Raw genomic sequence first — 72,089 nt, 5'->3', positions numbered from 1 at the left:
TTACAATTCTCCACTCTCTTTACTCAAAATCTAGATTGCCATCTTATGAAGAGCCTGCTTTCCCAGGACCAGGAGTTGTCAATATTGTGCCAATGACACTATTTGACATTGAAATGCATTGGAGCAGTCTTCTGCCTGGTCTTCAAAAGTAACTGTATTAAAAAACAAAACAAAAAACCACTATGTTCTTAAACTGTAGTTTTACTTGCCTAGGTAACAACAGACATGATAGCAGGGCTTTCAGAGTAGAAAGCACAAGCCAGCTCAAACCCCAGGGTATTGGCTTGGGGCAATATGTTGATCAGTGATGCTATGTGTACTTGAAATAGTCCAATTGCTTGTCTCATTTAATGCTTGTGGTAGAAAAATTATTATGCCAAATAGAAGGAAACAATAAAGACTTTATTTTTTACACTAAAGACGTGCTTTTTAATATATTGGATTAAGAAGAAGAAATGATTAATTTTTTAAAATGAATTCTGTATGCAAATATTAAAAGTAATTTGTGATTTTTTTTTCTGCCTAAACTAGTATGATTTCTCCTAACGTCTTAGTCTTAGGCCTTTGCTATTAAAACTGATTTTTTTTTTTTTCTTCTTCATTGCCAAGGATCTCTAAATTACTGTGTTTAGATAAATCCTAGCTGAAATATGCCCATATTTTTTTTCTATACTTAACCGTCTGTGATGTGTGTTTTAGTTATCTAGCAGGATTTAATGTGCCATTTTTAAAAGGCAAAAATCTTCTATATGATTTATTATTGATTAAGTAATCCAATGGTTTACCTTATAATATCAGGGTGCCTTACTCTGGATAGTAAGAAACTTCCCAAGTGTACATTGCTACATTTCCCACTTAACAAATTGTTTGCTGCAGTAAGAGTAAGAATAGTGCCATATTCTGTGAGGCTCTGAGCAAGTATTGCTGCAACATTTATTTTACTCAACTTTCCCAGCCATCTTACTCTCAGGTGTCTGTAATGATGCATGGAACCAATGGATTCTGTGTTATGGTGCTCATTGTACCTTCACCATAACCTGCCTTTGCCTAAAACTTCCTGCGGTAATATGAGCTGGAGTTTGTCTCATACAGACAACCCATAAAGAAGCTTGCATAGCATCTATAACTCCATGGACATCTCCAGGAAAGAACTGTGGCTCATTGTTTTTCTTTTGTCCAGTCAGTGTAGTGACTGGAGATTGGCGGAATAGTAATTTACTACTGGCAGATGTGAGCAGCAGCTTTTGACCACTTGTACATCCTCCTCTGCCACTCTGTACTGTTGGAGCTCCACCCACTAGCCAGCACAGGTAAAGAAACAAACAGTCACATAAAGTTTGTTTGTTCGTTTGTTCGTTTTTTTAATTAATTAATTAATTAATTTTATTTTTCTTTTTTATTTGCAAGATACAGAGAATAATACAGGAAACACTTAATCACTGAAGTCCAAGACACTTTACGCCTAAGAAAAAGCCATGATGTGTAAATAAAATAAGAAATAGATAAGTATGCACTTTTGTTCTTTTTTTACAACAGTACTACTTCACTAGAACTCTGGTCCCCTATTTTGTAAGTAGGATTCTTCAGCAGAGTCAATAATGGTGACATGCAAAATGATAAAAAGAGGTTAGGATAAAAAAAATGTGGAGGGCAGCAGCGACAGTTAGAACAGAATGTAAAAGCATATTCTATTAACCACCTTTTTTCCCCTCCATTTTATTCACATTTATTGAAATATTCCCATTTTGTTTCAAGATACAGGAAAAGGAGAGTTATTAATACATATTTCTGTAGAGTTATAAGGAGGCTGTAAGAGATGTTATATTATTATGCAGATGACCCTTGGTCTAGGAGGTTTGAATAAAGTATCATTGTGCTTCTTATTAACTCTAACATTACTATGCCAGTTGCTTTAATATGTTTGAAACCTTCTGTTCTCATATGTTTTGATGAGTCATTTATTCACAAAAAATACTTTGATGTTTTGTTGGCCTCAAAGCAGCACTCAGGAAGATACTGAAGTTGGCAGAATTATCTTACACCCACTTGTCAGGCTGGCAGAACGCATTAACAAACTTCAGGAAGTGTTCCCTTAGACTACCATTGATTGAAGGGTAAAGTCTATGACTGTAGCCTGTAAATATTTCCTGGCAGTAATTCAATATAGCTGCAGATCACTCTTCTGTAATGAACTGCAACTCCAACTTCCTGTTAAACTGAGCTATCATTGAAGTTCGTTACAGAAGTCTTTCAGAAACAAGGCTACCATGACCCTTACTCAACTCTTTAAAATATTAATATTAAATTAAATGGTGGTACACAAAGTAATTTAGAACATCAAAAAATACTGGAATAATAAACTTTAAACAGTGTACCAAATTATGTTTAGCTTACAAAAGGCAAGATATGTAAATTAAGCTCGGTGCAACAGGCAACTACGGTGCATATAACTGTGTGTAATGTAATGGGAGGTACATGTATTTATAGATGTTTTGAAGTTATTTGACTTATTCCTGCGTAGGTAGCCTCCAGGAGTACATTAAGGCAAATGTTGACATATAGTTTAGACCTGCATTTGCAAACATATACTGTGCAACTACATTAAAACAACAACAGCTCACATATGTTTATTTACTGATCAGGTGTTTCAGGAGAAAACAGTTTGTTTCTTGGGTGTTACCTCACCTAGTTTAAAGGATGCTCAGATGCATTCACAGATATCTTTGCTTTCTCCAGGACTTCCCACAGCTTATTGTTCTCCCTGCACATGGAAAAAAAATGTGACTTTTGGAAAAGAAGAAAACCTATCTATAAATTATATGCATATAGAGAAAAAGGGAAATAAAAGGTCTTCGCTTATTTGCATGACAGAAGAATCAAACCCCACCACCTCCTCAGGCCACTGTTGCTAGGAGGTATATATGAAGTATGTAGTTGAGTATTAATCTAAATAGACAGCATAGGCATAGTGGGGGGTCGGGGAAAGAACATTTTGCAAATGGGGAGTAAGTAAACACAGCTCTTCAGAAATATGCAGTATCCAGAACTGTATGTTTTGTCATGCATCCTGGCACAGTGATGCCTAGGAACAGTCACTGGATTGCCAGGGTAGCAGTCCAAGCTGCCAAAGGGCGTGTCTGCAAAGGAGGTTTGACCTGCGGTCCTCTGTCCAGTTGGATTAGCAAATGTTGTGTATGACTTTATCCACATCACTCCTTATATGTTCTGGCCTGAATGTCTCACATTGTATATTGAAAACAAATTTGTATTCATTTTTAAATGAACATAGCAAAAAGAGCAGGAAAGCACATGCAATTCTATTCTATCTCATTCCAGGTGAATGCATTCACCTCTGAGCAGCAGAACAGTGCTGCCTTTCGCCTGCTTTTTCTCTGGCCTCATGACTTGCATTCCTGCCAGAACAGTATCCTCTTTTCCAAAGGGAAAGCCTACAGCTTAGTGAACTTGGTAAGAAGTGGTTCAAACCCTTGGAGGCAAAAGATATTTTAAACCCTATATTTCTGGGCTGAATTATCTGACCATTAGGCTAACATAAGCAGTACTATTGTTTTCTCTGTACATGTTTTTGAATAAATTCAATGATACTACTATGTGTTAGACAAAACCTTGAGGATGCCTGTAGGATTGACTCCCAAGGTGGCTGCTCACAAACAAGCAGCATGCTCCTAAACCCTTTCTTTTTAAGTAAGCACTATTGGGCATGTATTTTTTAAGCTCCTAAAGAATATTTATTTGAAAATTGAGGTACCCATAGAGGGTTTATGTGCAGGATTTTAGGATCCCTAAAGCCCACCTTAAGCATCTCCATCCCTTGTTCACATCTGATCATACTTAACTCTGTTCATATTTTAGTTCCGAACACCAGGAAGAGCATAACATAGAATTATCAAGAGAGACATTTACAAGCTACGTTCCATCAGGAAACAAATTAATAAATAAATAAATAGCGGAATAAGTTTCACACTGGATAGCAAAAACATACCATATGCTAGAAGGCCATTCTCAGCTTAGAAATGTTGAAGAACAAATACACATTATTAAGGGGAAAAAAGAAAAAAAAAAAAAAAGGAAAGAATGAAGAAGTGTGAAATTTAAACCTTCCAACTTCAGAAAATTTAGCTTCTTCTGAATTTGCATTTGGGTTTATGTATTCTGAACAATATAATTAGATTTTTGACTCAATTTCTGCAAAGAGTAAGGTAGCCATTGTTACTAAAAAAAAAAAAAGACATCTTAAATCCCTATTTGTTAGTAATATTTTATCACACTGTATATATTATTTATATAAAGAATTAAAAAACATATTAAACCAGAAATGCCTTCTTAATAGCTATTACCCTGTGAGCACTGCCCTGCATTAGTGCAATCGATCTTCACATCATTTTCATGCTCCTGCAGTGTGTCTTCTCTATTTTAAATGCACAGATTTGCTGTAAGGATAGGATATTGTTGCCATCCATAAGACAGCGCCTAGATTTATGGGAACTTTGAAATCAGTTTAAAAACTCCTCAAGTCTCTTCCCAGTGTGATCATTTTCCTCCTGGGCCCAAGATCACTTTAGCTGTTCTGTGGCTCTGTCCTGAGTTTGGAAGAGAAGTTGATCATAATGTTGCCAAAGCAGTAACTCATCCATCACTCATAGTATGTTCTGTGAGTACTGACTACACAATATCATTTTCTCCATGTATCAGGGATGCTTCACTTGTCAGAGGCCTTTGAAAGTAGTCAGCTTTCATCAGTGGTTCTTGACAACATGGAAAGAATGAGTCACCTGAAGGAAGCGTAGGGCATAACATTTCAAAAGTGATATCTAAAGACTGATTATTCTTTGTCCTTGACACCCTGCCAAGGGCTAGATACAGTGAACATCTGGGAAGTAATGGTGCCTACAAATCACTGGTTGCCTACAGTCCCACTCAGGCCACAAGAGAATAGCATGCTTGACTTCAGTTCAATTTTTATTATATGCTGTAAACTTTTGACTGCTCTGATACATGTTGTCATTGATGCGTCAAGATTGGACCCTGACAGGGTGTCTGACCTGTCTGAGATCAACAGTGTTCTGTTACAAACAAAAAATATATAAAAGAATAGCCACACTTTTGTGGGACTTCTAATAATCGAACACAGTCAAGAGCTGTGTCATAGGGAATCAAAATGCAGGGGTGGCATTAGCATGTAACAGTGTTCTTAGGCTAGATGAAAGGGTGTACAAACATACTGCCAAAGTGTCCTGTGATGTATGAGCCATATGCTGTGGCATTCCCTTTCTTGCTATAGACGTCTTTGTTGTGTTGTACTTCCTGCTACTAACTGCTTCAATATTGTAGGCTTTTTTGACCTAAAGAAAAATCACAAAAAGGCTTGGGTGAATATTGAGAATGTTCCCTTGGTATTGTTTTAAAATCTTTTATAGGTGGATTACTATGCTATGTTTTACGATTAACCTTCTCTGATGTTATCAGTACTAGCCAACAGCTTGTTCTGTTAAATTGAAATTTGGTATCAAGTCACTGCTTTTTTTCTCCTCCATTAAAAATAAATAAATAAATAAATAAAATATCTTGTCCTGTAAAAGCTAGAGGAGGTAACAATAACAGTGTTTTCACAGCCATTCGAAATTCAAAACAAAGAAAAAGAGGACCAATGGGGCACTATTGCCCCAAAGCATGTTTCAGATTTAATTACAGATATACATATTTCCATACAGGATGGAAAGATGTGGCCCCTCAAAAAATGGCACTGAATCCTTTGAACAACATCTGCAAACAATACAATTTCCTAGTTATGTGTCACAGTTCTGCCAAGGCAAATGAAACATTACAATGCAGCTAACATCTGAACCAAATGACTGCATGTAAAAGACGCCTGTGCATGAGAGTCACAGAGCCATTTCAGTGTAGACAGCTGAATCTGCAGGATGTAAAACAGCATGAATTTAAGAACTCACTTTTTCTCTGAATATTTAAAATCAAAGTATATGTTTTCTGGATCTCTCAAAGTATTCCAAAAGTTATGATATTTTTTTTCATAGAGATAGCACTTATATAAAATACTTCAAAAAAAGGTTATATAATCTCTACACTATCACTACCGTTAACCCGTAGTACCATTTAGAAGGAAACCTTCAGTTATTATTTATTTAACAGGTATCTGTAATCTCTGCAACTACTTAACAGTTGGACCAGTATTTATAGCTCTCTTATTAAATACAGACAAATACATAGGAAGGAAAGTAATATTTCACAGTTTAAATAAAGCCTTTAAAAATTGCAGATCCTTTTGATCCTGACATAGCATAATGCCCTCCGAAACAACAGAAGTGTCCTGTGAACCTGTAATTTATATGTCTACAGACTTGTAGAAGTTATAAATTGTTTAGATGGAAATTGTTTCCTAACACTGGCTCTACCTTTTGATAAACAAAATGTGCAGAACTCAACTATATTTTAAAATTGTGGCATTATAGGCAGAGTCCGATTAGAAATTAGTAGAAATTTATTCTCAGAAAGAATCATTAGGCATTGGAACAGGTTGCCCAGGGAGGTTGTGGAGCCACTATCCCTAGGGTATTTAAGAAAAGGTTGGATTTGGTGCTTAGGGGCATGGTTTAGTGGGTAATGGTGGTAGGGGGACGGTTGGACCAGATGATCTTGGAGGTCTTTTCCAACATTAATGATTCTATAATTCATAAGTGGTAGCAAAAATTTCCATTAATGTCCATTTTATAGTTTGACAAAAATTATCTAACATAGTCTAGACACCTTCTCAAACCCTATTTTTTGATATGTTGTATTACATAGCATAATTTGAAATCACTCAAGTTATTCAGCTTCCACTTAATTCTTTGAGTCAATACAATTTAAAAAATCATACATTTGAGAATGTTTCTTTCTAATACCCTACATTTTCTTTAATTTAGTGCCCCTAGTTCCACATTTTTGTCCTTTCTGATGACTTAATTCCACATGTTTTGGTAATTACACCCCTTCAGTACTTGTACATAGGCAACGTAACATATCTGTGACATACATAATTAAGGACTAAGGATCAAATTAAAATAAAAAAAAAATGTTAAATGAGAAAAAATTGCATTGATAAGAAAAGGACCGTGTTATAATTTGGCAATTCATTTTCCATGGCCTCCTAAGTCCTTCAAGGAATTAGAAATTCAAAATGCAAAAAAGTACCAGAACTAAAACCAAAAGAGAATAAATCAACATATAAGCTTTCCTTCAAATTAGGTAACAATGATAAAATAAAGCAGCTACCTAAATAATAAAAAATTAATATTAATAAGAAGATATATTGCATGTCTGTGAAAAGATATGGAATATTCTACTTCAAATGAAGTAGAAGAGTGATTCATGTGAGTATTATTTTCAAAACAGAATTAAACAATAAGGAGAAGGTCAAAATGGTGGGTAAAATGTAACATAACCCACACAGATTGTACTGTAGCATCTAAATTTTTTCAGAGTCACAAATCACAAGACGGTTGAAATGATTGAAGTTAGCAGGGATCTCTGGAGTTGTGTGTGTCTCCCTCACCCCCCTGGCTCACCCCATCCTCTCACCTCCCTGCTCAAGCAAGGACATATCCAATTGGTTTTTGTATATCTTCAAGGATGGAGATTCCATAACATCTCTGTGCAAGCTGTTCTGGTCTTAGCCACCCTCACAGTAAAAAAAATATATATATATATATATATATATATATATTTTCTTATGTGCAAGTAGAATTTCCTGTCCTTTAGTTTGTACTTATTCATTTTCTTCTTGCCAGTAAGCACCACTGAGAAGAGTCTTCCACCATCTTTTCTCCCACTCAGCAGGTATCCATATACGTGGATAAGGTCCCACTTGAGTCTCCTTTTCCTCAGGCTGAATAGTCCTAACTCTTTCAGCCTCTCCTTACGTGTCAGATTCTTTAGTCCCTTAATCATATCTGCTGCCCTTTGCTGCACTAGTTCCATCATATCTATGTCTCTCTTGTACTGGGGAGCCCAGAACTGAACCCAGAACACCAGATGTGTCTCACCAGGGCTGAGCAGAGGGCAGAGATCATCTCCTTGACCTGCCTGCAATGCACAATGTTGAACTTCATGAAATTCATTTCTGCTAATTTCTGCAGCTCATCAAGATCCTTCTGAATGGCATTACAACCATCAGATACATTAAACAATCCTTCTAGCTTTGTATTGTCTGCAAATTTGCTGAGGGTGCACTTGGTCCCATCATCCAGGTCATTAATGAAGAAATGAAACAGTATTGACCCCTAGGTTACATCACTAATGATTAGATTGGATTTTTTGCTGCTGATCACATCCTTTTGAGCCTGGTGGTTCACCTTCCTTTCAGTCCACCTGACTGTCCACTTCTCTAGTCCATTCTTCATCAGTGTTACTGTAAGGTTTATATGGAAGACATTGTCAAAAGCTTTGCTAAAGTCAAGATAAACAATATCATCAGTTCTTACGTTATCCACTCAGATAGTAATTTTGTCACTGAGAGCTGCCAGGTTGGCTAGGCATGATTTGCCATTTGTAAATCTGTGTTGACTACTCCCAAGTACCTTCTTGTCCTGCACATATTTTGAAATGCTTTTTAGGAAGATATGCTGCATCACCTTTCCAGGGATTAAGGTGAAGCTGACCAGCTGGTAGTTTCCCTAGTCTTCCTTGTTGCCATTCTTGAAGACAGGGGTAACTTTTTTTTTTTTTTGAGTGTTTTCCACATCATTTATCACCAGGCCCCCTGTCACCTTCAACAGCTGGTCCACATATTCCCTAGTCTTTCTTTTGCTGGTAACGTGCCTGTAGAAGCCTCTGATTTTGCCATTCGCAGCCCACCTCAGATTCAGCTCCAGGTAGGTTTTGGCTGTCCTAATCCAATTCTAATTCCTGTAATCTTAGCAGTGTCTCTATATTCCTTCTTGGTCATCCGTTCCTGCTTCTTCCTTTAGTATACTTACTTTCTATATTTGACATTTGTCTGGAGTTTCTTATTCACCTCCGAGGATCTCCCGCCATCTTTGCTCCCTTTTTGTTGGGTTCAGGCATTTGGAGGAGGTAATTGAGCTTGAATGATGTGATCCAGCTCTCCTGGACCTCTGTTCTCTCTGTCATAGTTTCCTGTGGAATTCTTCAAAGTCATTGGCCCTTAAAGAGGCCCAAGTCTGCTCTCTTGATGCCCAGGGTTGTGATACTGTTATTTGTCTTGCCCCTTCTTCTTGGGATACTGGACTCCACCATCCGTCTCATGATTCCTTCAGCCAAGGCTGTAATAGCCTTCATGTCCTTGTTCTTCTTTGTTTGCAGGTATGAGATACAGCAGGACATCCCATCCTCATGTCTCTGCCAGCTCCTCAATCACCTGTGTCAAGATATTACCATAAATGTACTCCAGAAACCTCCTGGGTTGCTTGTATATTGCTCATTTGCCCCTACAGCAGATACTGGGGTGGTTGAAGTCCCCTACAACAACCACAGCCTGTAACCATGAGGCTTCTTTCATTAGCTGGAAGAAGGCCTGACCTTCCTTTTCAGGCCGTCTGTACTGACACCTGTCACAAAAACACCCATATTGGTCTTGCCTCTAACCTTATCACAGGCTCATGCAACCTCAGACAGAGCCTTTTGCATTCCCACTGCTTTCCCACATAACAGGAAACTTTCACTCCTTGCTGTCCTTCCTAATGAGCCTGTATCCAACCACAGTAGCACCCCGGTTATGTGAACTATTCTACATCTCTGTGACCCAAGAAGATAGCAGACCAGTGACTGCATGTGGACCTCTAATTTGTCCTGTTGTTCCTTATATTGTGTGCATTAGTGTACAGGCACTTTAGAGAGGCATCTCTACATGTATACCAAAGAAATGTATGAGATTTTCCCCCATAATGATGTTCTGTAAACACTTCATTATCTATGCATACAGACATGGGGATGGACCACTGCTGTCATGTTTTGCTATTTTCCAGGTTCTTGCTGTCCCATATCACACTGTACCATTTGCTTACCAGTACAGTCCCTCACCTTCTCACCTGATTGTGGGTCATCATGTCCCCCCTGCATCATTCTTTGTTTAGAGATTTCCTCAACAGGTTGGCCAGAATTTTTGCAAAGATGCTTTTACCCTACTTGTTCAGGTGGATTCCACCTCTTCCTGACAGTCCTCGATCCTCAAAGAGGGTACCACAGTGGTAAAAAACAAATACCTATTGTTGATATCATCTGTGCAAACAGCTGCTGACTCACGAGATCTGCTCACTCCCCCTCAAGTCATTCCCCTTCATTGGCAGGATCAAGGAGGACCTCCATGTCCTTCACCATCATGCCCAGAGCAATGAAATCACTCTTGATGTAATTCAGGTCCCCCTTGTCAGCATCCTTTGTTCTCACAAGGAAGAAACACAAGGAGTGGTAGTCCCTGGACTAGTCAAGCCTCAAGAGCCTCTCCACAATGTCCTGGATCTGAACTCCTGGCAAGCAGCAAACTTCCCCCAAGAACAGGCTGGGTCAGAGATGTCCTGGTGCTGCTGTGTGGGTCGAGCTCAGCTGACTTGAGCGTTTCACTGGACACAGATGCCAACCCCTTGTCTGCTACCAGGGTGCTGACCTTATTCTATCTTCAGCTCATGATTAAATGTAACTCCCAAATCCTTTTCCAGAGGTGTTATGTTGTTCATTCTGTATTAGCCTTCAATCTATCTTTGCCTCTATTTAATTTCCCGCCCCCCCCGTCTGCCCCCTCCCCCCCAGTATTTATCCCATTTGCCAAGATCCTTGAATCCTGCCCTTCAACAATATTCCAGATCCTCACAGCTTCGGTCTGTCATCTATCAACTAAATCATTGATGAAATATTTTAGTGGAAGTGGCGACATAATGAAATATCAACCTCCTTCCTTCCCTCCAAACACTGATAATTGAAAGAGCATTGTCGTTTTCAGAAGTTTCACATATTCTAGACAAATTTGTTCGCAAAAATACATTAATGTGAAATACTGTAGAAATTAAGCCAAAGCATCACATTCAAATGTAAATATCTAGTAAAAACAGAGGGTGAAATTTCTGTGGAAACAAAGGATTTACTGAGTAGTGGCTTTATTTATTTATTATTTTTAATATATCAATACTATTCTTATTATGATTTAAAATGTTTAGTGTTATTTACCCAATTGTATGTGTAATTGAGATATGAAATTTAAGTGAAATGACAAAACTGGTTTCTATTAACACATTGCAATATTTTATTTACAATAAACAGTATTTGCTGTTACAAAATCCTAATGTCCAAATCCCAGTCTTAATGTCTAAATGTATAATGGTTTGTAGAAGATAAGAGAATTCTGTTGTGATTTTCATCATGCTCTTAAGGTGAAATGACAGAGAAAGGTAAATGTAACAGTGTTTCAGGTCAGATTGTATCCTTCTCCTTGTTATACAAAAAAGATAATGACAGAGAAGAATTTAATGCAAAACAAGTTTTTCTGTGAGAGGATCTGGCTGAAAAATCACCTTATACAATGTGATGTAATGGTAGCTTTTCCTTTTTTAAGTGTTTTCTAATCTAGCTTAGTCCTTAGTATGTACCTTGGCAAGAGATTTAGTTGAAACAACAGATGCAGGAAGTTTAAAGTTAGGATTCATCTCATCTAACTTTAACCATCTACAAGTCAGTTGTCTCATCAGAGTGAATTATTTAGGTCTTCACTCTTATTAATGGAAAGAGAGGGGCATCTTTACCCCTTCCTAGGATAAGTAGGATTAATCTAAATTATTAGAGTTGCTTATCTTGTGGGATTAATCTAAATTTGCTAGAGTTGCTTATCTTTGGATTGACTACTAAGAGAATCCCTATACTCCATTTGGGACAGTTAAGTGGAATAAATCTTAGTTTATGTGAAAGACAGTTGTATTTTAAGAATTAGAATGAGGCACTTCACTTTCCAAAACAAGAATCTACCACGATTAATACAGGAAAAGCCAAAGTTTGGGTATGAATTTCAAGTAAAGCCTATAAATTTGATACACTTACCAATGTGAAAAGAATAGGCTTTTCTTTTAATAGCACTTGTCTTTTTTTTCCCCCCCTTTATTAATGAAATGAAACTTCAAGATGTGTCGTCAGCACTGTACCTTTCACTGAGATGCAACAAAGGCTGTATTTATCCAAAAAGAGGTTACCATCTCACTTGTAAAGAAGCAATAAAATATTTGTGCTCTTACCTCTAAATCAGTAGCATGGAGCTAAAATTCCACAGAGGTAGATGGCTACACTATGTTACCTTGATGCATATGCTTTCTGTTACAGTTATATTGGCTCTTTTTTTTTTTTTCTCAGCATTGATTATGTGTTTTAAAAATAATAACAATCATGCCACATACAAATATAATTATGCTGCAGAACAATCCCAGGAAGGAAAAAAAAAAAAAGTGAGAAGAAAACGTATGTGAAGTTATACCTAAATTCATACTTCCTTCTTGATAAATACCCCCACACTTGCATAACTCAAACATTATGTAGAATGCAATATGAAATATAATTAGGTAATAGTCCTTTTAATGTCCTTGAAATCATCCCTGGTCCTTTCTTGGAAGCTGGAAGGCAGCTTGACATTTACTTCAAGTATTTACTTGTGGCACCTTGGAAAGTCTTCAGAAAAAATACTTAATAGGTAGCTCATGGTAAAAGTGACTGAACTGCAGTGCGTTGCTGTTGGTAATATGGATCTATTTACCCAATACTTGGTTTGAAGGGGAAAGGGGGAGCAGGAGGATGTCTGGGAGGATTGCCTTCCTAAGATGAAGCTGCTGACATGGAGAGAATTCAAAAGGTCAGAATGGCATCAGGGGAAGTATTTGTAAGAGAGAAAAACAAAACAAACAAAACAAAAAATAGCTACTGCAAGTGAGCCCAGAACTGTCAGACACTTACTTAAAAACAAGCAAAAAGAAATATGTCCAAGAGAAATATTTCTAGCCAGAGAAAAAAGAGAAAAAACTCTTGGATGGTTAAAGCTAGAACTGCAACACACACCACACACAACTACTGATATGGGCTGTGGGACTCTTTGCATATTTCTTTGTATTAAATTAAAAGATTATTAGGAAAGTTTTGCATATGACTAGTGGTGACTAGTAATAGTGAAAAACTGTTACTTTACATGTGGATTGACCATGAGAACAGAATGAGAAAAGGATTTCACCAGTGAATTGAATTATACAGCTGCTTCCCAGATAGTACTGCTGAGACTGAAAAATAAGGAATATAATTCCACACTGAAGTGGGGAATTTGTCCTATTGATTTCACACTCTCCAGATCAAATTCCCTCAGTCTCCTTTCTAGCCCCTTTCTGCTCATTTTACATTGCTATCAGTTTAAATCACTCTCTCCTTCCCCAGCTTTTAATCCGGCTTCAGCCTTTTCTTCTGCTTTTGTCCTTTACATTTGCCACTGCCTGCTTCCCTCCCCAGACACACCTTCTCCTTTTTCTCTCCCTGTTGTCAACCCCTGCAAGCCCTATTTTATTTTTATCACCCTTTCCAACTCCATCCTTTCAGTGTGCTCTTTTCCTGGATGCTGCCATGTACCACTGCTCAACTCATATACTCACTCTCCCCTTCCTCTGCTTCCACCCGATTTCTTCTCCCCTGCCACAGTATATCTTTCTCACCAGACTCCAAAAGAGGGAGCAGTGAGACCACAGAGACAGTTTTTTTTTGCTCGCAGCTGCTATGTGGGCTGGGAGGGCTGCAGGGGGAGAGCAACCCCGCGTGTGGAGGGATCACGCTCCGGGGCTGGAGGGATCCAACATCTGCAGCGCAGTCGGGTGCTGCAGCTGAGGCAGGGCCCAGCCTGCGTGGATCAGGTGGAAAGCTGCCAGTCTGACCTCTGCTGTGCACAGCCAAACTGGCTGTCATCCAAAGCTTAAAGGTGGGCTGCATGAGGGGGAAATATGCCCACAGTTAATGGCACGTTCCTCAATCCTGTACTATTGTCTTTGCCTATTCTGGATGGCCAAGGCCTACTCTAAAACACGGACATAAAAAAAGCTGCATGGGTTTCTGGAGTGAAAGAACATCACATTGAATTACCTATTTAAGGACTTGTAAGTATAAATGAAATGACACATAACTAGAAAAGCAGCAACAAAGACAATAACAAAGACCAGGACTCCTCAGTCACCAGTTCACGAGCCATTAAAGACACCACTCACAGACAGCTTTGAAGAAGGTCAACCTGAGCTTTGTAATTGATGAAAAGGGAGAAACAAGACTAGCACCAGTATTATTGGATATTAAAATGGGCTTGTGGTATTTTGTAAAGTTTTTGTAGGATGTTCAGGGAAAGTGTCAAGGGTGGGGAAAGGGTAGTGTCAGGGTGGACTGGAAAAAAACAAGTACAGGAAAATAGAGGGGAGAGGGGAAAAGGGGCCAGCTGCCTACCCTCTCACTAAATCTTTCTACAAATTTTTTTTTCTTTTCTTTTTTTTTGTCAGTCTCTCTCCGTGTCCCTGCAGCATGTGTGAATGCTGCAAGGTCTACACGCCAGCAGCTGGAAAGGGGGACACAGGCCGTAGGACTCATATACCCATGTTACAACAACTGGAGAGGCAAAAGTGTATGCATATGCATGAGATGGCTAGTTGCTAGTAATAAGATTAGCTGGTGGGTAGGAGGAAATGTGCATTGGGAAATACTCAGGGTGTGAGACAGTGGCTAGCAATTGGACCTAAGTATGGGTATTAGATGGACTTAGAGGCTATCCAAATACTTGAGGAGTCTGTGATTGTGGGTGTGCATGGTAATCTAGAGAGTGAAGATATGTGTTTCACTAAACGATTTTCAATTCTGGCTTGCTGGAGTGGAAGTGCAGGACTGGGCTATTAGCAGTTACATTTTATGTGGGTTTTGATGATCTTGTACGTGGGTGCTGCTAAGGGCCCCCAGTGCCCCAGAGTGCACCCAGCTGGGCTGCAGCAGCCAGGAAGGGGGAATGTAGGAGTCTGTCAGGTCTGACAGCTCCAGTAGCATCCTTAAAAAAAAGCTTTATAAAAGGAAAACAAAACAAAACAAAAAAAGTTTAATAATATTTAGTTTTCGTCAGAAACCCAGAATGACATAATCCAAATCAAACATTTAAAATTAAGTGAAGTTATAAGCAAGGGAAGGTAAACAGTTCGAGACAGCCTTATTTTTATTTTTTTATTTTTTCCTGCTTGTAAGGTCATTCACTGTCTCAGAATGCAAAACAAATTAATTCTCCTGATTCAACTGAGACTACTACATGCACCCTGTTACACCTGTTACAGTAACAGAGCATTAAGGCACGAGATGAATGTTGATTTAAAGATTTCAGACACTCACACGGGGTAACAGCAAAAGCAGACCTCAGATGAACTTTGCATTCAATAAGCAATTCCCAGTACTTGAGTAGCAACTGAACCACCTCATGGAGGTTTTCTGATGAAGCCCTTAACCATAAATTTCTAGAACATGAAGTTACTGTTTCTGCTAAAGTTTAGGGAGCTGCTGATACTGTTTCTTAGGCTGACAAGGCAAATTATTCCTGAGAGGGGAAGGGAGGAACACTAATAATAAAAAAGCTAGGTTATTTCTATATCTGGAGGCAATGATGAATTAATATGTAGTGGCTTCTGCCTGGTGTTCATTGCCTTCTTTACCAAGTGGGTGGCAGGTAGATTGATAATTTGGTCCCAGCAAAGAGCAGAAAAACAAGTATCATCACCCAATCCAGAAAATGAAACAAGTAGATGGGGAAAAGAGGCAGGTGAGAGAGCAGGCTTTGCTGAATCAGAGTTGTAAGAATTTTAAAACACTTTTGTACAAAAGGCCTGAGGCTTCCAGGTCATGGAACAGCACTATGTATACTGTGCTGTGAAGCATGTCACTTACATACAGCTTTTATTAGCGACACTAGTTTTATGTTGAGCAAACACCTTCTTCACACAGAATCACAGAATCAGAATCACACAGAATCACAGAATTGAAGGGGTTGGAAGGGACCTTAAAAGATCGTTAGGTCCAACCCCCCTGCCAAAGCAGGTTCCTTAGAGCAGGCTGCCCAGGTAGGCATCCAGACGGGCCTTGAATATCTCCAGAGAAGGAGACTCCACAACCTTCCTGGGCAGCCTGTTCCACTGCTCCGTCACCCTCACCACGAAGAAGTTCTTCCTCATGTTGGTGCGGAACTTCCTGTGCTCTATCTTGTGGCCATTACCCCTTGTCCTGTCCCCACAAACTACTGAAAAGAGGTTGGCCAAATCCTTCTGTCTCTCACACCTCAGGTATTTATACACATTGATGAGATCCCCTCTCAGTCTTCTTTTCTCCAGGCTGAACAGACCCAGGTCTCTCAGCCTTTCCTCATAGGAAAGATGCTCCAGGCCCCGTATCATCTTTGTGGCCCTCCGCTGGACTCTTTCCAGGAGATCCCTGTCTTTTTTGCACCGGGGAGCCCAGAACTGGACACAGTACTCCAGGTGAGGCCTGACCAGGGCGGAGTAGAGGGGGAGGATTGCCTCTCTTGACCTGCTGCTCCTTTTAATGCACGCCAGGATCCCATTGGCCCTCTTGGCCACCAGGGCACACTGCTGGCTCATGGTCAACCTGTCGTCCACCAGGACCCCCAGGTCCTTCTCCTCAGAGCTCCACTCCAGCAGGTCGTCCCCCAGCCTGTACTGATATGTCCGGTTGCTCCTTCCCAGGTGCAGGACTCTACACTTCCTGCCCATCTCTCCAGCCGGTCCAGGTCTCGCTGAATGGCAGCACAGCCTTCTGGCGTGTCAGCCACTCCTCCCAGCTTTGTGTCATCAGCGTACTTGCTGAGGGCAGACACTATTCCCTCATCAAGGTCGTTGATGAAGATGTTGAACAAGACCAGACCCAGCACCGACCCCTGGGGAATGCTGCTAGTCACAGGTCTCCAGCCAGACTCTGTGCTGCTGATCACCACCCTCTGAGCTCGGCCAGTCAGTCAGTTCTCAACCCACCTTACTGTCCACTCCTCTATCCCACACTTTCTCAGCTTTGCTATCAGGATGTCATGGGAGACAGTATCGAAAGCCTTGCTAAAGTCAAGGTAGATGACATCCACTGCTCTCCCCCCATCTACCCAGCTGGTGATGCCATCATAGAATGCTACAAGCTTGGTCGCGCATGACTTCCCCTTGGTGAATCCATGCTGACTACTCCTCATAACATTCTTCTCTTCCAATTGCTTGGAGATGGAACAGCTTGTTCTGGATGCCAACACCTTTCCAGGGACAGAGGTAAGACTGACTGGCCTGTAGTTTCCCGGATCCTCTTTCTTGCCCTTCTTGAAGACCAGAGTGACATTAGCTACCCTCCAGTCTTCAGGCACCTCTCCTGTTCTCCAGGACCTTTCAAAGATGATAGAGAGCGGTTCGGCGATCACCTCTGCCAACTCCCTTAGCACATGTGGGTGCATCCCATCGGGACCCATGGATTTGTGTGCATTGAGCCCACTCAGATGCTCCCGAACCACTCTCTCGTCAAACAGGGGGGAGCCCTCCATTTCCCAGCCCCCTTCTCCTCCCACCAGGGTCGAGGAGTCATGGGGGGGAGTCCTTGAGGCAAAGACTGAAGCAAAGAAAGTATTCAGTATCTCCGCCTTCTCGGTGTCTTCCGTTACCAGGACACCCCCCTCGTTCAGTAAGGGACCCACATTATCCCTAGTCTTCCTTTTACTGTTTACATACTTTAAAAAACCCTTATTATCTTTTATCTCTTTTGCAAGCCTCATCTCTAGGTGGGCTTTAGCCTTTCTCGTCGCGTCCCTGAAGGCCCTGACAACACTTCTATACTCCTCCCAAGAGGACAGGCCCTTTTTCCACATTTCATAGACCTTCCTCTTCCTTTTGATCTTATCGATGAGCTCCTTGCTCATCCATGCAGGTTTCCTGCCCCTCCTTCCCCGATTTCCTACTCTTAGGGATGCACTGATCCTGAGCTTGGAAGAAGTGCTGTTTAATTGTAGCCCAGCTCTCACAAACACTCTTGCCTTCTAGCAACCTAGCTAGATACTCCCAAGCAGGTCCCAGAAGAGGTCGAAGTTGGCTCTTCGAAAGTCCAGGGTAGCAATCCTGCTTTTAGCCTTACTTCTTCCACCAAGTTCCATCTTGAACTCCACCATCTCATGGTCGCTGCATCCCAAGCTGCCCCCAACCTTCACATCCCTAACAAGCCCATCCTTGTTGGTAAGGACAAGGTCCAGAAGCACCCCCTGCCTTGTCAGCTCTTCCACCACCTGCATCAGAAAATTGTCTTCAATGCATTGTAGGAACCATTTGGACTGCGTGTGCCTGGCCGAGTTGCTTACCCAACAGATGTCTAGATAACTGAAGTCTCCCATGAGAACCAGCATCCGTGATCTTGAGGCTACTACCAGCTGCTTGTAGACGGCCTCATCGACCTCCTCCTCCTGATCTGGTGACCTGTAGTACACCCCCACAACACCGTCTGCCATACCAGCCCACCCTTTAATTCTCACTCACAAGCTCTCCACTTGTCCTTCACCCTCCCCCAGGTGGAGCTGGGTACACTCTAATTGCTCCCTCACATAAAGGGCAACCCCACCCCCTCCCTTCCCCAGCCTGTCTTTCCTGAAAAGGACATAGCCCTTCATGACAGCATTCCAGTCATGCGAGCTGTCCCACCACGTCTCTGTGATCGCAATGAGATCGTGGCCCTGCGACCGAACACAGAACTCGAGCTCATCCTGTTTATTTCCCATGCTCAGCGCATTGGTATACAGGCACTTTAGGGAAGCAGCAGGTGCAGTTACCCCTGGAAGGATGCAAGAAGAAGATTCCGGATGGGGTATTGGGATCATTACCCTCTCTGAGGAGCCCTCAGACAATCCTATGGGACAACTCAGAGGTTTTTCCCTACTATCTTCAACAGTGACAACAGTGACAGCTTCCCCCAGCCCTTCTCTGTCACTTGTAGCTCCCCTCCCTTCCCCTGTCAAACCTAGTTTAAAGCCCTGGTAACCAGCCCAGAGAGCTTGCTCCCCAACACACTTGTGCCCCACTTGCTGAGTTGGAGTCGGTCATCAGCCCATATACCTGGCTTCTCAAAGGACTGCCCAAGATCAAAATACCCAAATCCTTGGTCCAGACACCACCCCCTCAGCCAGTCATTTACCTGTCCCGTTTTCCTCCTTCTTTCTGAGTCCTGGCCACCCAGCGGGAGGACAGCGGACAACACTACCTGCACCCCTGATCCCTTCAACAACCTTCCCAGGGATGCAAAGTCCTTTTTAATATTCCTCATTTTTCTAGTTGCAGCTTCCCCGGATCCAACCTGAATGACAATAAGAGGATAGTAGTCCTCTGGTTTAATGATCTGTGGCAGAGCCTTCCTAACATCTCTGACACATGCCCCAGGAAGACAGCACACTTCTCTGGATAGGTTATCTGGGCGACAAATGGGAGCCTCAGTGCCCCTCAGCAAGGAGTCTCTGACCACTAAGACTCTCCATTCTTTTTTTTGTGGCACTGGTTGTGATGCAGTGCCCCATCCGGCCCCGATCCCTATGCTCAGTACTTCCCCCAATCTTGACATGCTTCTCAGGGTTGCTTTCCGGGTTTGGACTGCTGTCTAGACTCTCAACCTCTTCCTTTTCCTGCCTGAGAGCCTCAAATCTATTACCCAGGGACACCATGGGGGTTGGTGGCACTGTGGGTGTCGGGGGCAAACCTCTCTTTCTGCTTTGAGTGGAGACCAGGGTCCAGCCCCTTTTCTCTTGTGGGCGGTCAAGCCCTCTGTCCTGCATGTGATCACCTGGGTCAGCTACTACCCCTTGCAGGGACTTAGGAGGGTGCTGCTGGGCATCAGCAGGGGCAGGTTGACACCTCCTATCTGTCACCCTCAGAGACTCCCAGGGGCCCCTCAGGCTGCAGATTCCTCGCTGCAGCCCAGCCACCTGCTCAAGGAGTCCCTTAAGCATGGCACACCTGCACCCATGACAGCCCTCTCTTCCCTCAGGACCCAGGTGGGTCTCCAGACTCCGGAGCTCCCCGCAGTCACCTGTCTGGACTGCCACTTCCCCCCTCAGGGGATCCACCTGAGTGCCCACATGAGCCCAGCGAGACAGCATCTCCTCTTTTTGGGTTGCCGCCTTGGACCGGCCACTGCGACGGGCGCCCACCATGGTGAATTCTAGGTGCAACGAGGTGGACGTCGCCGAGGAGAGGAGGGGAAGAGAAAAGAAGGTGGGAAAGGGGGGAGAGGATCCTCCTCGCACTCCTCCCTGCCCCGCCTGAACTGCCCGCGCTAACTGCCAAGCCCACCCAGCTTCCGCGTCCTGTTTGCGGCGCTCCTGGACCGCGGCGCTCCCTGGGGACTGCCCTCATAGCGCCAGGGGGTGGGCGGGCTGCTGTCACCCCTGGCTCCGCCCGCAGCACCTCAACGCCCGCGGCGGCACAGGCACAGCTCCTGCCCGCTCGGGGGGAGGGGGCCGGGGCTCCGGCTCTGACCAAGCGGCTCTGTGGCGCGTTGCTGGGGGGGGGTTACGGGTTGGCTCCGTTCGTCTCCCTGCCGGGAGCCCTCGCTGCAGCCGATCCGTGCGACGTCCTCGTTCTTTTCACTATAAGCTTTTGAGGATGCATTGCACTTACCAGATTTGATTCATTTCTGCCAAACGAGAAACGTTATCTTCTAATCTTTTGTGCTAGCAGAGAAATACCACGAAATCTGACCCTCTTGGATTCCTTGCTTCGCCTGCCTGCTGGGCCCTACTGTTGACAAGCTTGCTTAAATTCCATTTTCTTTGGTTGGGAAAGTAACGCATTGCTTATATCAGGGCTGTGACTGAAGTCCAGCACATCAGAGAAGCACAGCAGCGCTGTGAAGCAATCATAGATAAAAAACAGGACATATTTGTAAACAGGTTGTGTGAGCCTCTTGGTTTTCATTCACCTGTGGAGAGAGAATGAATGTCTTATAAATAAAGCCAAAGGGGAAGATGCTAAACATCCTGTACTTGCTTAGTAAATGTAGGCATCCAAAAATGAAATTACTTGCATTTTTTTGTGTGTGTTTAGCTCTATATTATTACATCAAAATCACTTTCTGCTGTAGCCTGCAAGGCAAATGAAGGGATATCACCAAAACTGAGGGCAGCCTCTAAAGCAAAATATACTTCTTTCAGCAATAAGGTCCATGGCAACTTGTCAACATATGTATATATGTGCCAGAGAAATTTTGTTTGTTTGTTTGTATTAGGCAGAATTAACTTCTTTTCCCTACTGTATCTCATTCTCAGTTTCCACATCTTAGACCCTCAGGAAAACAAGGCTGAGAGAGATCTCTCTGAACTGCTTTCTGCTTCTTAATGTTTAGAGTACAAGAGCCCTACTCCAAAATACCTTAGAGAACTTGAAACTCAGTCCTAAGTATGTTCTCTGCATGATTCATGAACTGCTTTGAGGTAGTGGATGCTCACCAGATAGTTCTGTCCTGCAGTGCAGCTTCCCAAAAGAGGATCTAGGGGCAAATGTTTGTGAAGTTCCTTCATTTGCCTGGAGTTTGTCTCATTGTTACATTCAGCTGGTCCATGTATTGGTCTGAGATCACAGACCATTTCCAGGGCCACTTCCAGGGCCATTTGTGACGGACCAATCTCCTCTTTAACAATATGGTTGGGATCACTCTCCTCTCCTGTTTCCTTCTCACAGACAGCTGACTTGTCTAGACAGTCAGGCTCCTGCTAACAGGCACCACTGCAGAGTAATTTATTTATTTTAGCTGGTTATCTCAGGAGGAGATGAACTGACATAGGAGGTATGTATCAAGAAAGCTGAGGTGACTGGCTCAAACTAAAAACTGAGCTTTCAGCTAGTTGCAATTAAGGGAGGTGATTCTTCAAGGTTTTACCTTGTCCCAGAAGCCATCTGAGAAAAGGAAGCTTCTGGAGAAGCAGGAGACAACAAGCAAATGAACAAAAAACATTTTTCAGTGGCTGTCAAAAGACCAGACTGTAACAAGATGATTCCTTTTATGTTCTCACTCTTCTATGTTGTTCTTCTACATTCTTCCTCTTCTACCTTCCTGTGGACCTCCTGCATCTTTCCCTGGATCAGTAAAGGGGAATTCATATATTCCTTTCGTGTAGGGATATTGGTCTTTCTGCTCACAGAAAAGAGATGTTCTCACCTTAGTATTCATTTGCACTGAATTTTGTACTACTTTTGTTAGGGGGTGATGACGTGGGCTGCAACTGCCCCATTTTCTATTCTTTTCCTCTTGACTGGATGTAGGAGGGTTTCCGTCTGGTCAGAGCAAAATGTCTTGGTATTCCCTTATGCACATTTTCTGATATGTGAAATTCTTGTTGCTGTCATCTAGTGATAAGGAGGAAATACAAATGTTACCCACAAATCATTTTAAAAGTATCTCTGTAATAAACTCCACATCATTTTGAATACTAAGGGAATATTGCTTTTGGCTATTCTTCTTAGTGATGTACAAAAAAAAATAAATGATTGTAGCAGAGGGTTCACCATCTCTTCATAACATAAATGATAATAATGGCCTCTTAATATTTGCATATTGCATTGTATTACAGCAGAACCTCTTCTGACATAACATGTAATGTGGATATGAAAAAAAAAATAATTGTGATTTAAGTGTTAGAGATTTAAATGTCAACCTTTAGGGAAATTGTTTTTTAAAAGCTGGAAAAAGGCAACAGACCCTTAAATGAAGTGACCTCAAATGAAATTCTTTCTAGAAAAGGAAAAATAAATGTATTTTAAATGTCAAAATAAAAGAAAGGGAATTTATTGTATTTAAAATATTTTAAAGTTATCAAACAAATACACATATTTGTTGTTTTCTATTGTACAGTCTCATAGCATGTTTGTCATTTGCAGTTATATCTACATACTGTTAGAGTGGAAAACAAATATTTCTCCCTTATAAGTATTAGTTTGATACAAGTAGACTTCCAGTAAAGTGAAAAAGGCTAGCGAAGATTGTAAAACTTTGGTGGTACTCAACTATTCCACATTAGACCAAATGTAAACATTTATAGTGCCTTCTGATCCAGAGGTAGAAATTAAATGTTTTAAAAGTACTTTGCTCCTGGGTTAGTACTTACCTCATGGTCCTTGGAGGGTAGTAAATGGGCCTATTTTCAAGCTAAAAAATAGAGCTGGAATTGAGATTGTGTTTGCCTCTCAAGAGGCATGCTTCCTTTCAGTAGTGAATAGACAAGCAACAACTACTTGGTCACTGGCTATTTAAATCTGTAAGGCAGCTTTGCTAGGCTTGTCCCTTTCTATTTGTATGTGACATAGGAGGAAAGGTATTTTAGTAAATAAATAGGCAATTCCACTTGCATGCCACACTGCACTTCATAGACTTTGTCAGCATTAAACATCTCTCAGAACTACATGTTTGAAAACAGGCTAGGAGCTTCATAAATGGAAATCTCTCAACACTTGCACACACATTTAATGTGATAACCAGTGATGGTAGACTGGAGGCTGAGACACCTTTTCCAGAGTCTCTTTCTGACTGAAAGCAAGTCTGTTGCAGCATACAAGCCACTGAAAGCAGAAAGTTGAGGGGGGTGCTACATGCATGGACTGTCTTTGGAACAGGAGTCTGGGTAAAATCAGAAAAAAGTGAAAGTGAAAGAGACATTGGAATGGTTAGAAGGAGACATTGGAATGATTAAGGAATGATTAATTCACCAAAGGGGCAACACATGTTCAAGATACCAGTTTACAGCAAGTGTTCTTCAGTAACTGTAGCAATTTGCATTTTTGCAGTTTGCTTCCATGGGACAGGATCTCTCTTTTCTTCAAAATCAAGCAGAAATCTTTGAAACCTCAGTAATTTTCCTAAGAAGGAAAGTCCTAGGAAAGTTCCTAGTCCAGTTCTGTGTAGGGTGTTGCATTGTAAAATGTGACATGCACACTTATTTGTATATTTTGGAGTTATTGTCTCTTTGTCAAAGATCTTACGGCAAACTGTTGGTTCCCAGCATATATCTATGTACAATACAAAATACAACTGTGATATTAATGTTTCATAGTCACAAAGAATGATCCATCCTGAAGATGCAGATATGCAGGAATCAGACTGTAGATCCCTGTGGCTCTCACTCCACCGGAGAAAGATACATGGCATTTAGGATCTGACTTAGGTAACTATTCTATTTCCTTTGTTAGTTTCATTGAAGTAATGATTCAAGATGTAAAATTAGCAAGATCAGTGGAGATATTAGTAAATGTCAAAAGGGATTGTGTACAACACATTTTCTACCTCTAGGGAGACTGAGAAGAAATATCAAAAGTAACACTCCAAGCCCTCCCAGAATATGTCTGTTTATGTAGTTTTATTTACAGTAGGTAGAAGTCCTGAGACCCAATGAATGTTTTGAGTGTGGACTGTGCAGACAATGGTATTTGTCAGACTCCCTCAACAGTGAATGGAGACAGAAGAACATCCCAAGTATTCAGCTGACCTATTGTAGACAATTATTTTAGGCTGTGATGAATCCCCATATGTTGGTATTCATCCCTTTACTGCTATTTGTGGGTGCTTAGATAACTTGCTTAGACTAGTAGTTTAACTTTTAAATGGTTGCAGATAAGTGACTTGAATCCCATCCAAAGTGAATACTGTAGACCAATTCAACAAGAATGCTCACATCAGCACTTGCTTGCTAATTCTTCCACCAGATGCAGAATGAGACCTCGTTTTATGATACAGCACTCTATAATATATTTGAGAGTACTTACAATTAGATGCCCCATATGAAGCCTGCAAAACCTTTGCTTTGACAATATGTCTCTATCTGCATTTCTTGTCAGTTTGTCATAATTTTACTTGCCTATAGCAGTTTATGGTCATAATAAGATATTGACACATTTAACAGCATCTGTTTAAAATTTCATAAATATCATAAATGCCAACCCTTCTATTAAAACAGAAACAGAAAAAAAAAAGTATAAAAATTCAGCAAGAGGATGATTCTTAATGTTTTAAAAAATAAAATCAGTGTCTTAACCATTGCAATGCATCTGGTAGGGCCAGTAACATATTGCTTTAGCAATCTACTACAAAATAAAATAAATAATAACATCCACTTAGGAAAAAAAAAATCCAAGTAAAATAAAAAAAATCCCAAACTGCAAAATTCCAAAATTTTGGAAAAGTCCTAAGACAAAAGATTTCCAGAATTAATAGAAAAATTGGCTGTCTTCATTTTTCCTACAGAACTTTTCAGTGATGAAAAACCTCTAGAGTTGTCAAAATATTTTTCCCCTCAAAAACTGATCATGTGACAAAAATATACCATTTGTATATAGTGACTACTGTTTAGTACTGTTCTAAGCTAGAATCTTATGATTGTGTACAGAAATAGCTCATTAATACAATCTCTGTATGTACATAATTATGGCTATTATAATGGTGGATTACAAAACTACAGGGATGTTTTTTCTTTTTTTCTCCCTTAGAAATCTAGATGGGTGATGACTTCCTCTGTGAAGTCATTTTATAATACACTCCAGGATAAGTTCTGTCTTTCTCTATCACATAACCTAGAAGATGAAGTGATCTGCAACAGAATTTTTAACTATACTATTGATGTATCCATGCAGAGGCCGATCTTAATGACAGCAGGGTTCCTTCAAGAACATGTATGGATCATTTACTTTTACAGTTCTTTCACTTATTAGAAGCTTACAGTCATCATTACAGATGTGCTTTTGAGCAGATGCTTTCACAGTTAACACATTAGCTCCCATGTAAGTGCTGTCTGTTTAGTACAAATGAATTTGGTTTGTCATCTAAACACAGAGAATGCCCACTGATTTAAATGGGGGCAAATATGTGCTAGATTTTTAATCCATTTTTATAAAGAACAGATCTCTAAGAAGATCAGTTACAGAAACAATTAATTATTTTGAAAGTTACCAGGTTTAGAAACTTGTTTCTTAACTGTTTTAAATGGCTTTTGATCTTTTTTAAAAGGCATGTCATATATTGAGGAGACCATTGCTAATATTCTGACAGACAAAATTAGGGAATACATTGTCACCGTTGTGCCATTCCATTTAGCCATAGGACTCTGAAGCGCTATATACTCATAGTCCATGCAAATGTCTTAAGCATCAGGTTATTGTCTTCATCATCATTGTTGCCTATTCTACCCAGTTCTATGCCACTGTGCATAGAGGGGCACAGAGTTTGGGGACCAGAAAGAGAGAGAGAAAAGGCACAGCTTACTCGCTTGGTAAGACAGTTAGAAATAGACTTTTTTTTTTTTTCAAGAAATGTAGACATCTCATATTATCTTCTAGACTGCAGTTGAGTAGAAAGAGCATTCACTATGAGCATTTAAAATTATGTATTGGATGCAGTCTTGGGGTGTCAAGTCTCATGTAACACAGCCAGGGGCAGTACATTATAATAGAAAATTATCAATTTACTAATCTACAAACAAAATAAACTTATCAAAATAGAGAAATAAATGAAATGGAGGCTTCAGCTCTTTTAATCTTTTAATCAAAGGCTTAGTGGCAGAATGTTATAATGAAGACCCCACATTATCAAGTCTTTATTACTTGAACGCTAAATTCATTAGTGTTACTATGAAGTTTCATAAATTATTTAAACTAGTCTTGTCAAAATAAATGAACAAAGTACATTCTGTGATATTCTAGTTTTTTGGTTTTTTTTGTTTTTCCTTCTTCCCCTTGTGCTTGCTTATGTGCTTGATAGTTCACAGAATTGGTTGATTCACAGTGGAGACCAGCTTCAATGCCTATTAATGTTAGTGGGAGTCTTACAACTAAGCTTGGTGGGAGTCTGAGTGGGCCCTGAGTGTCCCTGTATCAATGAAAATAAGTCGTGTTCTATTGTTATCGCTAATTAGCCTGCAAGCATTACAGAGCAGGGTCTGTCTTTGACTCTGTGATTGTACAGCACTTAACACAATGGGGCCTCCTTTCTGGTTGGAATATCTCCATTAATATAATAGTTCTCTTGTGAATGCAACTATTTTAAATCTCTGGTATGTGCTCAGGGTATTTTTTATTAATTACCTGCTTTTCAAATGTTCTAATCTGTGCAAGACATTGGATAAATAAAATATGTACTATAAAATCTGTCATGTAGCTTTTATGAAGAATTACAACATTTTAAAAGCATTTTTAATAACAGTCAAATGGTCAAAGCCAGAAAAAAAATACAACATTTGAGAGGTAATTCAATGTATTTGTTTAATACATATAAACACACATAATTATATACATACATATGTGTTTATGTTTATGCATATGTAGATGAAAGTCTTTGGGACAGATTGTATTTTACTACTTGAACAGATGACCAGCTGGCTGTGAGCTCCACCAGAAGTGTTTTGTTGTTGTTGTCCAAACCCACTACAGCAGACACCCCAAAAAGCAAGGAGAAAAGGAGGAAATATTGCGTGGCTGAAGGAGTGTAGCAATGAGCCCCTGATACTAACTAAAAAAAGAAAGTTCCTATGATAGCTTTTCTTTTGAGGAAGTATAGTTTTACACTCCTCAAAATGGTGTTCTGCCTAATAGTCACACTGGCTGGAAACAGTATGTGAATTTTATTACATGAGACCTAAATGGAAAAGCTCAACTCTGATTGCCGCAGAACACTTGGTACTGCAAACCCTTCAATTTCCATGGGATTCTTAATCATACTTTAATCCTAAATTCTATAAATAAATAAATAAATAAATAAATGAAAGTAATGCATCTTTGTAAATAATAATAATCTTAGAAAATAATTTCATCAAGAAAACTAAATGGTATCGGTCTATGTGCATCATCTGCATTTTAGCGACGTACAGTACTCTGTTTACTAAACTTATTCTGTTTTGGAATTCCACTGGATAATCATGCACTGAATGTGAGTACTGAGGAAAAGGTGTTATCCTTAAATTAAAATGGCTTTGCTTTGGTTGGTTGGATAAATTCCTATTAGTCTGTGCGTGCATGCGTGTGTGAGAGAGAACCTGCTAGTACTTTTCTCAGTTCTTTAGTAATCTCAGTTTCAAAGTCTCAGAACAGCCTAGGTGTTTTTTGTCATCAGTAATACAGTAAGTAATGCTGCATAAAATATCTCTGTTCTTCATAGTCAACATCCTACTGATGTGAAAGGAGAATGTTCCACCTTCCTTAGGGTTAAATCCACCTCACTGTTGCTCCTACACCGTCAGAGCATACACATAGCCTCTATCAAACCTGAATAAGCACTTTAGCAACAGATTAATTCACTCCTCAACCCATTTCATGGGGGAAGAAGGACTCTGCAGTCACAAAGTAGTAGATCCAAAAGTAATTATCTCTGTGCCACAAAACGCATTTGCGGGAAGTCTCTTTATGTGTCCAAGCCCTTGGAAAATAGAATCACAGCAATATTTTTCCTGCTTTTTATTTGTGTGGCATGGTGAAGGGACAGTTGGTTCCCGAAAGCACTGTTTCAGTTTATTTGAAGACTCAGCCCTGCATTGCTACCTGCCTGGAACACTCTTATCCCAAATTGTAAGAACACAAGACTTATTTCTCATAAAGTTTATATTCTGCAGAAATTGATAAGTAAACCAGAGAAGACTGGCATGGTGTAATGCCACATTCTGGCTCAGTTTGAACCCTTATAGCAGATAAACATGAAATGTCATAACAGATGTCTGTTTAAAATGCAAGGGCTCTGCTTGTGAATCTTATGTAAGGTTCAGCATCGCTTGTTCTCACAGTTGACGGTGAAGTGGGTCTGGCTTCTAGCCCAGGTCTCTCACACAATGATTAACCTGAGACTACATGGCACCATCTGGTAGTGTCTCAGGTAGGAAACATATATAAATGACTGAACAGTTATGCTTTTCTCTCTATAAGCAGAGTAATATTTGACGAATGGCACCTTTTTCCTTTCCCAAGCAGAACTGCCTTGAATTATTTCACATACAGATAAAGCCTACACTCAGCACTAAACCATCTCCCCAAACCCTGCCTTTCCTTCCTGCCTTTTTAATACTCTTTGTCTCTTTCTTTCCCTTCCTTTCTCCTTCTCTTCCTCCCTCACCCCCACCCTTCTTTTTTTCCTCTTTTCCTTTCTCCTTTTTTCCTTCTTTTGATATGTCTTGCACTTTCACTCCATCATTCCTGAGCAGTGATCTTGAGAAATAAGCTTGATTAAACTGGAGATCTTGATCTACCACATTTCCTATTTGTTGTTGTTGTTTTCATATTTATTTATTTATTTATTTATTGGCTGGAGAAGTACTTCTGTAGGAGCTTTTGGTAAGGCAATACATAAAGTAAATAACCAGCTCAGAAAGAGTGATGATTTCCAGGGCTGACACAGTAGCATCACCCCCACTTCAATCACTTACACAGAAAATCCTGGCTCTTTGGAAATGCCTCATGGCCAGTTTAAATGAATGTTCACTCAAGGAAATAGTATAAAGGGAGCAGAGGGAAATGGAAATGAAAAGAATCATGGGCTTCCATCTTCCTCATCTCTCTCTCTCTCTCTGATAGTCATATGTTTCAGTGGCTTATGACCAGGAGGATACAGTCCCCTCAGGTCACTGCCCTTCAGTGTTTAAAAAAAACAAAAGCTGAGCCTCTCACCCTCTTTTGTGTTTCTAATGAGCCTGTTTCAGGACACCCCTTCAAAATAATAAGGTGCGAAAGATGAAAAACCTGAAAATGTGAAATATTTCATATATATTTATTATATATTTTATATATAAATTTCATATATATAATGCTTCTGTTTCACTGAATCAGAAAAACTGTAGAACAGGCACAGGTAGCTGAGTATTTGAGATTTCCTCGATTCAAGGCATCACCTACTTATCCTTGGATGTTCACATCATGGGAAAACAAAACAAAATAAACAAAACAAACAAAAAATTGAAATATTTAGAGAGGTATAAGAGATTAAAGAGATTATGAATATGAGTAAAACGATGGAATTAAGAACAGACAGATGTAGTCTGGAAAGCATGAAAAAATTCCCCACACTGATACATCTGATACTACAACACTCCAAAGGGAAGTGTAAATGAACCATCAACACTTAAGGAATACTATAATGATCAATTCTTCATTGACAGTGACATGAACTAGGGAGCCCAACAGGGCTTTTCCATCATTGGCTTCCATTATTCTATGGTAAAATTAGAAGGCAAATAAGCAGAACAGTTCATGACAGCCTTATCTTTTATTGCCAGTAGGAGAATGCTTACTGTTACCCAAGCTAATCATACTGCAATATAACTTCAACATTTTATATTGGATATTATTATAGGTACATATCACTATAACATAGTGCTTTCATTTTGAACCCATCATGGTGCTGTAACAGTTTTCTAGAGAAACACGTTAAATTTAAAGGGGAAAAAATGAGTGGGAGGTATAGTACTCAATTATATCTACTGTGGCTTCTGTTTTAGGGGTTTTATCGTTAGACTTGTTTTTCATTACTAGTTCACAATAGGAGCTGGGATTTACTTTGTGTGTGTGTCATTTTAGTTTAAGGGTCTCCAGGGTTGTTTTCTTTTTTTTTTCTTTTTTTTTTTCTTTTTTTTTTCTTTTTTTTTTCTTTTTTTTAAAGCCCTCAGCTTTTCATATACTATGGTATTTATTTTGTTTGCCTGTTTTTCTGTAGTTTTTAATTTCATTGAAATTAATTGTTACTTTCAAATGTCAATATACTGATGGGATGCTGGGGAAGAAAAGAGTTTTCAGTGGAGTTTCATGAGGTGTGGAGAGATACTATATACAAAACATGTCACTATTAAAACAACTTCATTTGAGGTGTTAAAAAGTGACATAATTTTCACATGTGATACTAAAAATCAGGTACACATACATAGAAGAAATAATGCTCTTCACATTGCTTGTTACATTTCTGGGGGCAAATGGATGACTTTATGGGGTAAAAGATATCATATTCTCTTGGCTGCTGCTTATTTTGATGAAGAAATTTCTCTGAAGTGCCAGAAGTGATTTACTTAAAACAGAAGTTCTTTTTCATCAAGGAATTCATTTACCACTCTGAATACAGATCCAGCTAGCAACAAGACATGTGTCTCTGTAGGGATTTTCTGTAGGGATTTAAAATCATTTAGAGACTAGATATCCTGCCTAAAAAAGAGATATATTAATACATACATATGGTTGGCCAAAATCCAAGGTTGGCAGATTGAGGGGCAGAGCACTGAGGTGCTCAAAAATATGAGCTCAGAACTGTAGTTATAACTCTTCTTCCAGACATACACACATATTACGCCCACATCAGATTTGTCAAGGAGTAAGGACTTTGCAAAAGAAAAGCCTTGTGGATTTCTCTGGGCCTCAGAGAATATTATTTCCATCTGAGAAGAACTAAATTTTAGTCTCTCAGTATTTCAATAGGAAATTTTACTATGAAAGAACAGTAAAATAACATTTCCTGTTAAAATGGATGCAGTAGTATATCATATGTAAAATGACGTAATATCTGATGTTTCATTTTATCTTCTGCTAAATTTCTGTCTCCTACAAAATTATGCCAAAGTGTGTATGCCTGTTGGCTTTGTTAAACCATAAACAAAGGGATAACCTGAAATTCAACCATTTTTTAACTGTAATATAGTACCAGTAGATCTTAATTTCATTTAGATAAATACCAGATTAAAGACATGTCCAAAAGATACATCTATTTCTATGACATCCTTGTTCACCTGGCAATGAATCACCAGTGGATAATGTGAAGGTTACTAGAGGAAACTTCATCTACCTGTAAACAAACTATGTCCTCTGTTTAATAATCTTTAGGTTGTAACCTGAGGAATTTGACTTTCCTCCATTACCTGAGGAAAGCACCTCCTCTTCCCATAGTCCTGCAAATATCTGAGCATTTGGTGGATCAAATCTCAGAAGGTGGAATGCTAAGAGTGTGGGGACAGAAAGAGGCACCACAGCCTGGCTTCATCTTTTATTTATCCAAAATCTGCCTAGAGAGGTCTCAGAAGTATAATGGAGAGGTGTAGAATGCTGGGGAGGAAAAGACCATTACAGAGGTGTAGTGGAGCTGGATACTAGCACTGGACACAAAACTGTCTGGTCAGAACTGCAGTTGTCATATTATGGACATAGTAGCAAGTCTAATAGTGTTGGCATTATTTAGCCCTGAATTATAAATTATTATATAATATATATATTTCGAACTGTAATATTACCAAAAGTGAACACATATTTACATATGTAAATATATATACAATATATATATATACACACATTTGTGGATAAACTTGAGTATTTTTAGATATACTCATCATATATATATATACACACATATGAAAACATACTGCTTTAAGTGGGAAAAATAGGCCTGATATCTATATCAAATAGGAGTATTTGTCACTATGCACAGCCATAGCCAGTTTTTTTGATATGATGGGATGGGAATAGAAGTGAAGGGTTATATAGCTGTGATCCATAGCCCTGTATTGTCTCTGTAGTGACAGAATAGCAGTGTATCACAGCATGTTAAAAATCTTACAATGTGCAGAGAGCATTTGAAGAAAACATCAGCTCAGTCTTTCTTTTCAACTGTTACTACTTACAGAAAGTCACCAGTATGATAAGAATTTAAAATCCTATTAGGCAATTCAGATTTTTTTTTCCTATAATTTGACATGAAAGTCTTTTTGTTAGTGACTTTCATATTGTATTAGCTATAAAGAGGGAATGAAGCAGTAGGCTCTGGCTGCTAGCCAAGTCTGAGATGCAGTCCTACCACAATAAATTCCAGAATGAATTGCAGTACTATGCAAATGAGCTATGAACTCAGATGAGCAGACGTGGCATACACAAGCTGATATGAAAGTGCAACATTAACCTCTGATTTCTGCTATTAAAGAATTGCTTAAAATTTGCGGGGCAGAGCATTGGCTCAGAGTTGTTTTTTTATCCTTTAGTCTCATACGCAGACACAAATGCTTCTTTAGAAGGTTGGACAATGTCTGTTCTACCTTATTAAGGATCATTCTTACATAAATCCTCTTCCCAATTCACGGATATAATTTCATCTTCCCATTGTAATTTGCTTCAGGAGGCTTACTGTCTAATATTTCTGTTTTCTTAGAAACCTCAAATATTTAGCAGAGCAGTATATCTCAACACCTCTCAATCCTTCTTTGTATCTGGAAAGAGAATAAAATTTGCATTTTTTTCTAAATTAGGCTTCAGAATGAGGTATTGTCTTTTTAAGGAGTAAATGGAAGGAGAGAATCAAAAGATTATGAGTCTACTTAGTACACCTATCTAGAGAGAGACCTAACTAGAAAAGAAAATCCATATCTAATTAAATTGAAAATTGTAAAATGAATTATAAATGGGAAAAAAAAAAGATTAATGTGTACATTTACACATCTAATGTTTAATGAAAACATCTGGTCTTATGGGGATGGTGTCTATTTTCCTTTTTTATTGGTATGTGGATTGCAACATGGAAAAAAGCTCTCCCCCCTACAGCCTGCAACAGAAATTCACGGTTTAAATGACATAATGAACAGATTTATGCAATTCAGTTGTGGTGTCACTAAACCTTAACATAAAATTATACTACTGAACGTGAGAAGAGCTCAGAGGAGACAGCAGCCAGAATTTATCCAGTCATCAAGGTACTATACAGATAGTGCTATGAATGCATGATATAGGCCAACTATTGCAAAACCATTTCTTCTTCTTTGTCTGCTTTCAGAAATAACAGATTTAAAATAGCACTATACAGTGAAGAATTAAAGAAGTATGCACACATAATCAGATTTCCCAAATCCTGTTTTTTAAGGCTTTTGAACTTATTTTCTAGTTGACTGTAAAATGGACTTGGGATATAACTTTAGTATCCTGTTTAAATCAACTTCTGGCTTAGATTTGAGTATTTGTTGCCGATGATTGAAAATGCTAATCTGGACTTAGTAGATGTGCATCCTATCCATGGTTTTCCAAGTAACTAACCTAGTGAGCTGCAAGTTGTTTTCAAGGTCCGTACCTCAGTGATCCCGTTTCTAAAATGAGAATAATGGTTCATATGAAGATATATGGCTGAAAAGTACAACAGAAAACCTGGATATAGAAATACGAGATTTGAGTGAAAGAGACTATTAGAAATGGGAAATTATTATTATTATTATTAATAACAACAACAACAATAATAATAATAAAATGTCATTATACTACCAAGAGAAATCAGTGATCGGTTTGGGTTAAATTCTGGTTGGTCACTGAGCTTTATGAATTAACACCTACAAGACCTGAGCATGTATCTTAAACAATGTAATTAAGAGCCACATGATCTAACCTGTTGCTTACATTATTATTATTTTTTAACACAAAAATACATACATATTTATTTGTATATGCTAGGGGTAGCAAAAAATAGCTGTAAAATATAAAGCTAAATAGACGTGCATGGAAGTAGGGAAAAAAATGCATGCAAGCAAGAGCTCACATCTCAAAGTAAAACTGAACTTTTTTCAAAGCACTTTAATATATATATTATTTTCCAAGATACAGAATTTCAAAGCCTTCAGTAAAAATGTAGATAAATAGATTATTTTTATGCTGCTGAAGTGACTCATCATTTCAACAACACTTGTGATATTTCTTATGGATTTCCCCCTCAAATTACTTGAGTTCTGTCTTATAAAAGATATGTTCCTTTTATCTACATTATTTTTATCTTCTCACTGAACAGAAAAAAGCTACTTTATAATCATCTCCAGTACATTGTTTGATGTCATCAGTAGACCACTCAACAAATGTAGAAAGGTATGATTACTGCCATATATGAAGGACTGATGATAGTCACTACAATGACTTTTACTTATGTAAAAGAAAATATAACAAGTGGAATAAATTCTTTAAATAATAGTGTATTATGATCTTGGAACAAAATTGGAGGCTCCAGACTTTTGGTTGGTTTGTGTTTGCAACATGGCAGCTATACCAACTGATTTTACTTCCTTTTCTATTTGAAAGTCACCTGGCTATTTTTCTGTCAGAATGCATTGTCTGGTGCTGTCAGTTGCACGTGTCAGTCACCACATCTTGGACTGCACTTTCCATTAGCTGGAAAAGTTAATTGGCAGTTAATGTAAAAGGTGATATGGATCTTGGGCTTAAACCTGTGTGACGCACAAACTTAAGGGGAAATTAAGCATCTGACTCCTCTTGGTATCAGTGAGTTTTGGGTACCTGGATACTTTTGAGGATCTGGCTTAGTCAGTCTAGGGGACTACTGCGTTGTTTAAGACATGTGATCCCAGATGTTATTAGGCCTTAGGAAGCAGTAAAGCAGGAGAACAATCACAGTTTTAGTTGTCTTTACGATTTTGGATATTTGGTGTGTTTGTTTTACATGGTGTTGCCATTTATTGTATGGTATGATTTCCTCTGTAAAGGCTAATTTAATAAACCAGAGTGCTTTTGATAAAAGTATTTTAAATGTATCTTCATATAGATAGTATCTTCCCAATATATTATAAACCTTCCAGGAAACAATAAGCATGAGGGCTAGCAGAAGCTTTCAAACACATTAGAAAAGATCCAGGTAAAGATAATTATTTCAAAACATATTATTCATTAAAATTGTCTGTGTAGTTTGGGAATAATATTACTTTCAGAACCACACTCCCCACAACAACAACAACAGCACAGGCATCATCCTGACATAAGGGAGTGTAACTAAAAGGGTATTTCCATTAAAAAAACCATAACAATTAATCCGACCCAACACACCAATAAAAAATCCTTGTCTACTTCCTAAACCTTTGTCAAGGGAAGTTATTCACGTTGTTATTATTATTTCCTTCAAGAAATATGGATAAAATCTTTTCAGAAATTTTATTCACATTGCTATTCTTCCAAGTACAATAGGTGAAAAAAACCTTCAATTACTTGCTATTCAAAACATTAGCAAAATTGGTATTTATAGCAAATGCATAGGTGCAGTCTAGATCTGAATACGACATCCTGTCACAGTATACCACTTGCATCAAAAAAGTTTTTATTGACAGTCTAACTTTCCGTTTTTTTTTTTTTTAATAATCTCAGAAAAAATCCCCACTGAAAAAGGAACAGTATAAAACCTTCTGAAAAATTAGTAAGATACTCTAAGATGATCCACCTGCTTTAAAGCTGCAGATATACTAATGTTTGTATAATCAGCTTTCTGATGGAAAACTTCAAAGCTTCTGAGCTACCTGCAAAACAGCACTGCCTGTAGCGATGGGGTGAGGAGAAGGGAAGAGGATTGACAGGAGAAAAGACAGATGGCAGGTGGGAAAAGGAATTACAGGCTTTAGCTGCATCATGGTTAAATATAACAGTATTTACTATTTCAGAAAATTAAAGTGAAAGAAATAGATGCTGCCATTGTTTTTATCACTGGTTATAACTATTTAACAAGGATGATGTGCTCTGAGCTGTTTGTGGGTGTTGTTACAAAGGGCACAAGAAAAAACGTCTTCAACCACCCACTCAGCTTACAGTCCCCATTTAGGCACAGCTGTGGTCCCCTTGATCTCTGGAAAGGAAGAGTTTTAGCCCAGAGAGCATTTTGTCTTATCCCCTCAGAGGAAAAGTCACAATTTATCTCCCTTCCAAATAGCACCTGCTGCATATCAGTATAATGATTGCATTGTCTAGGTGGGTAGAAAAATGAAAGGAAACATTGCCTGATGGAGAGGAGAGGTACCAACTTCCCAGGGCTCTCTGGAAGAAGGATGCTGTGCTTACATCTGGGTGGGGTTTCTGCCTTAGGCATTCATTTTCCCTTTGTAAGTGAGGGGAGCTGGTGGCAAGGTAGGTTTTGTTTCAAAGATTTACCACTAAAAACACAATCATCAAATAAGAACTCAGCTTTGAACAACATGTGCTCAAAAGCATCTTTTTTTATATTGCATGTTTTTTTGTAGCTGATGCTTACACAAAGAAACATACATGGAGTAACAGGAAAACCTTTTGGTAACTTGTGTACTGGGGTATGTATTCCTGGGGTAGACTTCATAGCATGCCACACATTAAAACAGCCAAAGTGATTAAAAAAAATAAAACTATTCCCTACTTTTTTTATTCATACTTATCTGAAACCTAGATGGCTTTTGCTTCCTCTCCTGGTGAAACAGGGCCTACATTTTGGGTAAGCCAGAGATTTCACAGCCAGTTCCTCAGCTGGCCTAGTTAAAGCCTATTTACATGAAGTCAATGGTGCTAAGCCAATCTGCACCAGCTGTGAAGCCAGGCATCCATGTATTTGTATTCATAGGAATAAATGCCTGATGCAATTTTGATTGGTGATTGAATACTGCCAGTTTCTAAAACACTGGGTTCTCATTAATCACAGCAGTGATGATTATTACTCTAAGCTTGATTCAGGCTCTCTTAAATCATTTCTAAATTGTAATTTGGTAGGATCTATGCACTTGAAGGTGTGTCTGCACAGATAAGTGCATTCAAATACACATATTTTTCCCAGCATGCTGAACTGACTGTAAATGTCTAGCTATGGTCATATGTATTGTGGTATAGTGTCCTGTACCGCATTTGGTCAGCATGGTGCCCTGCCTTGCAATAACGTTACACAAACTCACAGCGCAGTTTCTGAACGACAGCTACTTCGTGAGTGTCAAGCATGTAGTGAGGACAAAATAAGATAACGCATATTTGCATTTCTCCTTACGTATTTCAGACAAGGTTTCAGAAGCCTGTTTAAAAACATCTTCTAATCCATGGATGCACCTAAAACTCTTGCACTGCTAGTGATAAACTCTTACACCTTATACTGTTGGTGATGAATCACAGATACTTACCTTATCCTTCAGTTCTCTTCTGATTTATGGCTTCATCAACAGGATGTTCTCACACAATACCAAGTCTCTCAGGGAATGCCAGAATCCCCAAAAAGCTCCTTAAGAAGATGCAGTGTACAGGAGGATGCAAAACATATTCAAGAGCTTGCTGGTTTGGGCAGTCCTGCAGTACACAGGTGATCTCTGACATTTGGTGATCCTATCTTTCTGTTGGGACTTGCAGCTGATCTGCTATTGGGGTTACAAATAAGACAGGTATGAGATTGTTCTCAGCACATCCAATTTAAAATGGGTTTGTAAAACAACAAAGAGTGCAAGGGATGAAGTGGAAAGTAGAGACTAAACGATAGAAAGGCTGATTTGCTGTTGTTTCAGATGATTGTGAGATCGCCCTTGAAGAAAAAAATCTCATGTGCAACATTCCAGTCAACAAAATTGAAGATAAAATCCTTGGGCCTGAAAGAGGGCTGTTCCCTGCCTCAGCAGCCTTGTTCTTTATCTTTCTTAATGACACTGAGAACTTTTATGATATTTGATTTGTAAGGTTCTTCAGGCTGGAGTGAAGCAGAGCATGCTATTGTCATGCTCTGTAGGGTACCGTGCATCAATGGTGCTGTCTTCAGTCTGCGAATCTAACAAATTATTGAGGCACTGGTTGTTAGCGTCTTTGTTGCTGATCCACATAATATTCAACTGCCCTTGCCATTTTCCTCCACCAACCTGAGATGTTGCCTAGTAGATACATGCTGAGCTTGGAGAGTGGGTGGGGGGAGTTGTATAAGCACTGACATTGTACTTGATGCTTCTAAGACAGAAGATATCCGTTTCTCTCTGTGTTTCTTTCATCCATTCATTTTAAACACAAGGAAGGAAAAAGAAGGATGTAAGATTTAAAAATTCTGCAGTTTTGTTTCATTTTTAATAAAAGAATACAGAAAAGAAATATAAGGATTAAGGGAAAAATATAAATGAGAATGAATATATAAATACAGACTGAGGCTGCAAGGCTCTACCAGAATTATCAGGTATGCTTGCAGAGACACTATTAGCATATGCATTGCAAAGCAGTGGAAACATAATTGTGATGACAGTTATAAGCCCATAAGAAATATACAGAGAAAGATAGGACTTTGGGGGGAAATTCAATTTTAGCACAGAACAGCCTGGTTCCATCTTTAATACTGTTTTTTTGTTTTTTTTTTTTTTCAGCTAGTGCATTTGGATTATGGCCTTCCTGATTCTTCAGTATGCTTCCAGCCTCTGCAAAAATTATGATGGCTGTGGGGCTGATGCACCAGCTGGCAATAGGCTGCTGAAGAGTCTGTCCGTGTAAGTACAGCCAGGGCACATTGTGTTCTGATGACTCCTGCCCTGCCTCTGTGTGCTTCTGAGATGCCTTCAAGGCAGGCAGGCAGGGAAAAGGTTTGGTGGGAGCGATGTGCTGCTGCTGCTGCTGTGCCTCATGCAGAGGGAGATCACCTAAGCAAGAATCTGTACATTCATACTTACACCTGTAAAAAGCAGTAGGACTGGAGTGCTGAAAGAATTTGGTCACTGGTATTGCGAAACCTGAAGGGAAACATGAATACATTTCATGCAAAAAAGGCAGGCATGTGTAGACACAGGCAGAAACTGAATTCAGAACAGGCAGGCAGCTAAACTCAAGACATGCTGTTGTAGAAGTAAGGCAGGGACACAATAAAAAAGGGTGGTGTTCCCTGCAATCTCCTGAGATACCTAGGTGTTGCCCCATGAGGCACAGAGGCATGTTTTATTTTCCTACCTGAGTTGTCTTAGGTCTAGGCTCCTGTGTAAAATGTGTCTACAGCAGGAGCCTTGTCCTGTTTGGACATCATCTCAGCCATGCCCCAAGATAGAAGATCCCAAGCAGAGAGGCAGGAAATAGTGCCTGCTGACAGCCCTGGAGAGCAGGTAGGTTCCCAGATGCTCATCTTTTCCATCATGGAAGACAATACACACAGAAAAATAAAACTTGAGTTGCCTGTTGTGGCAATAATACCCCCCCCAAAAAAAAACAGCAAGAATTTTTTGTTGGTCAGTTGGTCAGGAAGGTATTATCAGTCAGTAGTGGGACTTCAAAACCTAATTATCTTTGTACATCTAGACTAGACATTACCTTTGGATATGTGTTGTGGAAAAACTGGCAGCAAGGTGGAAGGATGAAGTGGGATAGTAAGCCTTCTCTCTACCTGCTGCTTTATCTTCTTGTATTGTCTCCATTATTTGCATTTTAACCTAGGTGGCTGCTATGGTTCCCTCATGGTCATGCCCTTCCCTCTAGCTGCACTTTTCCTTACCCTGGTTGCTCTGTTCTGTGTGCACAACTTGGCTGGAAGTGAGACTAATGAGATTTTCAATCTACAAAGCACAGATGGCACTTTCCATGCTTCAGAGACTGTCAATCTTGTTCGTCTCACTTCCTGGTCATTAGCAGAGGGAGGAGAGAAATGGGAGGTGTACTGAATCTCTGGTAAGGCTGGGGGAGGAAAATGGCTCCTATACCCTTCTCCTGCTGGGAAGTGAAGGTAGATGAGGAGGAGAAGAATAGGTAGAAGAATAGAGAAGCAAGACTCAGTGAACAGTGCATGAGTCTGGTCTAATAATGATATCGAAAAGAAAGTACAACACGGTATGAAAAGGAAGTGCACTAACAAACAAAATAAAGTCTATTGTAAGGAAATAAATCTGATAAATGAGAAATCATGAAGAATATTTAGAGAATCAAGGGTGGTGTGTTGGGAGATGGAAGAGATGCAGAGCTTTATGGCAAGAACAAGAACTGTACAGTAATGTCAGATAGTTGTGTGGGTGGATGTGACAGTTGTGGGGCTGGAGGCCTAGGGCTGAATCTGTGAATGGGAAGACAAAAACATGCTGTAATATGAATGAAGACATGACCAAAAAGAACTTATTCTGTGTTTAAAAAACCTATGACATTGGTGTGGAAAAAGAAACCAAACAACTAATACGTTAGTTCTTTTTTTTTCTGTGTGTTAAAGACTGTCAGATTTTTTTCCTAATTACTTTGAGTCTCCTAACCAATTTAAACAAACAAAACAAAAACTTGCAACAGGTAGGTAAAGAATTGAAAATATTTTTATATTTTATATAAATAATATTTTTTTAAATATTTTATTTTATTATATATATAATATTTTTATATATAAGAGGCAGTCTTTCTTTTCTCTCAGTAGATCTACATGGATACTCATCTTGAGCCCAAGATCTATAGGAAGTAAAGCTTCTCCAGGTTGGTTGATCTCAGAATTGTTGATGAGAAATAGGAATAACTTTATGTGGTGGGCTAGAATGAACCCCAGCAGAAGTTTGTGATATGGATGAGAGTGGGAGCTACCCCTTATTCCTTCTCCCAGTCAGCAGAGGTGACCTTGTTGAGAAGATACTCAGTACTCACACTGGTGAAGAAAATACCTGCAGTCCCCCTGGCAGTGCCAACAAACACTACTGAAGCAGACATTGAACTCTCTTCTTACTCCCTGATTTTGCAAGAAGTCCAGAAAATCATCCTAAAAATATAGTCAAAGTGTCTCTTTATTTGTTTCTTGTTCCTTGTATTTTCTTTTTGGTTATTTGCATCAAATGTAAAATCAACCCTTGTGAAACATAAAAAGGTTTACATTTGCATATTGTATTTATTATTTGCATATTATCTGTATATTACAGATAAGACATATCTATACAAAATTAGGCCAAACTCAATAATGACTGTAGAACAATAGAGATGTTGGCTGGAAGGGACCTCTGGAGTCACCTCTTCCAACTTCCCACATGAAGCAAGATAAGATGAGGTCAGCTGTGGTTTTGTCTAACCAAGTATTGAAGCCTTTTGAGGTGAAGGGTTCCACAACCTTTCTGGACAGTCTGGTCTATTACTTCACTATTTTCCTAATGGAAAGGATTTTCCTTGTCTCTGGTCTGAACCTTGTAAGCTGCAGCTTGTGGTCACTGCCTTTTGCTATACCACCTGTCACCAGCAAAATGAGATTGGCATGTACCCTCATCTCAAAATGTCAACTTTCTTAATAAATGAATATACTGATTTTGAGAGCATGGTGCTCAAATTTTGTTGTGTTAGTGTTCTATAGCTGCTGATAAAGGATGGCTTCATGAATGGGTTGGAGATGGTGCCCTATGTATTTTTATCTCCTTATTTAGGATTGGAGTCTTCTTACCTAACTTTAGCCTTGTATAAGCTGTCAGATCTAACATCTAGTCTTCTTTTGTAATTACTGAAGAGAATAGCACTCCCACAATGTAATTAACTACACCTATCTTACATTGCATCTAAAATTAAATGGTGTGTCACTTATTGTTAGCATTAGCTACATACATAGAATGTGCTATTTCAGCTGAATAAAATCACGTATTAGTTGGTAAAGGTGAAATTAGTAAATTCTTCCAAAACTAATTAATACTACACTGGCAGACAGAATGGCAAACATATGAAATGATTACCTTATTACTTTAGAAAACTGCATTACGAAAAATGCTTAATTTTTTTTTTTTTTTAAATTTTTTTTTCCTGCTCAGTACTTGTCATGGTTTTGGCTGGGATTGAGTAAATTTTCTTTGTATAGGCTTGTATAATACTGTGTTTGGGATTTTTGATGAAAATCAGTGATAGAACACTGATATTTTAGGTGTTGTAGAGAAGTGGTTACACACTGTCAAGGACTTTTCTGCTTCTTATGTTGCCCTGCCAGCGAGGAGGCAGGGGGTGCACAAGAAGGAGGGAAGGGGCACAGCTGGGACAGGTGACCCAAACTGACCGAATATTCCTTACCGTATGTCATCATGTTCAGCAAAAAAAAGCTGAGGAGAAGGGGGAGATGTTCAGGGTGATGGTGTTTGTCTTCCATAGAAACCATTATATATGATGAGCCTGCTCTTCTGGAAGTGGCTGCTGATGGGAAGTAACGAACAAATTCTTTGTTTTAATTTGCTTACATATGTGGCTTTTGCTTTCCCTAGTAAGCTGTTTTTATCTCAACCCATGAGTTCTCTCACTTTTACCTTTCCAATTCTCTTCCCCACCCCACCTGGGATAAGTGAACAGCTGTGTAGTACTTAGCTGCCTGCCCCGGTTAAACCGCAACAGTACCACATGGTTTATACCACTTGGATTATTGTGAGTTAAACTATGAAGGCAGATGGGGCACAATGATATCTTTCTGCAAACTAAATACACAAAATATGACTGTACTGCTTTCTTGGTCTGCAACTTCCAGTGACATTGATGTCCTGTATATAAACAGGAAAAAATGCTACAGTTCATGTGTGTTTCTTCTATCTCTTCAGATATATACTACAACACTAAAAAGCTTTATATTCCTCCCCTTCTGTAGATGACTGATTCTGGATCTGCACATTTGAAAGTTTTCAAAGAAATTTAAGTTAGTTAATTTGGAGTGAATTTAAAAAATACAACTAAACCTTTATTTGTTTCCTTCTGCATTAAATCAGCCTGTCATCATTTCTAGCTCTACTTATTGAAATTCAAGATGTGATAACTGAGAAATATCTACATCTCCTCCTGGAACAAAAAAATATGCTTGAAATAGACAACATCTTTTATTCTACAGATTTTATTGTTATTGTTTTGCTCATTTTTAGTGTTACACATAAATATTGATTTTTGCTTTGCTAAAATCTTCAAAGAAGTATTTGATATTTTCCACAGGAAGAAAAAAAAATCACAGAATACAAAAGAAATTTCACAATTTAGATTTGAAAGGAAATGTCTTGCAAAAGTGAATCTTTATACAGCAGTATTTGTGTAAGATGAAATAGATTCAAGAAATTTAACAACCTGGTTAGAAACAGTAGATAGCAAAACATTCTCAATGGTAAGAAAAAAGAAGATATTTATGTAGCTCAGTAAAGTTTTCTTGAGTCAATGATAGAATATCTTAGATGTGAGAGATTCCCCATTTTAGAACTGTTACTAATTCATTGCTCAATCTGAATATCAGGTATAATTCAGGTCAGCAATATGAACATGAATTATTCTATCCCAAATTTCTTGGCTACCTATGTTCTATCAGTCTATTTCTCAGCTATCTTCTGGTCTAATGATTGTTTAATTTAAAAAGTTAATTCACTTCTCAAAGGGAAAACAGGAACTGTCAGATTAATCCCAGCTAATGTTGGGTGACTATAATGTAGGGTATTGTATCTGAGCTGTGTTGTAGTCTCCAGTCTGTAAATCACAACGGATATGTAGAGGTCATGCCTTATACATTTGATTTACCCAAATGGAGGGAGATTTTGATTTTATTCTAACACAGATTGACAGACAGCAAACACTAAAAACTCAAAAAAAAAAAAGTGTTTTTTTAATAGATTCTTTTTTTTCCCTTCAGTGAGTCCAAACCTTAAATCAACTATATTAGCCAATGAAATAAAATAAAACATTTTGAATGAATACTGAGAATTAAATATATGTAAGACAATAATAGTCTTAGCACAGTTTGTCCATTTAATATTTTTCCTTCACACATTCACCAGAACCTTTCAGTGGTGTAGTCTTTCTTTTGGTTACATGGCATCTCACTTGATGTTTTGAGATGAGGTTGTGACACTTGCTAGTGACCTTCAATTTTCTGTCTACTAGACAGAAAACTCAAATACTATTTATTTTTGTTGTAGTTGGTGTTGTTGTTTGTTTTCCTGCTCTATTTCAAGTTATGTTATGTTGCTGTTGCTCTAGGCAAGTGTCCTAGTTAGAGCAATTTTAGAAGTTACCATCCTCAGTACCTATTTAAACTTTTAAATTCAGTTCACTGTCTGTATCCATTCCCTCCCAATATGTCCTTGCTCATTACATCTCTGGAAATCTCTTCTTTTTAATCATTATTTTAAAAGTATATTAAAAAATGTAAACTCTATCCACCTGCTGACAACCAAAGATCAACAAGAGTCTGAAAGGTATATTTGCACAAAAGAGATAAGAAGAGTTTGTCTTCCTCCCTGTTTAAAAGTTACTTTTCAGTTTTCCAAACTGGATATGAGTGAAGAGTGACCTTCTCTGGTCAGAAGAGGATAATCTAATAACTGTCTAACAATATTTCAGTTAATCTTCCTCATTCCAAAATTGCTACTTTACATAAATGAAACACACTGCTTGGTTCACAAATTTACTTTCATACCCAGTTTGGAAAAATACTTTAGAAATGGTCAAACCATTCCACCCTGACAGATTATAAAATGGAAGATTTCATGTGCAAACAAAACTATACTTTGCTTTGATTTTTTTTTAAAGTAAAATGGAATAAAGTGTTGATAAATGTAAAAATAAAAGTGAACTATTTAAAAATAAAGAAGGAAATATACACATATATGCTTGTAATGTACACGTTTATATATTAGATATATATTTCCAAAATAAGCATATATAACAATTCACATTTAAATACAGATTTATCATCTCTGGTATTTTTATCAACAAAGAAATAAGAATTACTTCACAGACAGAAATTTTATATTTACTTCTAATTTCTTTCATTTAGTTCATATATATAATATTCTTAAATATTTAGTGAAGGAAATTTCACTTAATCTGTTAAAGCCAATGTATAGCTCACATTGTAGAGTCTTCAGATCTCACCTGTTTTTGAGGAGGGAAATAATTCTTGTTTGAAATTGTTCTGTATTATTAAACAGACCTGGTCTGCAGTGCAGTTATTTTATCAAAGATAGATATAATTTTAAGCCTGTATAATTATTTATAGAGTGAGACTTTCTGCTGTTTTTTGCCTTGATTGTCATTTATGTTGATGCAGAGTAATTGCCACATGGGTGTAAAATACTGTCATTCTGAGGTGGTTGATATTTATCCAACTTTGCACTTATGTATGTGATTAAACATAGTGCAAAACACTACAGAATTAGGCCAGCTGTTTTACAGGTATTGTTACAGGAACACCAAGGTTATTTTTCACTGTTTTCATCCTGATAAAATACCTTTTACATTTTCTTAAAACAAGGTAGTGTATGTGGGGGGGGGGAAGCTAACCTTCCAAAAAAGCACTAAGACTTGCGACAATAGAAACCTAAATGACATTACTGTATTTTAAATTCTTGCAGACACAATTTACAAAGGCATGACATGAAATATTATTTCATATGCATCAGTAGCATCTCCATTCTGGAGATGTTAGGCATTCTGCTCCTTCATCTGTACGGCAATGGAGGGAATAAACTCATATGAAGGAAGAAAATACTGACTTTGATCATAGTCTCTGTTTCACATTTTTGCTAGGTTCAGTCTTTAAAGACTTGACTTACTTACCTAAAGAAAGGAATCCATTACTGTTTGAAATACCGTAGAACGTCTGAGATACCATGTAAGTCATTTAGTTAAAAAACCTTTCTGGAAGGGCAGCTTGATTACAGGTAGGGCAGCTGGAGTACAGGTGGGACAGCTTAGGTCATTTCAAATGATCCTATGTTTATGCAGATCAAAACTACTGTATGAGTTTCAGACATACAAAAATATATGCTGTTGTTTAAAGTGAAACATTGCCTTAGGAAAATCCTGGTTCTCTGAAGCCAGATCAAAGACTTTTTTAACTAAAGATCTGATCTCAGTCTGTCAGGAGAGCTAAAAACATTAACTTAAAGCACATTTGTAGTTTTATTTCATAACTGGAGCAGACTTTCAGGATGCATGCAGTCAGTTAACACAACTCATCTGACAAACAGTCTTGATAAATCTATAAGGCGACCAGATCCTTCTGGTAACACTCTACTGTCCCATTTTGAACATGCAGAACTTGAAGCACATCAGGATTTCAATATCTCATAGGAAATTTCATGGGGAATTGCAGTAGACTATTTTTTTTTTCCCACTAGGAATTAAGCAGGGTTAATGGAAAAATCTCAGTGCAGGATATGACCAGATCTAAACTTTTTTTTTTTTTTTTTTTTCCAGCTAATACTGAAGCATGCAATCAAGAGAGATCCTTCTCCTTCCAAATCCAATGTATTTCTCCACATTATCAGCAATTTCTAAATTAAGCTAAGGCCCACTCTGAATCTGGACTGTGGACCCAGCTGCAGTTCCTCTTCCTCAAGCTTAAGACTGTACTATTTTATCCCACTGGTGAGACAGAAACTAACATTTCATGGCAATGTCCTGCATATATCTGCAGTCAGCTGGTATCCAACTTCTGCATGTGCCCCTCTGGAAATTTTGCAGCCCACAGGGTAATTTCAGTATTGAAGGGAAACTTAATTTACCATATGATTCCTCATAAGATTTGAGGCTCAGTTTTGCAGACCAGAAAAGTTTGGCTGCACATCTAAATCATCTGAGATTCTTTAACTACTGATATTAACAGATTTACCTTGAAGAGAAAGAACTATATTTTACAGAGGAACTTCTGTCTTCAAACAAATTTAAACTACTTGCCTAAGGCTTTGAGTACTCTTCTACTTTCAAAAGATCATGAGGCCAACAAAATACCTTTGATGGTTGTGTCAATCCAAACCATATTGACATTTTCAGTCGTCTTAAAATTTCTCTCATCTAATGCTATCATATTTCTGTCATTGCTAGTGACCCCCTTCCTCTTCCCTTTCTCCTTTGTCTTCCCATTCCCCTTCTTTCATTGCTGCTTACCAGGTCTACGCTGCTTATACGATATGAAGTGAGGATCTGAGATCTCATTAGGGACCTGAATAATAGCAGATGACTATGGAGCACAATTATCAATATAGAGGATGAGGTGAAATATATATATATATATATATCCGCTTCCAATTGTCCAAAATAATGTTAAGTGAAGCAACGCCCAAAACATATCTGACTTTCTGAGGTGTTAATTTTGAAGACAGCTTGTGGTCAAAGAGAGGGGTTTCAGATAAGCATTAGGACTAACTCAGATTGAGACTAGGGTTAAATCTAATCTATTCTGGTTGTCAGATAATCAAGCAAAATTGCTTTTTTTTTTACATTACTGTTTACATGGAGTGGTTATGCCTCAGTTTCTCCAATAAGCAATAGTCTGACTTTTCTTCAACAGCAGAGTTTGATATATGTCTGATTAAATTAGATAATCTTTATGAAAAAAAATCATAGAATCATAGAATGGTTTGGGTTGGAAGGGAACCTTAAAGATTATCTAGTTCCAAACCCCTGTACTGGGTTTGGCTGGGATGGAATTAACTTTCCCTGCAGTGGCCCATACACTGTTGTGCTCTGTATTTGTAGCTAGAACAACATTGGTATCTGTGGTGGTTTTACTTGGATGGGCAGCTGAGTTCCACCACGGCCACTCTTTCACTCCCCCCTCCTCAAAGAGGAAGGGGGAGAAAATACAACACAAAAAGCTCAACGGTTGAGATAAGGATAACTTAATTAAAAGGAAAAGGGAGAAGAAAAAAAAAAAGAAAGTTTTTCTCTACTTCCTATCAAAGAGCGATGTTCGGCCACGTCCTGGGAAGCAGGGCTTCAAAACATGTAATGGTTGTTTGGGAGGACAGCTCCCTCCCCCACCAGAGTCCCCCTTTTTATTGCTGACTGTGACACCATGTGCTATGGAATATCCCTTTGGTCGGTTTAGGTCAGCTGCCCTGGTGATGTCCCCTCCCCATCACTTGCCCACCCCTAGCCTGCTGGCTCTTGGGGGCTTGGAGGGAGCCCTGATGTGGTGCCAGTACTATGCAGCAATAGACACAACACTGGAGTGATACCAGTGTTGTTCTAGTTATGAGTGCAGAATACAGCACTGTGTGGGCTGCTGCAGGGAAAGTTAACTCCATCCCAGACAGACCCAGCACAGTATCACACCTGTTGCTGAGCAGCACTAGCACAGTATCAAGGCTGTCCACCTTCCCCCCCCCCACCCCCCAAAGCCAGTAGGCTGGGGTGAGCAAGAGGTGGGGAGGGGACATTGCCAGGGCAGCTGACCTTAACTGACCAAAGGAATATTCTATACCATATGACGTCACAGTCAGCAGTAAAAACTGGGAGAGGGATTGGAGAAGGGCGAAGAGAGGGGCTCTTGTTATGAAGACATCTGTCTTCCCAAACAAACACAACATGTATTGATTAAGGCCCTACTTCCTAGGACATAGCCAAACACCACTCGTTGATTGGAAGTAGAGGATAATTTTGTTGTTGTTGTTGTTGTTTTTTTCCCCCCTCTTTGCTTCTGCATGACTTTTCCTTTTTATTTTGTTTTGTTTTGTATTTTATTTTATTTTATTTTATTTTATTTTATTTTATTTTATTTTATTTTATTTTATTTTATTTTATTTTATTTTATTTTATTTTTATTTTATTTTATTTTATTTTATTTTATTTTATTTTATTTTATTTTATTTTATTATTTATTTCCCTCTCTTTTCTTTTTAATTAAATTATCCTTACCTCAACCCATGAGCCTTTTTCTTTCCATTATACTTCCTTCTCCCCCTCTTCTTTTGAGGAAGGAGAGTAAGAGAGCAGTTGTGATGGAGTTTTGCTGCCCAGCATGGTTGAACTACAATTGCCTGCCATGGGCAAGGACACCTTCCACTAGTCCAGATTGTTCAAAGCTCCATTGAACCTGGCCTTGAACACTTCCAGGGATGGGGCATCCACAATTTCTCTGGGCAACCTATTCCAGTGCCTCACCACCCTCATGGTATAGAATTTCTTCCTTATATCTAGTCTAAATTTACCATCTTTTATTTTAAAGCCATTCCCCCTTATCCTATTACTACACTCCTTGACAAGGAGTCCCTCCCTGGTTTCCTGTAGGCCCCATTTAGGAACTGGAAGGCTGCTATAACATCTCTCTGGAGCCTTCTCTTCTCCAGGTTGAACAACCCCAACTCCCTCAGCCTGTCTTCATAGGAGAGGTGCTCCAGATATCTGATCATCTTTGTGACCCTTCTCTGGACTGTCTCCAATGGGTCTATGTCCTTCTTGTTCTGGGTGCCCCAGAGCTGAATGCAGTGCTCCAGGTGGGTTCCCACAAGAGCAGAGCAGAGGGGGAGAATCATCTCCCTTGACCTTCTGACCATGCTTGTTTTGATGCAGCCCAGAATATGGTTGGTTTTCTGGTCTCAAGTGCACATCACCAGCTCATACGCAGTTTATCGTCCACCATACTCCCAAGTCCTTTTCCTCAGGGCTGCTCTCAATCCATTCTCTGCCCAACCTGTATTTGTGCTTGGAGTTGCCGCGGCCCAGGTGCAGGACCTTGCACTTGGCCTTGTTGCCAAGTGCAAACATCAGTTGCTCTTTCCCTATCCACCAATACTGTAACCCCGTCATAGAAGTCCACCAAATTTGTCAGGCATGATTTTCCCGTAGTGAAGCCATGTTGAGTGTCACCAATCATCTCCTTATTTTCCATGTGCCTTAGCATAGTTTCCAGGAGGATCTGCTCCATGATCTTGCCTGGCACAGAGGTGTGAATGACTGTCCTGCAGTTCCCCCAGCCTTCCTTTTTTCCCTCTTTGAAAATGGAGGTTATTTTTCCCCTCTTCCAGTCAGTGGGAACTTCACCAGACTGCCACATTTTCTGAAATACGATGGACAATGGCTTAGCAACATCATCTTCTTCATCTAGTTCCCTCAGGACCCATGGATGCATCTCGTAAAGTTCCATGGACTTGTGCACCTTCAGGGTCCTTAGATGGTCTCGAAACTTATCTTCTCCTATAGTGGACAGTTCTTTATTCTCCCAGTCTCTGCCTTTGCCTTCTGCAACTTGGGTTATGTGGCCAGAGCTCTTGCCAATGAAGACTGAGGCATAAAAGTCATTAAGTACCTCAGCCTTCTCCATATTCTGGGTAACCAGGTCTCCCATTTCCTTATGGAAAGGGCCTCACCCCACTCCTCCTTTCCCCTCCCCTTCCTTTCTCTCCCCTTCCCTTCCCACTTTCCCCTCTAGAACTTCCTTTGGTACATCTGATTTTAAGTCCTCTTTTTAACATCTCCTGCAATTCCATTTCTATCTCCAGAAATGCCTTCTTATTATTTAGTAGCTCAAATTGTGCTACTGGGACTAGCGTAATTAAGTTCTGCACATTTTGGGTAAGGATATACTTAAGGTCATTTGGTTTAGATATATTTAAGTTCCTGTACTTTTCTGTTATGTATTTTTTATTTATTATTTTTATTATTATTTTTTATGTCATATAAGCATGGGTTTTGATTTTTTTTTTTTCTAAATAAAACTGAATTGAATCTGGTTACTACAGTAAATGATGATCATTGCTTGGAAAATCTTGATAGAAGAAAGTCTATTCTCTGATCTCCATGGAGGCAGACAGCATTAAAGTATCTCTCTGAGCCCTGGGTCATAGCTAACAATGAAGTCTATCTATTGCTTATGAGCACCATTTACCTGAGTATGTCTTCAGTAAAGACACTAAGATATGGCTTTTATTAACATAGCATGATTGTGGATAGGGAATAGGTCTCCCAAGAAAAAAAAAAATAGTTTGCAGTAAGGCTACAAAAAAAAGGTTCTCAAAAATATTTTTGTGAGAGTTAGAATAATAATTATAGGTATTTGGGACGGGTGTTTTTTTGTTCTCTGATACATTGTCAAACAATCTTGTTTTTAGTTTCTTGCTCACAATATTGAAAGGATAAAACAAAACATCTAATACACCTTGACTAACTACAATACATCTCTTAACATGAATCTTCCCTGTTCCACTGAAACTATGGATTTGAATAATTTTAGATCATATCTCATTACTATTAAAATTATTTTAAAATGTTGATTTGGAAAAAAAATGTAAATATGTTGATTCTTTAGTGAGGGAACAAAACAACTTTTCTGAAACAAATGTGTTTTTACACCAAGGCTGAAGTTTATGCTGAGCCTCTAAGTATGTGACATATGTACCTAAATGTTTCTAGAAGTTGAAGAGAGTTAGACTATAGTGACTGCTTATCTGGATGTCAGGTCCAAGTATTGAGGAACTCCAATCTGATCTCACAAATCCCAGATTTGACATAATGGCATCAGCTTTAACCTAATGACATTTAAGAATAAATAAATAAATGTGCAGGGGTTCTGTGTGTATGAGTTTTGTGAAGGTAGACATATGTTACATTTTATGTACTTTTTGTTATCTGGACAGGAGGGTTAAAAACTTCCAGGAAAGAAAAAGAGAGAAGAAGATTTGTATGTAATTTCATGACTCTAAGCCCTTTAATAATAACAAAAAATCAGACAGTGATAATTATAATTAAAAAAAAAAAAAAAAAGACAGGACAGACACAAAGAAGGTCTCCTTCAGATACTGGACCCAGGGGCATTACCTTTAGTCAAGGAAGAAAAACGGGTAGCTGTACAGAAAATAGATGTATACACAAACTTTGTAATTCACCAAGTACTCTTGCTGATAAAACAAACAAATTTAAAAAAATGTTGCTTTTTTTGCCTTTTTTGCTTTTCTAACTTGCCCGTATGTTATGTTTATGCATATGTGAATGAAACAATCATGTTGTGAGTTCGAAGTTTATGCAAGTTCTCAGGTGTAAGCACATAGCAGATTGCCTATATCAGTGGAATACAGGGTGTGAGAAAGTCAGGATGTATATTGCTTTTATATGGCTATTGCATTCATCCCTGTACAAGGAGATGGTAAAAGAAAGAAAAAGGCAAGAGGAGTGAAACGACTTGCATGCCAAAGCTCAGAAAATGCCAGCATATAGGAGGAATTAATATACACTGGAGAAAACTGCTGAACCACATAATTGGTTGAAAAGATTTTTATCAGCAATAGGCAAAGAGAATCAATCCTTAACTATTGTTCAAGGCTGAGAAAGTATGGTCAAAAAATAGCACATCAAGACAGATAAATCAGCAAATGTTAGTGACTCATCCACAAATAAAATCACACATTTATTCAGATGAAATAATAAAAGAAATGATAAAGACTGTGATATAATGGTAAAGAGAGATGTCTGAAAAAATGAGCGTTAATGCCATGATCTGAAAACATAAAGGCAATGAACAATATTTAAGCAAAGCCAGAAAATGCACACGTTGTCTAACTGAAGCTTCTTAAGAAGTCTCAGCTGAGTTTACCAAAGAAAAATGTCATATGGAATTTGGAAAGGAGTGCTCAGTAAATCCAGGTTAAAAGTCACTATTTGGATGCTATTCATTTCAGTGAATACCTGTTAATGGAAGTTCTACTCCCAAGGTATTTCTAAGATTAATTGGGTAGATCTAAGTGAGCTAGAAAGTTTTCAGAGTTTATAATGGATGATGTTTTAATTTGGCTTAGAGAATTTAAATTATGCAATGAGAGGTTTTGGCAAGGTTTTCAGAGAGTAAGGAGAAAGAAGTACGTGACAGACATAGATTAATCTAACAAATGTTCTATGCATTAGATGAAGAAGTACTAATTCTTCACTGTTTTGTGCCTTGAGTGTAACTTCGTATAACTGCAAGGACAGCTCGGTTTTGAGAGCATCCTCACTAAACAGTTACAAATAACTACATCAAATATCAGACAGAAAATTGAGATGACTGTGGATCACTATTCACAGATCCAGGTGAAACTGAACTCTGAACTCCTTCGCACTGAAGTTTCTTTGCAATGCCCTGCTACTGCAAAGGCCACTACAGGCATTTTAGACATACTGTAGGCTTTAGAGTAATAAAATAAAGTCCTTTACATTTTAGTTCTTGGGGAAAAAACAAAACAAACATTTTTTTTTTCTTTTCCATTTGAAATATATTTTAGTTTTGTGGTAAGCTGGAATGGAAGTCTGGAATTCATCATTAAGATACATGAAATCTAGAGAATGAACTAACAAAATGCTGCATGAAATATAGAGATTGAACTAACAAAATGCTCTTTCCACAATGGGTTACAGAGAAATTATTTAAATTACTGCATGAGATAAGACAGCTCTATCTGTAAAAAACAATTTAAGTAGAGTATCAGAACAAAACTGATATTGCCATTTCAGCACCAAAATGCATCTCTCCAGCTATTTACAGTGTAATTGACATCCCAATTTCAGTGAAGTTCTGATATATTTTTCTTTCATGCCATTTCAAAGACTTGTAAGGATATTATGAAACTTCAAACAATGCCTGCATTTCAGGGAGGAGGGGGTAGGAAGGAAGGCAACCAGCACCATTGCCCAAGGCCATAGGCTATAGGAGGCTATGTTGGATAGAAGTGCAGTCACTCCACTCTTGGGTGGAAGAAGAAAAATATCCTTCCTATTGTGTATTCTGAGTTCTTACCGAATCATCTCTGCCCCTAAATCTCCTTTGGTTCTGGAAAACTGAGGAAAAATATGTAATAAAGATTCTATCATCTGAAAAAGTACATAAAAAAAGTAGTCTGCATATATTCTTATGTTACAAAATTTTATTTGTGTCAAGAAATAAGTTAAATAATTGGTCTGTATGGAAAACAAATAGTTATCCACACAATTCAGTACCATAAATATTTCCAATTAACATTTTAGCGTGAAACATATGGTTAAGAACTTAGGTTCAATTCAAGCAGAACACCATTTGGGATTTAACTGATAGGTATTCAGTAAAACCCTACAGCGTGTTTAGCAAACAGCAGCAAAAAATGTGTGACCAATTTAATAAGCATGTGCACAGGGAGTGGCTATAAATATGTTTCTAATGAATACCCAACTACCCTTGTGCACATTTATGTGCTACTCTTGTCTGCCCGGGCTTTTCTCTCTCCCCCCTCCACCTGGCTTCTGAACCTTGTAGTCTGTGGGTATTCAGCAGTGAAAGCAAAACCACCAAAACAAAAGCAAAAACTTACATGCAAGGGCAAGAGAGGAGCTCTTGCAGTCGAGCAGTCTGACAGAAAGAAAGGCAGACTCCCTTGCTGCTAACTCCGTTTGGATGAACATACACACACAAGCACGTGCACGCATGAGTATGAAAATATTTAGGTTTGTAGATGGATGTGTGTTTGGTAGTGCCAAAGTGTCTCCTGTCTCTGGAGTTTTGAAAATCTTCGTTTTAACCTGCAGATTAGACTTGCAGCAGGGAAGTGGTCCACGGGCTCTGCTCCTGTGAGACCAGTAAGGTCAGAATAAAACAATACCCTACTGCCAGTGGGGCAGAGGTTTGTCATCACCCTCTGCTAGATCTTTTTGGAAGAGGACAGCTGTCTATAGACTGATTTCTTATGCTGACTACTATGAAGGATGTACCCTGGATCTCTTGTCAAAACACCAGCAGTCATTCCATGTATTGCAGTGTGTTTCTACAGTCTTGTTTTTTAGTATTTCATAAATTTTGAATAGCTGAGAACCTTTTTGAAGCTCTTCTGTCTTAGTGCAAAAGTTGGTGGTACTTGAGTGGTTTCTCTGTGTAGGAATATAGGGAAAAGAGAGGACTATATCCCTCTATGTAGCAATAGGGAAAAGAGAGGACTAAGTAGCTGTTGAGGAATCAGACTGTGCTTTTCATATTCAATGATATTAAGCAAAATGCTCTTGCTCAATAGAAGAATTTAATCAATCAAGAAATGATTTTAAATACCTTTAAAATCGTTTGTTGTCTCGATCCTATATGCTAATGCAGTGATTCATGTGGCTTCAGTACTGCAGGTTGCAATCAGTCTCTCCAGTTACTAAACACAATCCTTTTAACTAGCATCCTGTAAAATCCACATTAAGAGGCTGCAAGCCTACTTCATTAATCTTTTCATTAATCTACCATTCAGCCATCAGACAAGAAGGGTAGTAGGCATATGTGGGTCATTTTATGCAGATTTTACCTCCTAGTTTTTTAGAACACATCATAGTAATATCTTGGTTTGCATTGTTGTAAACATATCTGACAACATTTCTAGCTTCATCTGATGAAAGAAAAGCATATAAGCCAACAAAAACATCTATTCTGGGGAATGTTTCACATCTAAAAATAATTCTGAAGTTTTTAAACCATTTTCTTTTAGGGGAAATATTAGATATGGGTTGACAGCTTGTATGACAAGTTTTAACCCAATGGGATTTTAAAAAGCTGATATATTAATCCTGAAAATCCAGGTTTATAACAGAAAGCCTTATATGCTCTTACCTGTATTGCTAGTGACAGCTGTTAGAATACTAAAACTTTCTTTAAAAAAAAAATCAGAATGTTTTATTTTCAAAATTCAAACTTTAAATGTTTAATTGTAATCAAATGCTGAAGCCAAAGCCATAATACTAGGAAAACAAACAAAAAGTTCTGCTCTAAATTTTTGTAAAATTAATTTTAATTACCAGAAATATTTTGTGAAACATTTTAAAAATAAAATTCAGCATAAGAAATTAATTCTGCACTCCAAATCAAGATCTTGGGACTCTTTGCAAATGTTCATGAATGTAAGCTTTCAACAGTTATGTGGAATGTATAATTGCTCTCGTTTTACAAAGGGATAAACAGAGTCACACAGGAAAGGTAACTCAGGTATTGCAGTTCGCCTTTCCCACTCAACTTCAGATATGTATTTCAGTAATTACTTATTCATTGCCCCTGAGGTCACCTGAAAAAGATTTATACTCCCATTCATCTAGGAGATAAATTCATCTAGTGCATTTACGTGGAAGATTTGGCCTCTATTCCAGCTTTCAGGAGAGTCATATGAATGTATCAACTGTAACAGGCACTAGGTATTATTAAGAGTCTTGACCAAATTGTGCTTTTACGCAAGAAACACTCAAAGGCTGAGGTTTGTTCCACATTGTTTGTGAGCTGTCAACCTTGGAACTTTACCACCATGCAGTTCTATAGGCAGCAGAGGAAGATAATGATTCAGGTCATGAGTGAAGACTGAAGAAGGTATTCAACCACAAAGTGTGTGTTTAAAGTCTTTTTTTTTTTTTTTTTCTCTCTCTTGTCTTAGGTAGCACCTCAGTGAGCCAGAGCGCAGTGGCTTTCAGTTTAGCACATCATTTTGTTGGATACAATACTAAGATGTTTTTTTCTCTATATAAATTTGTGCAAAGAAGCCTAAGCTTCTCATTTAAGGCTTTAGGATCTTTCCACAGTTCTGGTATTTCTCAATGTTATGATATCTTTCTCTCGTCAGAGCTTAAACTAAAATATATAGAGGAGTGGCACCATGAAGAATAGGTGATTTTAATAGAGGATAGGATAGGATAGGATAGGATAGGATAGGATAGGATAATTGATTATTTATTCTTATTTTTGTCTTACTTCAAAAAGACATGAAATGGCCTTGACTGTGGCTGCTGCTATTTTGAATGTCACATTTATTTTCTACACTTATTAGAAACAAAGTGTAAGAGTCTACTGCCTACTCTCAATTTCAGACCTTTCTATCCATTATTTTCTCTCCAAACAGTCCCAAAGACTCTATCTTCACTACTAAAACAAACAGTTAAATGGTTTACTCAATCTTTGTTCCCTGGCTCAAAAGACTTGAGTCCTCTTAACTAGCTGCAAAGTCTTGAACATTCTTAACTGGAATCAAGCTGAAAAGAAGAGAAATCCGATCTCCCCACATACCTCTCTGGGTACAAATATAGTTAACAGCATAAATGTGGTGCATTTTCACTGTACAGATATGCTGCACTGCTAGATTAATTCCATCTGTACACTGTAGAGCTCTGCCCATGTTAAATGGGTATTTGATTGTATTCAGCAATTCCTGCCTGATCATCAGTGCCTGTGAATCCATTTGTAGTACACATAAAATTCTCCTTCACCACTAGCATTTCCAGCTATTGTAATTTCCCCAAAGAGATAGGAGATTTATTTTACCCAGGTACAGTACTTGAAAGATTTATCAGTGCTGGACATTGTACAACTACTAAATGACCCTCCTGGAATATATGACAAGCCAAATTTCCCTTCCCTTCCCTTCCCTTCCCTTCCCTTCCCTTCCCTTCCCTTCCCTTCCCTTCCCTTCCCTTCCCTTCCCTTCCCTTCCCTTCCCTTCCCTTCCCTTCCCTTCCCTTCCCTTCCCTTCCCTTCCCTTCCCTTCCCTTCCCTTCCCTTCCCTTCCCTTCCCTTCCCTTCCCTTCCCTTCCCTTCCCTTCCCTTCCCTTCCCTTCCCTTCCCTTCCCTTCCCTTCCCTTCCCTTCCCTTCCCTTCCCTTCCCTTCCCTTCCCTTCTCTCTCTCCTTTCCATCTTCCTCTCCCTCTCCCCTTTCCTTTCCTGTTTCCCTTTCTCTTTCCTTTCTCCTCTCTCCCTCTCTTCCTCTTGTTCTTTCTCTCTGCCCTTTCTTTCTTTCTTTCTTTCTTTCTTTCTTTCTTTCTTTCTTTCTTTCTTTCTTTCTTTCTTTCTTCTTTCTTCTTTCTTTCTTTCTTTCTTTCTTTCTTTCTTTCTTTCTTTCTTTCTTTCTTTCTTTCTTTCTTTCTTTCTTTCTCTCCTTCCTTCCTTCCTTCCTTCCTTCCTTCCTTCCTTCCTTCCTTCCTTCCTTCCTTCCTTCCTTCCTTCCTCCCTCCCTCCCTCCCTCCCTCCCTCCCTCCCTCCCTCCCTCCCTTCCTTCCTTCCTTCCTTCCTTCCTTCCTTCCTTCCTTCCTTCCTTCCTTCCTTCCTTCCTTCCTTCCTTCCTTCCTTCCTTTCTCTTTCTTTCTTCCTTTCTTTCTTTCTTACTTTCTTTCTTGCTTTCTTTCTTGCTTTCTTTCTGTTTCTTCTTTGTTGAGAATGACTTAAGAAAAATGGATATGGAAATGTATGACAGTCTAAATAAATGTTCAATACAGCGAACTTGGACATTATGGTCTTTCAGGGCTCCATTGTGGTGACATTCAGGTGTGTATAGTCATTTATAATACACTCAGGCATTTGGTGGATCATATGATGATGATCTGAATCTCAGAGCTTACATTCCTTGTGTCAGATGCTTCAGTTGACAGGGATTTTTCATTTATTTATTTATTTATTTATTTTTAAAGCAGAATGTCAGCCAGTGAGGGATGTCAAAATGTTAGAAAGGTTGTGTCATTGTTCCAGCCACATTGAACAGAAATGTTTTCAGAGTTCCTGTGGCTTCACTGCTGTCATCAGTCAGTATCTACCTGTCGAGTGGCTGAGAACTTGAGCAAAGGCGAAATGAGGACACAAAAAATAGCATTCCAAAGAATGTGGGACTAGCATAATAGCTCAGGGCTGTTTAAATGGGATGATTTTTTAGTTTCAGAGCATGTTTTACTTTTGTATGGTTTTACTATTTTATGTTATTCCTTTCCTAAAACAACAGAGGGAAAAAATGTTCAGAAATTCACATATATGAATTAAGTATCTATTTTTAAAAACGCCTGGAAGAAAGGCTTATATGAACAGTTTCCCATTACTGCATCTCTAAATATTCAGATACTTATATGTGTGATTTTTTCACAAGAAATACCATTTTACTCAGCACCCCTTCCATAGTTGTAAAACACCACTTGCACCCCCATTTTTCCGATGTTTGTATCATGCTGATCAGAAAGTGTTTAAGCTGTGTTAAATAGATTCGCAAATGCAACCGATTGCTCTTACTAGTTCCTTATACTGTAAGTTATACTCAAACTCTTCCTTACAGACAAAGATGAAACATGCCATATAAGTATATGTATAAAGACATTAATTTATAGTTAGTACAACTGATATTTTAACAGTCTAAATGAAGAACCCATTTTTGTTTAGATTTAATTTTACGGGAAAAAGAAATAAAAAGAATAACAATACAGTTAGAATATTTGCATGGAGAAAAAAAAAGTCAAAAAATATTAACAACACAAAATTCTGACACTTCCTAATTTCTATCCTTTTCTTGTGTTTCTGACTACCCTTGCACTGTTCTTCTGGATTGTAAACTACTGACTGCTCAAAATAGCACCCCGAAGTAGCTCTGGACTGCTAGAGAGGGTAGCACCACAAGTTGTCATCTTGTCTTCTTTATTTTGGGAGGAGTGTTTTGTTGATGTCACTAGCTACTTCCTCACTCTAGGATCCACTTCAGCTCATTTTCTGTTTGTTATCATACATTTATACCTTTACCCTTTCTTCATTTTCTGCAACTGCATGTTACATCCAAATTTACTGCATATAGTGTCTTTTATGTATGTTAAATACTATTTATTTGCTTTCTTTGTTACCCCTAGACCAAGTTTTGCCCAGCTCCATTTCTGCATTTCTGTAACTGGCCATTGGTGAGTTCTCTGTAGCTGTGGGGTCTTCAGTGATTTGACACGTTTATAACAATGATGTCTCCAGTGCCCCATTCCTTATCATTCCACATCTGTGCTCTTCAGCAATGCATCGGAGTCCCCACTTCCCAAGGCCTCTGTACCAAACCAGGCTTGTATTTCTCTATGCTAAAGTAAAAGTATCTCGTATTGTATAGAATAACTGCTTATTGCTGCTATCTATAGAATAATATGGTTGTACCTCACAAAAGTAAACAAAAGTAAAACAAATAGCCATATTTGTTTAAGCTGCTATGGAAACCTGGTCTGATAGAGAAATTGCAGTCGCAGATAACCAAGAGTAAGAGAGCGAGAGGCAGGTCAAGAAAAGCTCAGGCAGAGCAAGCCTGACAACCCTTAGTTCTGGGACTGTGCAAACTTAGTGCAAAAGTGATACCCTGTTATTACCAGTGAGCATATCGTATTACAGTACAATGTGAGAAATATGAAAGGGTAGTTAGATGAAGTCAGGCCCTGTTTCAGGCAGACTGGAACATGGATATGCACAACTTAAAGTAGGGTTAATTTTCAACTGTTTCAGTCTCCCCCATGTGACACTGCTGAGGAGACTGATGGCAAATTTTCAGCTGATTTTGGTTAGTGTAAAGATAAAAATTCCAAGTGAAAGCCCTTTAAAATTTTTCATGTGCTTAAAATATTCCTACTAAACTGTGTAATTAAATCTTTTCTGAAACAAACTCTGAGACACTGATGTAAAAAGTTCTAAAATGTTTTTATTTCTGTTTTGAATAAAAAGTGCTTCTTCAAAATCTTACACATAGTACTAGGATTGTGATCTGATTGAAGAAGCCCTGTTCCTGGTCATTTTATGTAGCATAATGATACCCTTATTTCAGAGCAACAGGGACCATCTGGTGGCATTTCAGCTATGGAGGAGCAGCTTTTTTCTAAAACAAAATCAGGAAGACTTTTTTTTTTTTTTGCATTAATTATGAGAATTAAGTTGGCTCTTTTTTTTTTTTCATTCTCTTTCTGTCTGTTTTTCTGTGATTCTTTCTTTCCTGAATGTAGCAACTGATTTAATAAACCATAAAATAACTTGTAGACTGGAAGATGGCCCCGTGCATCCATGGTTACTGATAAAACATTTGTGGCATTTCTTATTTCTGCTTAAAGTGTGAATTCATCCTGATCTCTGATAAGGTTCTACATAGCATAAAAACATCCATCTTAAACAAGGTTTTTATGGATACACCTCATATCTCCTACCTTGCTGTTGTTAGGTTTTATCAGTTATGACTGAGTTCCCTATGGATGTAAACATATGACTTGAATTAATTTATTACACTAAAAATGAATATTCCTTTCTTATACATCCTTTCCATTTCTGAATAAACCTGCTATTACTGCTAGAGGTGACATGCATTGAGATTACCTCTTCCCTGACATTAAACGAAACCTGCTATATAATATTTAACTGCTTTTGTCACAGCCTCATTCTTTTTTTTTTTTTTTTTTTTAATTCTTACTAGTTAAAATTGCAAAATAGTAGGAAAAAACAAGACGAATATTATTCTTAAGCCTGACATAGGTGAATCAGACAAATCTGAGGCTGGAATGACAAGCACATCAGTCACTGACATAAACCAGCTGCCAGGCCTCTTTATATGCAAGTCATTCAGTGAGATATCAAAATGTGGAAAATATAATACTCCTATCAACATTTCTTGTTGAATTAATGCCCAGGTGAGTTCTTCTGAAATGCTGCAGTTGTATCTTAGCAAAAACAAGAAGCAGTAAAGCATCATACTTATTAGGACCCAATTTGCCACAGCAGCAGTCAAGTGTTTCAGCCTCTCCCAGTGGCAATGGGGAGGGAGGACTGGGGATAGGGAAACTTAGATTAAATTCATAGTGCAGTGCACATTTAGAATTCAATATTGACAGCCCTAATTACACACACCTTTCCATCACAAGTTCATTAACTAAGAGGAAAATGCTAGAAACAGCAGTATCAACTTCTCATAGAAATAAATAAGTGCAAAGCCAAGCACTCCAGAGTTTCTGACCTTTCCCCTTTCTTTCTGACAAAGCCCCACATGTTATTCCCTGCACTTTTATTTATTTTTCAGTTTGGAAGACAAGAGAAATTTGGCTGGATGTTAATCCTTCATTCAAAATATAACCTTGAAATGTTACAGAGTGTAGGGTATGCTGTATACTTAGTGTATTTGTCTTCCAGCAACTTTTTAAAAATGAAGAATCTCAAATACTCTTTAGACTTCCTTTCAAATAGAAGAAAAGAAATAAACACCCTGAGAAGGCAAATATGTTAGGATGAACTGAACTGTTGCATGGAAACAATTAATTCTTTCCAAAGGCAAAATAAAATTTAGATGTCTAAATGCTGGATGAAGTGAATCCTGCATCAAGATATTATTGAGAACAGAAGTTTATTATGTAGTATAAGATCAGTGGAAAACCTACCTGTAAGAGTTAGCCATACTTGGCCTCTGTGAAATTGAGTATCACTCATGGTCCAGATGGAGTGTTTTATCAGAACAGGATGCTACAGTCAACTAATTTTAAAAGTAATTTCCACTAGCATAGTAGTAAATCAAGTCAAGCACATGTCACAACCCACACAGTTCAGCTACAAGTCACAAGTTAAAGATAATGAGGGATAATAGGGCTTTCTTGTGTGAGGTACTTTTCCATCGTTTCACCATAAATTCTAGGTAAGACCAGCTTTTGCGTTGTACAAAAAACATGTTTTTTTATCAGTAATTACATGTAGATAATTCAGAACTTCACCAGATTATGCACAGTCCCCTGCTTTTCTTATCTAAGTCTAGTTCTTTACATTTACTTTGGTAAAATTTGTTTAATGAACCCTTACAAGGTGTGAATACTTCCTTTTCTTTGAGTGTCGTGTCTCAAGAGTCCAGAGAGGTTAATACTGTATTTTGAGTTAAAACTATGAGTTAACTACTGCAAAATCCAGGTTGGTTCTAGTATCAGTTTCAGGGCGTGTAATTCACATGAACTATAAGATTGCAGCCAGTTCTCATGTAATGAATTACCTATGATAAGGAAGTGTGCCAGGAAGCTGGAGGAAAGAGTCACTCACTCATCCTTCTCACAATCATGTGAGGTTGTTGGTGGGGAGTCCAAATACAACTGATGTATACATAGTTTAGAACAAGTTAGGACAAGATGACCATACAAAGTAAAAAAATCATAGTTTGATTTTCCATGTAATAACCATTTATTCAAGACTTCATAAAATATTAGGGTATCCTAAAACTGCCATCGGTAAACTCTGCAGTCATTCAAATTTTAAATAATTTTACCACATTAATAATAGTGGGACACAAAATGCTTACATACTTTCATATAAACTAAGATGCATTTTCCCTGTTCATTTTACAATATTACTTCTCTAGTACATGAGTCAGTTTGAAAGATTTGTTTAGTAACACTCATAACATTAATAATGTTTTAAAAGGAGAAATATGAATCAATCCTTATTGAGATGCAAATCAGCGTTTTAACTAGTGACATGACATGAAATGTGTAAGACATTTTTCTCTTTAAGCAAATAGTAAACTGTAGAACTTTGCAAGCTAGCAGAACTCGCTACCTTCAAAAATGCCCAAGAGTTTGTTATATCTTAAGAAAAAAATAATCCCTCTATAGAAACTATGAATATTCTTATTATGCACATGATTCAGCTCCTCACAGCTAGTTGCAGGGTTCAGCTGTTACCATGCAGACTGTGTTAAAGACTACTACAGTCTTTGCTGTATCTCCTACAGAGAATTTCTTTTTGTCCTCACTCCAGACATTAATCATGGCAAAGCACATTTTCTCAGTAGGTGCATTAATGTTCTGACATGCCAGAAACTTCTCTGTTAAGATAGTCTTGGAGAAAATTTGTTATATTTTATTAAAAAGATTGAACATCACCCTTCTAGCAGGGTCCTATATTTTGCTTATCTGCCAGTCTTGCTGCTACCTATCAGACACAAAATACTTGACAAGGTATTCAAGCAATTTTCATCAATTATTTTTCAGGTTAGGTCATCTAGAGTTGTGTTTCTGGCTTTGGGATGAGGGAAACAGATGGGAGTTATGCACATCCATGAATGAATATCTTTGCAGATAAGAAGCTCTAAGATGTTCTAGTTATTAGAAAATGCTGGGGAAATTCTGGACTCTTTCTAGTGACAGGCTGTTACCAGAATTGTGTCCTTAGTCTTCTAGGTATGTGTGTATGGCTAGGCTACACTGTTGCAAGTTTCCAGAAAAAAAGAAAAACACATCTTTCTTATACTGAGATCCCCAGAGCTGAAAACAGAACTCCAGGTGGGGTCTCAGTAAATTTCACATAGCGCTGCATTACCAGTTGGTCTTTCTCTGATGAAATCACTAGACCTCATTTTCTTTTTCAAAATGAGTAAGTACAGCAGGTCAAGAAAACTATCTGTTTTCTCTAGCTTGTGTCTGATATAAAAGTTATGTATCTTTATCATATCTGATATAAATGTTATCCAGATATCCTAACTGGGTTCCTCATTCCATGTCCATCAGCATGTTGGGGCTATGAGGAATATGAATATTTGCTAGTTCTGTTTTAATTGAGCATGTTGGTTATACCATACAGAGCTGTTCTTTGGGTGATGCCACTGTCTCCAAAGTATGTAATATTATTATAGCTCAGACTTTCTTTCAACGAAGTGTTGTTTGAAGGGTTTGCTTTTGAATTGTCTTTTTTTTCTTTGTTTTTTTTTTTTTTTTCAAAAATGTTTGTTTTCTGGAATAGAAAATGCAAAATAGATATGGAAGTTTGTGTAATGCACTCAAATAAAGTTTTTTTTGTTTGTTTGTTTGTTTGTTTGTTTTTGGAATGTGGGCAAGTCCCAGATTCAAGGCTGTAGCAGCTTTGTGTTTATTCCCAGGTTAGATTTTGTTCCAGCAAATCTTCACGTGGTTTCTGTATGCTTTTATAATTATATCAGTAGTGCCTCTAAACACCATTTCCTCTTTTAAATATGCAAAAATTATCAATGATTAGTAAACATCTGTTACCAGATCTGCTTCAGAATATTGTCTCCTCATCAAGCTAGGAGGATTGCATTTAATCTGTTCAAATAGCTCAAAAATTAAAGGTATGAGAACTTAAAAAAATAATAATAAATTTTAGTTTTCTTGTTTAGAGCTTATTTTATCATGTTGTAAAATTGTTCCTCAGTAGATCAATCTTCAAATGTTTAAATTGATATATTATTATGTTGACAAATGCTAGCTAACAATTCTTCTAATTTCTCCAGATGCATTTACTCTGTGTACAAGAAATTAGTTGAGATGAAAAAGTGAGAAAGTTATTGATCCTCCATTAGCAATATCTGATGGAGTGTGTTTTCCATGTCACAGGATGTCCCTACGATCCTGGCAGTACTACTCAGATTGTCAGCATTTTGTTAGAATTGGATGTGTGAGCTAAATGCACAACCAAATCTAAAAGACATATTTTCAAAAGCTTTCTGTGAAGGAGCAGAAGACCTCAAGAAGAATGCAAGACTGGATAAATCAACTAATTGGTTTCTCCAGTGTAGTTCAGCTGTAAACTCGGATCAACTGGATGACTGAAATAGTTTTATAGTTGTTTAATGGGGAACCTGGACTCCACAATTAAAGAATTTCAATTTTTGAACTGAACTAAATGTTGATAAATGCTCAGATACTTAAATTCCTTGTAGTGTAAGGGAGACTGAAGCTGTATCCAGTTTCATTTTGTTCCAGAGAGGAACTTAGGTGTCCAAATTTAGTTAAGCATTTAGGAACAGTTCTACATTTTTTAAAGCACTTTTTTGAACTTATTTAAGGAATGAATTCAAAAGCAAAATTCCAGTCTGCCACGTGTTTTCCACTGAAAGCTCTAATGAAGTTAGAATAATGCTGCCAGGCTGCATATTTCATAGGAGTGGACTGTAATATGCCCACCTCAATGTTTTGACACGCCTGTTGTTACAAACCTTTACAAGTTTTAAAAGGGCCTATAGTGACAGAACAAAGGGTAATGGTTTTAAACTAAAAAAGGGTAGATTTAGATTAGACATAAGGAAGAAATTGTTATGAAGGTGGTGAGACACCAGAACAGGTAGCCCAGGGAAATTATGTATGCCCCCTCCCTGGAAGTGTTCAAGGCCATGTTGGATGGATCTTTGAAGCCTAATCCCTCAAAGCCCTCAGATGTCCCTGCCAACAGGAGGGAGGTTAGAACCAGGTGATATTTCAGGTTCCTTCCAACCCAAACCATTCTATGAGTCTATGGTTCTATAGCCACAGGATGTATTGCTGGTAGATCCCATATTTATCTATCAGGCCTAGCACACCCCTGCACAGAAGCCAGTATGTTTCTGTCTGGACAAAGGTGATTGCTCATGAAAATTCTTGTACAATATGAGTATTTTCAGTTCTATTTTCATGCTCTACTAAATGTGTGAACATTGTTTTTTATCTAAAGCTTTCAAATACTGTGACTTTATTTCCTTCAGCCTCACGTATAATTCTCTTACACTTAGAATATGTGTGCATTGGGTGACCAATATAATTTATTACCTATATATAATATAACCTATGCTTACCTTATCCTCAATTTTATAGTCAAATTACTTTCAGTTACCCCAATAACACCTGCTGTTTTCTTTGAGGCTAAATACATATAATTATGTATATTTCAATGGAATATATTTGCCTTCACTAATCTCTTTAATCCCATGTGAAGTAGAAATGTCTTATTTTCTTTCAGGTATGCAAATGATTAACAGAGGTTGATTCACTTTAGCTTCATCTGTAATTCCTTTATAATGCATGCCAGAGAGCTAATTCAGTCTCTGTGCTGAGAGGTATCGACTGAAATATCTTATCATTTTGCTGGGTACAGTCCTTATGAGATCTTCCAGTTCTTCTTTCCAAGAGAACTACCTGACTGGAAAAAAAAAAAAAAAAACAAAACTGAAAATACAGAAGATAATATCCACTGTAGAGGACAGATGATGTAGGATTCTAGATCAAAAAGGGGGACTATACTTGTCTGTGAAGTTTTAGTTTTTAAGATTTTCTTTGCCTGACTCCATCACTTATGCGTCATTTTGTGTCTGAGTAGCTTAGGATGTAAGCTGTGTATGTTTAAGTTGCATCTCTCTGTCTACTGTGTTTGGAGTGCCTAAACACCTAGATTTCCAGAGCATATACATTGGAAAAGGCTTCACATTAAAAACAACTGGGGTACATCAAAGCACACCTGCTGTTTGCTGAGTTAAGACAAGGAGCTCATCTGGCATTAGAGAACCCCAGTCAAAACTCTGTTCCATTTGACAGGTAATTATCTAAGTGAAAAAACGCAAGTTTTGCATAATAAAACAGAATGAGAGACACTTATTTCAGAGTACCCAATAAGGTAGGATCTGAGGAAACTTAAATTTACATCTCTGTTCCACATAAGGTGTTTCAAAGATATATTTTTTGTCTTCTAGACCCAAATTTTCAGTTCATTTGCCTAGTCAGTAAAATGGGATGGAAAAGGAAAGGGAATTAGTATCTGTCTTGTCTTTCAAGAGAAAGAAGTGTCTTATCTACCTAAGTGTAGGATTTACATCTGAAAAGGTTGAACAAAGAAACAAACAGTTCTGTCCAGCCGGAAGATAAGAAGACATGTATCTTTAAAGACTGGAAAACACCTACATGGACCCTTGCCATTCTGGATTCTCTAACTTTTTGTCTAACTGTTAAGAAAGCTCCTTTAAACATTTATTTTTAAGGTTCCAACTTTGGTAACTGAAATAACACCTGTTCCATTTTTCTTTTTCTCCTTTTCTTTTCTTTTTCTCCTTTTCTTTTCTTTTCTTTTCTTTTCTTTTCTTTTCTTTTCTTTTCTTTTCTTTTCTTTTCTTTTCTTTTCTTTTCTTTTCTTTTCTTTTCTTTTCTTTTCTTTTCTTTTCTTTTCTCTTCTCTTCTCTTCTCTTCTCTTCTCTTCTCTTCTCTTCTCTTCTCTTCTCTTCTCTTCTCTTCTCTTCTCTTCTCTTCTCTTCTCTTCTCTTCTCTTCTCTTCTCTTCTCTTCTCTTCTCTTCTCTTCTCTTCTCTTCTCTTCTCTTTTCTTGCCTTGCCTTGCCTTGCCTTGCCTTGCCTTGCCTTGCCTTGCCTTGCCTTGCCTTGCCTTGCCTTGCCTTGCCTTGCCTTGCCTTGCCTTGCCTTGCCTTCCTTTTCTTTCCTTGCCTTCCTTTTCTTTCCTTGCCTTCCTTTTCTTTCCTTGCCTTCCTTCCCTTGCCTTTCCTTCCCTTGCCTTTCCTTCCCTTGCCTTTCCTTCCCTTGCCTTTCCTTCCCTTGCCTTTCCTTCCCTTGCCTTTTCTCCCTTGCCTTTTCTCCCTTGCCTTTTCTCCCTTGCCTTGCCTTGCCTTGCCTTGCCTTTCTTGCCTTGCCTTGCCTTGCCTTGCCTTGCCTTGCCTTGCCTTCCTTTTCTTTCCTTGCCTTCCTTTTCTTTCCTTGCCTTCCTTCCCTTGCCTTTCTTTCCCTTGCCTTTCCTTCCCTTGCCTTTCCTTCCGTTGCCTTTCCTTCCCTTGCCTTTCCTTCCCTTGCCTTTTCTCCCTTGCCTTTTCTCCCTTGCCTTTTCTCCCTTGCCTTGCCTTGCCTTGCCTTGCCTTTCTTGCCTTGCCTTGCCTTGCCTTGCCTTGCCTTGCCTTGCCTTGCCTCCCCTTCCCCTTCCCCTTCCCCTTCCCCTTCCCCTTCCCCTTCCCCTTCCCCTTCCCCTTCCCCTTCCCCTTCCCCTTCCCCTTCCCCTTCCCCTTCCCCTTCCCCTTCCCCTTCCCCTTCCCCTTCCCCTTCCCCTTCCCTTCCCTTCCCCTTCCCCTTCCCTTCCCCTTCCCCTTCCCCTTCCCTTTCCCTTTCCCTTTCCCTTTCCTTTTCCCTTTCCTTTTCCCTTTCCTTTTCCCTTTCCCCTTCCCTTCCCCTTCCCTTCCCCTTCCCTTCCCCTTCCCTTCCCTTTCCCTTTCCCTTCCCCTTCCCTTCCCCTTCCCTTCCCCTTCCCTTCCTCTTCCCTTCCCCTTCCCTTCCCCTTCCCTTCCCCTTCCCTTCCATTTCCCCTCCCTTTCCCCTCCCTTTCCTTTCTTTTCCTTTCCCTTTCCCTTCCCTTTCCCTTCCCTTTCCCTTTCCCTTTCCCTTTCCCTTTCCCTTTCCCTTTCCCTTTCCCTTTCCCTTTCCCTTTCCCTTTCCCTTTCCCTTTCCCTTTCCCTTTCCCTTTCCCTTTCCCTTTCCCTTTCCCTTTCCCTTTCCCTTTCCCTTTCCCTTTCCCTTTCCCTTTCCCGTTGTTATATGATTATTCATTTTTAATTATTTGAAGTTTAGAAACAGATTTTGATATTTCATTCATCTTTTCTAAAATTCTAATTTTCTGGATCTGTGCAGTAAAATAAACATTTATTTCCTTTGTGTCTATATGTAAATATAACCACATATAACATATGTAATTATGCTCATGCAAACACAGGTTAATCTGAGTTAGTTTCAGAAAAAAATTGTTTTCTCCTTCATTCTCATAACATTCTCTCTTTAGCACATCATGAGAGGATGTGTGTTTTTTTTGAGGTCACAAGAAGTCATATATTTCTGTCAAAATACATGATTATCAAAGCATCAGTCATGTAACAGAGATGTTATAACAGTGGAACAATATGAATATGTCACTATCATAACCCACTGAGAATGGTCACCAGCACAGCGGTTTGCATTATATCATGCAAGATCAGAATCCCTGAGTACTCCATTAGCAGTTACCTGGTTTGGCTTTCATGGTCCTTGGCAGAGCATATAAAAGAAGTAATTAACTACACTGTTAGAAGCTCTCCTTGTATACTTTCACTTTGAATGTTCAGTTTGAACAGTATCAATATTTTTTTTCTGTTGATAACATTTATCTATAAGGGTCCTTTGTCTGAACTAAGCAATATAAGATTTTCAGTTTCTTACTAAGAATCATTTTGACTAATTACATTACAAGAAAAAAAATGTGTGTGTGTGTGTGGGGGGAGAGACAGAAGAATGAAATAACACTTACTATACATCCTGATTGTGATTCATCATAAAGTAGGTTGCATACGTGAATATCATTTTGCGTACGGTCCTCAGTTGAAATAATGTTTTTATATATTGAATCATGCTATTTCTCCATAGTATTTCCAGGTGCAAAGGAAGATAAAGGTAGCTAATTAGGTATAAGTATATTTTCATCAAAGCTTACGTATCAGTAAGGTGATTTTTTTTTTTCATTTTTTCCTTCTTTTAGTAATCATAGATTTAAAATGGCTTTCTTCCTGAGCTTTATCCCACTAAAAAGGATTTTAGTACGAATTCTGAGTGAAAGCTGAAGTGTTAGTAGAAAATACACCTCTGACAAATTTTGTGGTTGTTGAAAATAAGTTCTTTATGAATTCCATACAATCCATCTGGATTAATCAGAGTTTGGATGAAAAAGACAGAAAAGGAAAAACAAACAAACCAAACAATCAACCAAACACAAATTACAAATTGACTAATAAACCATATGCAAAAATATTTTTTTTTTTTTTCCCAATACTGAAAATATTTTGGTAGAAACAAACTCTTTTAAATCAGATCTAAAAATAATATCTCAAAAACTTTTTATTTTCTAATGAGCTGAAGACCTTTTTTTCCAAATATTCTAAATTCTATTCTTATTATCTTTGCCATATTTCAATGAAAGTACATTCTACCTTCTACAGTCTGTTAGGTTTACACACTGCAATTTTTTTTTTATTTTTTTTTATTCCTGGCTTGATGATTATATTCCTTTTCAGGAGAGATAAGTTTTAACATTATCTAATAGGAGTGTTGGTGCACTGGTTTTGAACAGCTGCCATAGTCCTTACCAGGGTTGTTTGCATTACTAATCTGAGTAAAATGAACAAGATAATGAATATAGTCACTGTAATTTGTGCATTTCTGTATCTCTGTGTGGTTAGTGAAAACTGGCAAAGGTTTAATTAAGTTGCTAGGGTTGTTTTTTTCTTTGTTTGCTTGCTTGTTTTTTAAGAGGAGAACATTTGAAAACTGACAAAAGATAAAGGTACAGAACACCATGGAAAGTGATGGGGGAGGCTGGAACTGTTATTTAGGTAGAACACTGATGAGTAGTCCATTAGTGATGAAATTGAATAGTCTGACCAGCCTAGGTTCTCATATGAAAATTAAAACTCTTTCTGGGCATTTCAAATACATAAAAGATTATGATTCTTTATGTTAATATCATTAAAAAAAGGAAAAGTGCATACATTCGGGATGTTTTAGAACAAGTTTGAGAGCTAATGGCAATAAATACGACAGTCACTATCAGGCTGCAAATGGGTCGTTCTCATCTTTTGCTATTCTTCCCTTCTGCCTACTCAGCTTCGAGTTCTAAATCACTATGAACAGTATGTTGTGTTTTAGTTGGAAATATGTGTATGTATTCCACAATATAGCATAGCCTCTTTCTCTTCTTATTTCTATAATAGACAGGATCTAGGATTCAATGTGTAGTCTTTTACAGTGTAAAACTGTCACAGGGCAGCATGGTCAAGTTTGTGTCATTTTATTGTATCATTTTCCAACAGAAACATTCAGGAATTGTGACTCCAACTTGAAGAAATCATAAATTTTAGGGTGTTTTTTGATTGATTGGAATTGGTAATTCAGGTCTTTAAGCTCTCCCTCAACAGTGAAGGCTGCAAATTTGCTCAATGTGGAGTGAAAATTTAGCATCTGATATAGTCACTTGATTCTGAGAGCTGAGATTATGGGAAGAATGAATAAATAAATAAATAGATTAATTACGATGTACACATACACACCATTTCCTAAAGAATCAGTAGAAAAAAAGTACAAATATACCATAGGATACTCCAATTGTTCTGAATGTCAGTAATGGGCTGGAATTTCATATTTTTACTGTTTCT

At 38.3% G+C, this 72,089-nt stretch overlaps 3 long non-coding RNA genes across 5 annotated transcripts in view; 2 read left to right on the top strand and 1 right to left on the bottom strand.

Moving 5' to 3' along the window:
- The window catches only part of LOC310892571, a 2,012-nt gene extending 499 nt beyond the window's left edge, over window positions 1-1,513 (top strand). Inside the window, exons 2-3 of the long non-coding RNA XR_014578230.1 lie at window positions 1,181-1,310; window positions 1,408-1,513. This is a non-coding gene — a long non-coding RNA (uncharacterized lncRNA). The remainder of the gene's footprint in view (window positions 1-1,180; window positions 1,311-1,407) is intronic.
- A 34,810-nt stretch (window positions 1,514-36,323) lies between these two features.
- Window positions 36,324-44,305, top strand: LOC310900912. 3 transcript variants are annotated; one of them, XR_014585456.1, is made up of 5 exons: window positions 36,324-36,929; window positions 37,043-37,108; window positions 37,979-38,112; window positions 38,312-39,265; window positions 41,149-44,305. It is a non-coding gene; the product is annotated as an uncharacterized lncRNA (long non-coding RNA). The 3 variants fall into 3 exon arrangements; XR_014585454.1 differs by lacking the exon at window positions 37,043-37,108 and having other exon boundaries at window positions 39,146-39,265; XR_014585455.1 differs by lacking the exon at window positions 37,043-37,108.
- On the bottom strand, window positions 39,260-40,293 carry LOC310900921. The gene is made up of 3 exons (XR_014585458.1): window positions 40,074-40,293; window positions 39,720-39,888; window positions 39,260-39,505 (listed from the first exon to the last, which is right to left on the bottom strand). It is a non-coding gene; the product is annotated as an uncharacterized lncRNA (long non-coding RNA).
- Window positions 44,306-72,089: the final 27,784 nt, after the last annotated feature.

The sequence above is a fragment of the Anser anser genome (assembly GCF_964211835.1).
Source record: "Anser anser genome assembly, chromosome: 1".
Taxonomy (NCBI): Eukaryota; Metazoa; Chordata; class Aves; order Anseriformes; family Anatidae; genus Anser; species Anser anser.
The sequence above is the reverse complement of the archived record's forward strand: the minus strand, read 5'-3'. Positions and strand labels throughout refer to the sequence as shown.